General features: G+C 35.9%; 6 protein-coding genes and 1 non-coding gene across 10 annotated transcripts in view; 3 read left to right on the top strand and 4 right to left on the bottom strand.

Annotated features, from left to right (window-relative positions):
• The window catches only part of LOC112007217 (E3 SUMO-protein ligase SIZ1), a 16,827-nt gene extending 5,210 nt beyond the window's left edge, over positions 1-11,617 (top strand). The window contains exons 8-18 of the mRNA XM_065764571.1: positions 2,035-2,103; positions 2,333-2,420; positions 2,525-2,600; positions 2,695-2,768; positions 3,009-3,116; positions 5,532-5,693; positions 7,313-7,417; positions 9,044-9,124; positions 9,218-10,409; positions 10,880-11,275; positions 11,356-11,617. Of these exons, the coding sequence (XP_065620643.1) occupies positions 2,035-2,103; positions 2,333-2,420; positions 2,525-2,600; positions 2,695-2,768; positions 3,009-3,116; positions 5,532-5,693; positions 7,313-7,417; positions 9,044-9,124; positions 9,218-10,409; positions 10,880-11,022 (2,098 nt within the window). The 3' untranslated portion in view covers positions 11,023-11,275; positions 11,356-11,617. The remainder of the gene's footprint in view (positions 1-2,034; positions 2,104-2,332; positions 2,421-2,524; positions 2,601-2,694; positions 2,769-3,008; positions 3,117-5,531; positions 5,694-7,312; positions 7,418-9,043; positions 9,125-9,217; positions 10,410-10,879; positions 11,276-11,355) is intronic.
• Positions 11,618-16,389: 4,772 nt separating this feature from the next.
• LOC112021196 (general transcription factor IIH subunit 2) lies at positions 16,390-21,573 on the bottom strand. Of its 3 annotated transcripts, none has more exons than XM_024053763.2 (5): positions 21,257-21,573; positions 19,427-19,771; positions 18,419-18,880; positions 17,743-18,118; positions 16,390-17,117 (listed from the first exon to the last, which is right to left on the bottom strand). In XM_024053763.2, exons 2-5 carry the CDS (start codon positions 19,709-19,711, stop codon positions 16,969-16,971), a joined length of 1,272 nt encoding a protein of 423 aa, XP_023909531.1. In that variant the 5' UTR covers positions 19,712-19,771; positions 21,257-21,573; the 3' UTR covers positions 16,390-16,968. The 3 variants fall into 3 exon arrangements, with proteins under 3 accessions (XP_023909531.1, XP_023909532.1, XP_065620655.1); XM_024053764.2 differs by having other exon boundaries at positions 19,427-19,757; XM_065764583.1 differs by having other exon boundaries at positions 21,504-21,554.
• A 2,529-nt stretch (positions 21,574-24,102) lies between these two features.
• TRNAK-CUU (transfer RNA lysine (anticodon CUU)) lies at positions 24,103-24,175 on the bottom strand. The gene has a single exon. It is a non-coding gene; the product is annotated as a tRNA-Lys (tRNA).
• Positions 24,176-25,037: 862 nt separating this feature from the next.
• LOC112032968 (uncharacterized) lies at positions 25,038-30,936 on the bottom strand. The gene is made up of 7 exons (XM_024065737.2): positions 30,574-30,936; positions 28,977-29,032; positions 27,960-28,873; positions 26,954-27,152; positions 26,657-26,842; positions 26,125-26,501; positions 25,038-25,545 (listed from the first exon to the last, which is right to left on the bottom strand). Exons 1-7 carry the CDS (start codon positions 30,753-30,755, stop codon positions 25,405-25,407), a joined length of 2,055 nt encoding a protein of 684 aa, XP_023921505.1. The 5' UTR covers positions 30,756-30,936; the 3' UTR covers positions 25,038-25,404.
• A 6,824-nt stretch (positions 30,937-37,760) lies between these two features.
• Positions 37,761-40,588, top strand: LOC136063751 (uncharacterized). Its single transcript, XM_065764578.1, has 4 exons — positions 37,761-38,163; positions 38,522-38,764; positions 38,834-39,588; positions 40,142-40,588. The coding sequence occupies exons 1-4, from the start codon at positions 37,761-37,763 to the stop codon at positions 40,586-40,588; spliced, it is 1,848 nt and encodes a 615-aa protein (XP_065620650.1).
• Positions 40,589-52,495: 11,907 nt separating this feature from the next.
• Positions 52,496-63,280, top strand: LOC112032973 (isovaleryl-CoA dehydrogenase, mitochondrial). Its single transcript, XM_024065744.2, has 15 exons — positions 52,496-52,726; positions 55,235-55,318; positions 55,408-55,465; positions 56,023-56,147; positions 56,230-56,274; positions 56,968-57,016; positions 57,128-57,237; positions 58,345-58,421; positions 59,068-59,118; positions 59,216-59,280; positions 59,831-59,985; positions 60,087-60,127; positions 60,215-60,269; positions 62,213-62,269; positions 62,847-63,280. The coding sequence occupies exons 1-15, from the start codon at positions 52,628-52,630 to the stop codon at positions 62,991-62,993; spliced, it is 1,218 nt and encodes a 405-aa protein (XP_023921512.2). The 5' UTR covers positions 52,496-52,627; the 3' UTR covers positions 62,994-63,280.
• A 3,180-nt stretch (positions 63,281-66,460) lies between these two features.
• The window catches only part of LOC112032972 (auxin response factor 4), a 7,015-nt gene continuing 2,702 nt past the window's right edge, over positions 66,461-70,773 (bottom strand). The window contains exons 7-12 of one of the 2 annotated variants that reach the window (XM_065764572.1): positions 69,347-69,466; positions 69,172-69,247; positions 68,533-68,695; positions 67,667-68,409; positions 67,392-67,582; positions 66,461-66,792 (exon numbers count right to left, since the gene is read on the bottom strand). In XM_065764572.1, coding sequence (XP_065620644.1) covers positions 66,609-66,792; positions 67,392-67,582; positions 67,667-68,409; positions 68,533-68,695; positions 69,172-69,247; positions 69,347-69,466 — 1,477 coding nt within the window. In that variant the 3' untranslated portion in view covers positions 66,461-66,608. The remainder of the gene's footprint in view (positions 66,793-67,391; positions 67,583-67,666; positions 68,410-68,532; positions 68,696-69,171; positions 69,248-69,346; positions 69,467-70,773) is intronic. The other variant, XM_065764573.1, reaches the window with a different exon arrangement.

Raw genomic sequence — 70,773 nt, 5'->3', positions numbered from 1 at the left:
TCTGCTTTCTTTTAGGGTGTAATTTTTGAGGAGTTTCATCTGTATATGTAGGATTGTGTGATTGATTGTTTGGTCCCCAGCTATATACTCCCAGTAAAGTTGGGTGACTATTTTTTGATATCAATAAGAATTTGCATTACTGATAAAAAAAATTTAAAGGATTGGTTCAAGTTATACCTAGTGTAACTTTAATTAATATTACACTACTTAATGTTTTTTTTATTGGATGCAAATTTTTGATCAATCCACCGTTTGATCATATGTTCTTTTTATAAACCCCAACTTGCAAAATTTCAAGATGATCAGAGATCAATGACTATCTTGTCTATAAATTGTTTATATTTCAAGTCTTTGTATATTCAAAATATATGTAAAAAAGAGTTTATAGATGGAATAGTAAATGACATCCCATTGGCATGAAATCGGGCATGCGTATTAAGAACTTAAAGACAAGCAGTGCAACGGTTCAAGTTACACTTGGTGTAACTTGAAGCAATGTTACACCATTCTAATTTTGTAAAATACACTGTTGGAGTGCATGTTCTTTCTTATAACCTACATGCTTTCAAAGTTTCAACATGATTAGAAATCAATAGCTATCTCATTTATAAAATGTTTAAATTTCTAGTCTTTCTATATTGAAATTATACATAAAAATGAGTTTATGGATTGAATGGTAAATAACATCCAATTGTCATGAAATTTGGCATGCATATTAAGAACATAGGGACATGTTTTAAATGATTCTCAGGACAATTTCTATTTGATTTGTGAAATTACTCTAAAATTAAAACTTTCAATATTTTTGGAGATATAACAAAATCAACTTTCTTGTGTGGACCTAAAAACTGGATGAGACATTGGCTCAATAGGGATGCTCTGATGCAGTAACTCTCTTGGTCTTTTGGTTGGAGCCAAAGGTTTATGAGGAAGAGGTCATTACTATATCAACGGGGGAAAAAACCTTTGGACCAGATTTTACAGTTAATACATAAATTAGGCCATCCAAATATTGTTTAAAATATTTCAGTGCGATGGACGAAGTGCCCAAGTGCTTATTTGTTGATGAAATTGAGTTTATATGATGGCTTTAGGTGCTGTTATGCATGATTGAAGAAGATGTTGAAAATGGCTGATGATTTACTAGATAACATTACTCTAGTTAAAGCTGACTGGCAAGTTTGATTCCTGTAGGTGGCCTTAAAATGATGTGGAGTTATTTGAATTTAAAGTTAGTCGAAATGATAAAATATTTATATGATGTCCTGTTGCCACCATCTTTTCTTCTTGTGCTCCTGGCTTTTTCTTTACTTTAAAAAAAGAAGTTGGTTTGGCTGTATGTGTACTTGTCTCCACTCACATTAGCTGCATGCTAAAAATGATAGATTTGTTTAAATTTTATACATGCCTTTGGGGTTGGAATGATTTTTGTTTATGACATCTGTCATTGGCTTGATTCCCTACTTGATATTAGGAAAAGATAGTTGGAAGCAGGGAACTTAGTACCTATCATTTAATTACACAATGCGAAGTTCTTCTGTTGTGTAAATTAACAAAAATGTTAAATAGGTATATGATATGGATGAAGAAGATATGATGACATTTTAGTTAACAAATTGTATGAAGAAAATGTTAAATTAGGAATAGGGTATTAATTTTGAAGATGGCATGATTTAGAAGTGGAGCTGTTGAGATACTTCATACTAGGCTTGAGATTTTATTTTTAGGTACAGTGATTCCCGACCTTGTTTGTACTTATTGTCGACTGCAGCATAATGTGTCAAAAATGTATCTGCAACCTTTGATGAGGATTTCTGTCATTTTGAAGCTTTTATCTGGTTTTATATTTTTCTTTTTGGTATAATTCATTTGATTGAGGAGCCATCTCCTAATCATGCTATAAGTTGTTATGGTGCATATATATATATATATATATTTGCCCCTCTTCCTCCGTGTTATATAACTTACTTTTTATGAACTTTTGGGAGCTCTAGTTTTGTATATTTGTGATTTTTTTTTTTAATTTCTGTACAGATTTTGGGTTACGATAGCACATCCTTTATATCCTGTGAAGTTGATTACGACTAGTGTTCCAACTGATGGGTGAGTTTGTCGTGTTTTTTCCTTTATGCTGACAATGGATCTCACTTTTTATCCTTTCTGTTATTAATGGTTTGTAAGTAGAGTGGAAATTTTCATGTAACTGTTTTGAGAGAGAGAGAGAGAGAGAGAGAGAGAGAGTAAATGTGTTTGGTCAATTATTGATCTAAAAACTTTATTTTTATATGTGGGTGTGTGTTTTTTTTTTTTAATAACATTTTGTCTTGTCCAGTACGAACCCTTTGCAAAGTATGGAGAAAACATTTCAACTCTCAAGGGCGGACAGGGACTTACTGTCGAAACAAGAATATGATGTTCAGGTCGGTTAGTATCTTGCAATTAGTGTATAGAATGATTTATAGTGAACTTACAACTGATTCAGTTGTAGATTTGTTGATTTGTGCATATTGATATTGTTTTTTAGGCCTGGTGTATGCTCTTGAATGACAAAGTTCCATTTAGGATGCAGTGGCCACAATTTGCAGATCTGCAGGTTAATGGTATGGTGATTAAGGCAAATGATATGCTTTTGTATGATCATGCTTTTAGGCTGTCTAAAGCAAAACTTTTGCTCATGTCTTATATAACTTACAGGTATGCCTGTTCGTACGATTAATAGACCTGGCTCCCAACTGCTTGGGGCTAGTGGTCGTGATGATGGTCCAATTGTGAGTTTCTTCCCCTGCTTAAATACTAACCTTTTCTTGTATTTATCAATGTCTTTATTATGGTCCAACTTGATATTTGTGTGTGCACCCATTTATTTATTTTTATATGCCAGATTTCTGTGTGTGATTGCTTATCAAATCACTATTTCTACATATTTCATACAATTATTGGGTTTTATTTATTTATTAATAAATTCTAAGTTGTTCATTTAGTTTATTAGTTTACTTTTGTTTTCTCAGATCACACCATATACGAAAGACGGAATTAATAAGATTTGCTTAACAGGAAGTGATGCTCGCATTTTCTGCGTAGGTGTTCGAATTGTAAAGCGCCGCAGTGTTCAGCAGGTAGCTCTGATTTTTGCTTTAATTCAACTTGGAAGAGTTTTCTTAGTTATAAAAGTTGTAGTTTCTTTAGTTATGCCTTTTGGTAATGGGAAGGGAAATTGGTATGCTGTCCTCTAAAATGCTGTTTTTATGGAACTTCAAGGATGGATTTTTAAATGGAACAATGTGCTGGGAAACTTCATGGCCCTTTGTCTTGAAATGAAAGTAAACTGTGATGCCTACTTCTTTTGATTTAGGAATCACACATATGATGCATTGATCATTAATCTTTATCAAGCACCTGATTTATTAGTGTTTGATGAGGGGGGAAAGGGGTTGTATTACCTTTTTATTCATCATCAGACTCTTGTTTGCTTGCTTTCTTCTCCATTTCTTGCTATAATGGGCTTTGTTTATATTAGCGAGCATTTGATCATGTGGGAACCAATTGATGCAAATTAAAGTGAGAAAATTTACTTAAAAAAGGAAAAGGCAAGACAATCATTTTGTCTGTCTTTCAATTCTTGTAGCCATAAGTATTTTTTGAATAATTACTGATACTTTTGGCATGTTAGAAGCACAGAAAAACACTACAAAGACATGGCAATTCTTTAAAAAATAGGACATGACATGGGGTTTTATTACATATTATTTACAATAGGATTGGTGAAATTCTGGTTTGCTTGCTTTCTTCTTTATTTCTCATTTCAATCCAACATTTATATTACCAAGCATTTGATCACGCGGGAACCAAGTGATGCAAATTGAAGTGAGAAAATTACTTGAAAAAAAAAAAAAAAAGGCAAGACAATCTCTTTTTTTGTCATTTAATTCTGGTAGCCGTAGATATTTGTAGAATAGTTACTGTTGCTCTTGGCATCTAAGAAGCACGACACAAAACACAAATTCTTGGAAAAATATGACATGACATAGTGGAAACATGGCAATTAATTAATTGATTAATATGTATTTTAGGTGTAATTAATATATTTTATGTTTAAAAAATAACTATAAAAATATTTCAAGCAAAAAAAATAATTAAAAAAAAAAGTGATTAAGTTCTCTACTAAAAACAATAAGGCTGGGTTTGGATTCCACTGAAAATGTGCGTCTGCGTTTTTTCTGTGGGTCTTGTGTACTGTTCATGGGACCTGCAAGTACAAATTTCAGCAAAGTTTTCTTTAAAACTAGGTCCTATGACATTATTCACACATTTAAAAATTATTTTGCTACAGTATTTTTAGTTTTCAGTTTTCAGCAATAAGCGGTATCCAAATAGACCCTAATTGAAAAAAAATGCCATCAACTCTTCCACTGCCCTGTTTATCAATGCAACCTGCAACAGAGTAATAATAATCAAACAAATTTGACTATTTTTTAAGTTTTAACAATATCGTAAAAAAAGAAAAAAAGAAAAAAAGCAAACCTGCAGAGAGCCAGAGAGAGGCCCAAAGCCCCAAACGTAGTGTCATTCCCCAAAGTTGCACATAAAAGAGGAGGGAAAAAAATCCTAACAAAAATGCTTTTTCATGGCTGAGAGAAAAAGGGTCAAAATGCTACCATATTTAGCCAGTAGAGAGAAAGAGCAAGCAATTGTACTTCCAGTAGTGCTGATAACCACCAATTTGAGTCACCGGAGTTAAGATAAGTCAGAGAATGAGCACTAGAGCAGATCATGAGAGCGAGAGAGAGAAGACGAGATAGTTCGATCTGATCTGGGACACAAGAAAGAGAGTGGAAGCGTTTTCACTCTTGATTGCGGCTCAGATTTTTAGCCTCTTTTTTTCTGTCAACTTTTGCATGGCCGTTCTGGGAAGATGTCACAACTGCCCCAGCCATGTTCTCGGTGTGGCAGACACGCCGTGCTTCTTAATTTGGCATTACCAAACTTTGAATCAGTGATTCACATTTAGGGTGTATAGCCTTTGGCTTATGATTATCTCTTACCTGGTTAGTGCTCTGGGAGACTGGAACTAGTGCTGGTGTTATTTTGTTGTGATTAGTTTGTTTATGTCTTCATTATCGTATTGTTATGTTATTCTTTTGTAACTTGTGCCCATAGATCAAGTTAATTGCAACACTATAATGCCTGAGGAATGGCACTTGTAGTTTTGGGATATACTTTGAATGGTTTTATTTGATATAAATTTTGACTTCAGTATTTGCATCATAATAAATATGTGCACTAAATAATTTTCATGACATGTTTGGCTGAATTGATGTCTGAATAATTCAGCTGTAAGTTTTACATTCTGTTGAATTTTTAAATTGATAACACCAGGTGGGAAAATTTGGGTTTTGATTCAAAGAAAAAAAAGAGATTAAAAGAACTCATATTAAGAACTCAAGAGTTATTGCTAACCTTCGTGTCACTGTTAATTGACCCACCAATTCCTTGGTTATCATCTGAGGTGTTGATTTTTCTTTGACATCCAGATTCTCAACTTAATTCCCAAAGAGTCTGATGGTGAGCATCTCGAAGACGCTCTTGCTCGTGTTTGTCGTTGTATCGGTGGTGGAACTACGACAGATAATGCTGATAGCGACAGTGATATAGAAGTTGTTGCAGATTATTTTGGTGTCAATCTACGTTGTCCTGTAAGTCCACTTCAAAATTTGTGAATTACAAATATTTTCTTTATTTTAGGCATGTAGTTATGCACTACGTACTTATAAAAAAAAAGGTAGTTTACTTCACACTAGAAACATAATTAATCTTGATGTAGCTATACAGTGTTTAATATATAAATATATATATTTTTAATTTACCTGCCTTTCTTTTATAAAACTGGTAATCTGTCTGCTTTTAAGTTAATTTTAACTACTCAACCTGAAGGGGTAGCACAATCAGTTGGGGATCATGCCTCTTTAAGCAGGTCACTAGTTTGAATCTTCCATTCCCACTGCCCTGGGGGCTAAAACTTGCACGTGTGTAAAGAAGCTAATTTAACTACTCAGGAAGCATTTAGTATGTTGTTAGTTCTTGAATTGCACCTTTTCTCTTTTCTGTTTAATGAAAAGCTTAACAAGCAGAATATGGGATGTCTTTATCTTACCGCATTACTTGTAAAGTATTTTGAAATGTTCTTGTGGAAGTTTCTGAAAAGAAGCAATCCAACTGGTTGGGCAAATTAATGGATTGCTGTTTATATTCTGTAATTAATAATTATAAGAGTTATAATCATTAACCTTGAGACCTGGAAAGGGTGCTACCATGTTCTCTGTGTATTTATTTTTTATTATAATCTCTATGAAAAAGGTATACTAGGATTTCTGGTGGTAAAAAAACCTAGGATGGTTAAAATTAATGTCTAGCTTCTGTATATAATATTACTTATTACTTCTTGCTTCATGCTTAATATACGGGTAGTGGTACAGGAGTTGACAAAGTTTAATGTTGAAATTCGAAGAGACATAATCACCCAAGTGCAAGGTGGTAGTATGCCTGAATGCCATCTCACTAGCACACTTAAAATCATGTGATTTGTTCGTATTGTTTATTGTTTTGATATGTGACTAAAATGAATGAGTAAATAATTGAGTAGAATATGATGATTATTGGTTAGAGTGGAAGCTTCCCCTCCTTCCCCCTTCCACATTTTATTTGCTTCAAATTCTCTGCAAATGCACATTATCGTGATCATATATCTGCAGTTACAATCTGGTTTGACCAGTCAATAAACTAGCCTTATTCCCTTGACTTCCTTTCCACAATTTTTTATATTATTTTATTGTAACCCCTGTATGTTGTGAATCACATTTCTGGTTTGTTGGTCTTATCATTTGACCTTGTATGGTCTTGGTGGTGCTATTATCCTCATGTGGTGCAGATGTGTGCTTTCTCTGGCATATGCCTTGGTGGCTTTTACAGATTTGGGGTAATTTTTGTAGCACATAAATATACTGCGGGATTCGTGATACAAAACACTTGAACATAATTCTACATATTTTGATTACTATTAAACTTGTATTGGGTTGTATTTTCTTTACTACATTGACCTAGAAGTGAATGGTTATTGCTAAGGGTTGTTTTGAATGCTAGATTCCAAGGTTTCAGCAATTGTTCTGATTTGCCATGTTTATGTTTATTTATGTAATTTCTGTATTTGATTGTATACCCCTATATACTCCCTGTGTACTCGGGTGTCTCTTGCCTTGATATTTATAAATCTTTATTACTTGTAAAAAAAATGTTTATTTGTTACTCTAATATGTAGATGAGTGGTTCAAGAATGAAGGTCGCAGGAAGATTCAAACCTTGTGTACACATGGGATGTTTTGATCTTGAGGTTTTTGTGGAATTAAATCAACGTTCTAGAAAGGTAAGCTTCAATACATAATACTAAGCTTTTTTGGGTGGTCCTTTTGTAGTGAATTTTTTAAATGAAGCATTGGATTGTGGTTGCAGTGGCAATGCCCCATTTGTCTCAAGAACTATGCATTGGAGAATATCATTTAAAACTTGCACGTGTGTAAAGAAGCTAATTTAACTACTCAGGAAGCATTTAGTATGTTGTTAGTTCTTGAATTGCACCTTTTCTCTTTTCTGTTTAATGAAAAGCTTAACAAGCAGAATATGGGATGTCTTTATCTTACCGCATTACTTGTAAAGTATTTTGAAATGTTCTTGTGGAAGTTTCTGAAAAGAAGCAATCCAACTGGTTGGGCAAATTAATGGATTGCTGTTTATATTCTGTAATTAATAATTATAAGAGTTATAATCATTAACCTTGAGACCTGGAAAGGGTGCTACCATGTTCTCTGTGTATTTATTTTTTATTATAATCTCTATGAAAAAGGTATACTAGGATTTCTGGTGGTAAAAAAACCTAGGATGGTTAAAATTAATGTCTAGCTTCTGTATATAATATTACTTATTACTTTTTGCTTCATGCTTAATATACTGGTAGTGGTACAGGAGTTGACAAAGTTTAATGTTGAAATTCGAAGAGACATAATCACCCAAGTGCAAGGTGGTAGTATGCCTGAATGCTATCTCACTAGCACACTTAAAATCATGTGATTTGTTCGTATTGTTTATTGTTTTGATATGTGACTAAAATGAATGAGTAAATAATTGAGTAGAATATGATGATTATTGGTTAGAGTGGAAGCTTCCCCTCCTTCCCCCTTCCACATTTTCTTTGCTTCAAATTCTCTGCAAATGCACATTATCGTGATCATATATCTGCAGTTACAATCTGGTTTGACCAGTCAATAAACTAGCCTTATTCCCTTGACTTCCTTTCCATAATTTTTTATATTATTTTATTGTAACCCCTGTATGTTGTGAATCACATTTGTGGTTTGTTGGTCTTATCATTTGACCTTGTATGGTCTTGGTGGTGCTATTATCCTCATGTGGTGCAGATGTGTGCTTTCTCTGGCATATGCCTTGGTGGCTTTTACAGATTTTGGGTAATTTTTGTAGCACATAAATATACTGCGGGATTCGTGATACAAAACACTTGAACATAATTCTACATATTTTGATTACTATTAAACTTGTATTGGGTTGTATTTTCTTTACTACATTGACCTAGAAGTGAATGGTTATTGCTAAGGGTTGTTTTGAATGCTAGATTCCAAGGTTTCAGCAATTGTTCTGATTTGCCATGTTTATGTTTATTTATGTAATTTCTGTATTTGATTGTATACCCCTATATACTCCCTGTGTACTCGGGTGTCTCTTGCCTTGATATTTATAAATCTTTATTACTTGTAAAAAAAATGTTTATTTGTTACTCTAATATGTAGATGAGTGGTTCAAGAATGAAGGTCGCAGGAAGATTCAAACCTTGTGTACACATGGGATGTTTTGATCTTGAGGTTTTTGTGGAATTAAATCAACGTTCTAGAAAGGTAAGCTTCAATACATAATACTAAGCTTTTTTGGGTGGTCCTTTTGTAGTGAATTTTTTAAATGAAGCATTGGATTGTGGTTGCAGTGGCAATGCCCCATTTGTCTCAAGAACTATGCATTGGAGAATATCATTATTGACCCTTATTTCAATCGTGTTGCGTCTCTGGTAATACATTTTCTGTTATTTCTTGAGTTTAGAGTTGTCATAGGATTGTTGGTGAGATGTGTTGACACAATTTATTCTGGTATTGTGTTTCAGATGAGGGGTTGTGGTGAAGATGCAACGGAAATTGAGGTGAAGCCTGATGGTTCTTGGCGTGTAAAGACTAAAAATGAAAGTGAGCGGAGGGATCTGGGGGAACTTGCAGAGTGGCATTCTCCTGATGGTAGTCTTTGTGTCCCTGATATGGAAGTTAAATCAAAAATGGAAGGGATGAAGCAGATTAAACAGGAAGGTATTTCAGAAGGTCATACCGGTTTGAAACTCGGAATAAGGAAGAATCGTAATGGCTTCTGGGAAGTCAGCAAACCTGAAGATGTGAACACGTCTTCTGATAATAGATTACAAGAGAGATTTGGAAACCATGAACAGAAAGTTATTCCAATGAGCAGCAGTGCCACAGGAAGTGAAGATCCAAGTGTAAATCAGGATCCTGAAGTGAATTTTGACATCTCTAACAACAATGTGATTGAGATGGATTCCATGTCTCTGAATGTTGATTCCGCATTTGGATTAGGGCGAAACCCCTCTGCACTAGTAGAGGATGCAGAAGTTATTGTTCTCAGTGACTCAGAGGGAGAGGATGACATGTTAGCATCTTCTGGAACCATCTATAAGAAGAACCGAACTGATGCTGGTGGGATGACTTTTCCTGGAATTTCTGAAACATATCCAGAAGATCCTCTTGGAACTGGTGGATGTATGAGTCTTTTTAATGCCAATGATGATGAATTTGGGATGCCGCCCCTCTGGCCATTACAGCCTGGAACTCATGCAGGACCAGGTTTTCAGCTATTTAGTTCTGAGGCAGATGTGCCAGATAGCCTAGTCAATTTACACCATGGTTCTATGAATTGTTCCACCTCTATGAATGGCTATACATTGACTCCAGAGACTGCCATGGGACCTTCTAACCTAGTCCCAGATTCTTCGGTTGGTCGTGCTGATACTGACATTAATGATGGTTTAGTTGATAATCCCTTTGCGTTTGCTGCGGATGATCCCTCGCTGCAAATATTTCTTCCCACAAGGCCTTCAGCTGCATCAGTAGAGACTGATATGAGAGAGCAGGCTGATGTATCAAATGGTGTTCGTACTGAGGATTGGATTTCTCTTAGGCTTGGGGGTGGTGCCAGTGGCAGTAATGGCGAGTCTGCGGCTCCAAATGGATTGAATTCAAGACAGCAAATTCCTCCTGGAGATGGTGCCTTGGATTCTTTGGCTGATACTGGTTTGTTCCCTTTCGACTTTGAATTGCTATAGCTCTGTTATAATTTCAGAGACAATATCCTGATAGGCAGTTTGGATAATGCTTCATGCTTGATCTTTTATGCAAGTGTTTATGCTTTTGTTTGACACCATTGCCGTCACTTGGAATTTTGAATAGTAACAGATTATTCTAGTAGTTTCGGAAAGTTTCTACCAGACATTTTTCTCAGGATTTGAAGCCAGGTTTGGAATCTAGAGACAAGATGGGTTTTTATATTCCTTCATTTATTTATTTGCATGTGTGTGGTGCCATATTTTAGCCTGGAAGTTCCAGGGAATGATCCACTCATGAATCTTGATGTGCGGCATCAGCATGTGAATGCACTGTTTCAGTAATTTGATTTTGGAGACACTGAAACCTGGCCTTCTGCAAGTTTTCTGTTTAATCTCTTCAGAATTGTAGGGCTGATTGTTCTTTTCTTCCTGCTGCAGCTTCTTTGCTTCTTGGTATGAATGATGTTAAATCTGACAAGTCTAGTAGACAAAGATCAGAAGATAGCCCTTTCTCGTTTCCTCGCCAAAAACGTTCTGTAAGGCCGCGGTTGTATCTTTCTATTGACTCCGACTCTGAATAGAGAAACTGGACCTTTTTAATAGATTGAATTTTTTCTAGGCATAGAAAACATATCTTACAGTGATCTTATGATCCGCATAAGCTCAAGTTCTGTATTAGTAGTCAAACAAAGTTGAGACATTTTGGTGCACATGGAATGGAATGGAATGGAAGTTTTGAATTTGGTGCAAGGCATCTACGGCAAACAACACAAGAACTGTTATTACCTATTGAAAAATCTCTCCTGGCACCTGCAGATTTGTTTTCTGAAGTTGGTAAGTCACTGGCTTGTATGTCATTTCCAGTTGTCATTTATACTTGTAAGTTATGTTTATAATAACTGTTGTTTCAACAGGTTTATTTCGTGCATTTCTGCTAAATTCTCATTGAAGATCTGCAGGTCCAGTGCTGGTAAATTGTATAGCAGATTGTCATTTTATTTTGAACAGTAGGAATTAAATCCTTTGGTTTAAAACCTTTGGATGTAGAAGGGGGAAACCCCTTAAGAATACATATATCTGTCGTCTCTGTTTTATGATGAGAGCAAATAGACTGTAAATGTTCATTCAGATTCAGTTATTTATAGAAATAAAAAATCATCAGATGGGTGTTCCACACAGTGTCGCTTTTCTCAGTCCAGCTTCTTCTTCTTCTTCTTCTTCTTCTTCTTTTTTAATTTTTATTCTGTTTTTGATAAAATATTTTGTTAACAACAAAAATAAATACAATGATCCTCTCCGCAGGAAGGGATAAGAGAGATGGGTAAGTGCCCTTGTGTCAGGGAAGAGGCTGCCTGGTTACGGGCAATAAAATTTTAAACAGGGTTTACATGAACACAACTTCAGACAGCAAAATACTTAAAACATACTGTCTCTGATATTATTAGAGATATACCAGTGAGAGTTGGGCACACGAGTTTGAATAGCTTCAATCACCCCCCAGGAGTCACCTTAAAAACTACTAGGAAAGCTTCAAAGAGGCTGCTTTTTAAACTGCCATTAGGGCTTGTGTTAGTTTCAGCCTAAATGGGGGGATGCTGAAGGAAGGTTCTTCCAAGCATGAACAGTTTTCCCAGAAGCATTGACATTGCTTCCAGAGTGACACAATCCGAGCTAATGGCATTGTCAAAACTCTATTTCCACACTCCTTCATTAGCATGTAACCATAATCTACAGGATTCTTTCCTTTGACTTGATTCCCAAGCTTCTAATTGGTTTCAAATTTCAATAGGATTTGTCACTCTGTTGCGTAGATTGTAAGGGGCAACAATCAAAACCAGTAGGTGAGTTGAGTGCTATCTGAGGCACTTGGCTTGTACAATTATTGCCGACTCCTTACCTCTTTTTTTTTTCCTAAAGCTTAAACCAGCCAAGTTAGCTAGAGAGCTTTGTCAACATCAAAAATCTTCTCATGCCAATGCCTCTCACAGATTTAGTGGCTCTTACAAAACCCAGATGAAGCTTAAAGATAACAGTGTCTATCATTACCTCAGAAGAAATCTCAAAAGATTCTGTCAAGTGAATCGCAGGCACAGTTTGGGAGAGTCCAAAGATGGCATAATTAGCTACGGATTGCTGACAACACTTATTTCACCAGTGGCTTGAACTGCCTGTGATAGAACTCTAGCTTTCCATCAATGAAACAAGCTTTTTTTTATTTTTTTGGCCAAGGTAGGCAACTTTGGGATCACTGTTTTAAGCCAATGAATGCGTCTTGCCTATATGCTAGGTGATGGGTGATAACGTTTATGCTAAAGAAAATAGAGGGTTTGTATTTGTTGAAAGTTAAACCAAACCAGGCCTCTAATTGATTAAGGCACTCAATTATAGCTTGAAGATCATTGAGGCACTCAATTAAGGCACTCAATTTGGACTCCTCAATTATAGCTTGAAGATCATTTTCCGCAGCTCAAGTAGTAAGATTGTCCACAAACATCAAGAGTGTTACTGTTGGATTGCCGCTAGCAACTTGAATACCCTTTAATTCCCACTTTTTCCTCCTTGTTTATCAACAATCTTGACAAGGCATCAGCTACCAAGATGAATAACAAAAGGTAAGATAAGATCACCTTTGTTTTAAGCCACGGTTTGATTTAAAGAAGCCTTTGGTGCCTCATAAATTAGGATTGAGAAAGTATGGATAGTTCTACATTGTTAAATCCAACGGATCTAGCATTTGAAAATCCTAGGTGTTTGATTTGATGAGTTTTCAGTTATATAACTTACATGACTCATCACCCAAAACTCAAAAAACGTGAGCTCCACTGAATTTTGAGTTGTTTGGTTTAGTTTTTGAGTTATGGAATACTCAAAATTTTGAGTTAGAGCAATGGAAACTGAGTTCAATATTTAGGTAGCTTTCAAATTCTAAGATATGAGTTTGAGTGGTGTTATTGTAATTAGATGCAACTTTGTGGGGCTCAAGTTAGTGACTTGTCTAATTTGAAGTCAATGCAATTGCTCTCTCTTTCTTCTTTGGTATTACCTCCAACCTTCACATTACTCTCTTAACTACAACTACAGACACCCAACTCTATCTGTGCTTTTTCTCTTCTCAGCCATTACAACTCCGACAACCTCCTTTACTCATCTCGCCCACCTCTATAAACCTAAAATAAATTTCTTCCATTTGATTACTTTCTCTTCCACCAACTTGTCAAAATTTTGAGTTAAAGAGTGAGAGATAGCTGAGATTTGGAACTAAACAAGAAGTTGTGAGAAGACCTTTGTAGCATCACGGAAATGCTTGTTTTGTAGCAGAGCAGAGAGATGAGAGAAATCTGGCATGAGGTGAACTCCAAAGAGGTGTTACCCTTTAATTTATCAAAGAGTAAAATTGGGTTTTCAATAAAATATTTGGGCAATTTAGTAATTGAACACAGCCTCTAACGGTAATATTTATGAAACATGCATTGGCTTTTGCAAAAGGCTCTAAAGAGCTGTTTTGTACTAAAGTGGACTTCCTTCATATTTCAAAACGTAGCTTTTTAAAAAAAGCTGCTTTTAAAATCTTACCAAATGTAAATATTATTTTTTTGGTTTCAAAAAGTGCTTTTTGCCAGAGGAAAGTGCAAACAAACGGGCACATAATAAAGATAGAGTTTTGAGATATAGGATATGGGTTTGAGTGATGGTTTCAGATGGTTTTGAGTTTTGAGTTAAGAGCAAATCAAACACTAAGCACCTTAAACTAATAATGATAACCATAGCATATCTTCCCTTGCTTCTTTCACATCAAATGGATGATCTCGTGTGCCACGATAGTGTTATCTTGGATGACGTTGCCAAAGACTAAAGTCCTGTCATGCCATGGATACAGGAGTTTTAGGGGGGAATAATCTTGAGTTCGTTGGTTAAGTAGTTTTGATTTGTAATACCATCTGTCACCATTCCAAAGCAACAGCACGCGAGTGTGGAATCTTGCCTATGAATTGCGCAAAGATTTAAGTTAACTAATCATTTTTATAAATACAATTCAACTTATATTTGAATTATTCAGAGTGTTTAGAATCTAAAAGTATGCACATTTTTTTAAATAAGAGTGTCTTCTATATAATTTTCAAAATTTTCATATAAATATATATATATATATATAAAGATAATTTATTCTCAAGATAAAAGTAAAAGGAACCTAGCAAAGTCTAAAAGGTAGAGTATGCACTTCTTAACAAAAACAAAGCATTCGTCCAAAATAGTTCAAACTAATGCATAAAAAATCAAAATCAAAATACAAATGTGTGCATTCACCATCATTCAAATTCAAAAGTGATTCAAAAAGCTAATAATGACTTTTAGGATCACAAGAAATTTAAAGACAAAGATAAAGAAGTCAACAAGACAATCAATGACAATGGAAACTAAAGAGAGAGTTTTGAAAATGTTTTAACTTTTATAGAGTAGTACATTTCTCCATAAAAGAAGATGCACCGCCATATTTCTCCATAAAATCTCTTGTAGCCTTTATTCTTCTTCTTTTTCTCATCTTCTTGTAACCTTCAATTCTAGATAGCTCCAAGTTTACATTCCAAAGTTCAATAATAATATTGTAAATTCAAATAAAAGGAAGATATAAACAGTGAAGAACACACACCCAGCAGGGCCTGCAACACACGACCAACAGAGGGGAGGCAATACAAAGTATACAAACCATTCCAACCCTCCTTCAATACAAAAATGTTTTCACTACAAAATAGCCTATTATAGAGGGAAATAACATTTGTTCCTCTGCCAGTGTACATCATTTTTAATTTGTTGCAAAATAACCTCTTGAAAAACACTTTGCCATTAAACATCATCGTTACTATTTATCTTCTATTACTTATAACATGTAGGACATGGTCTTCCATAAAAGTCTTAAATCTTGTACTATAAATATTTTTAATCGTGTAATTCAATAGCACAATTTTTTTTAAAAAAATTTTATAGTATAAATGGCACAGTAATTTGAGAAATCCTATATACAACTAGCAATGAACATTCTAATACCCTAATAAGATTAGATACCTTTTTTTTCAGAGTAGTTCTAAAAATATGGACCACATTAGCATGACAATGAGATGTTGATAAAAGATGTGGAGGCTTCCCAAGCATAGCTCCTCTCTAGAGTGGCAGCCCTCAACCATCTCAATATTCACATTTCACATAACATTCTTATCTTGAATTAATTACAAAACCTTCAGCAACAAGAAAAGAGAGAACACACAAATTCATTGTATTGCACAAGTCCCTCATGGTCACTGCAAACACACTTCCCTGGGCATTCCGAACATTCCTCTTCTCTAACCCAAGATAGGCCATTTCCTTTTTTATAGAAGAGGAAACACGGTATCTAATGAAATTAAACCAATTCTTAAAATGGGGGCATCAATATAACAACATCTTCAAAACAAGCTACAAAAACTTAGAATATTGAGTTTCATCTACACATTAAACATATAAAATTATAAAGGGTCATCTATGGAGTTTTAAAAGAAAATATTTCTACAGATAGTAAAGAAAGCCATCATATTCATATCCCCTACCACAAATCATGAAGGATTACTACCAAGGCTCATTCAATTCTTGGGAGACATCAAAGGCAAAGCTGCATTTCAAGGCTGAAAACTCTCTTCACTAAGAACTTATCAATAATATATATATAAATTTTTTTTATAAAAAAAAAGTACCACAATTCATATGGAAAAATGACCAACTCTCTTCACTCTCTCTTTTTCACCTAACAAGCATTACTGTATCCCTCTTCAAAGGTTAAATCAAGGCCATATGAGTGTGCCCAAATGGACTGGTAATCTGGATGGTCTGACAGCATAAACTTTATTGTCTGTGTGGCTTCTCATTCAATTCTTGGGAGACATCAAAGGCAAAGCTGCATTTCAAGGCTGAAAACTCTCTTCACTAAGAACTTATCAATAATATATATATAAATTTTTTTTATAAAAAAAAAAAAGTACCACAATTCATATGGAAAAATGACCAACTCTCTTCACTCTCTCTTTTTCACCTAACAAGCATTACTGTATCCCTCTTCAAAGGTTAAATCAAGGCCATATGAGTGTGCCCAAATGGACTGGTAATCTGGATGGTCTGACAGCATAAACTTTATTGTCTGTGTGGCTTAGAGAACTTACAACCCCCCCAAACCCCCAAAGAAAAAAAAAAAAACTGTTGGCTTGAGAACCAGTATTGAATCACTTCTTTTGGCACCTGGGTGTTGAGATTAAAAAGTCACAGGAACCATCATTCTTCACTAGCAATAGGGGGGGGACTTTGAAGCCCTGAAGCTCTCACAACCAAAAACAATTATGCAAGCTACAGTCTGTGTTGGTGGCTTAGAGAACTTACAACCCCCCTCCCCCTCTTCCCCAAAAAAAAAAAAAGGTTTTGGCTTGAGAACCAGTATTGAAACACAACTTCTTTTAGCAACTTTTGTGGGGGATGTGGTGGGGGGTATTATTAAGTCACAGGAATCATCATTCTTCAGTAGCAATGGGGGACTTCAAATGCCTGAAGCTCTCACAACCGGGGCAATTATGCAAGCTCTCATGAATATAGATGTCACAATCGAGGCAGAAGTGCTGTTTGCATTTTGGGCAAGCGACACGAAGGCTAGGTTTGTTTCCTGTGACAAAATCATTTAAAAGGGGAAAAAAAGAATCAGCAGGAAAGGCTAGGACATATCTCACATGGACACAAACATAGTACTTACAAAATCATTAGAAAAGAAAAGAATCAAGGGATTCTTAGAACTTCAATGCTGTATCTGACTCTTCTAAGATTTCAGTAGCTTAGATTATATTTGTATCAGCCCTTTTTTTCTCTCATTTACATTATAGTAGAATATTGTTCTCATAAGCCGTCATCCTGTCTTAGTTCTAGTTCTATAACGCCACTTGCCTGACCTTGCTGCCCATTTTGTAGCACCAAGCCTAAAGAGACCAGATTTTCTAGACTTACTAGGTCATTCAAGAAACATATATATCATTTATTCTGAAAAATATATCTTCAAGAGACCACAGTCTAGCCCCATTTTCTTCTATCCCTATGCATTACTTTAATAAAGTTGAAACCCAAAAAGAGTATAACATGATTCAGCTATATATAAATATATATATATATATATATTCCTACTACCAAATGCAATTTCAGCAATATCATAAAAGATCAATTGGCAGGCCAAACTGTGGATTGCCCATGTAATAGATGCATTGAAAAAAATTTCTTATTCATCCTATGCAACTGCTTACCAGGATTTGGAAGACTTTGTTGGCAGCCAAAACAAGATCTTGGTAATCTGTTATGTGGATCATTCAGAACTGATGAAGAAACCTCATCAAATGGTACTATCGGAAAGAGATGATGATATGACCTTGCCAAATGGGGTGAAGAAATAAGTGTCAACCCACATATACGACATTCTGTAGGTAATTCACATACACGTGCTTTGCATCTTGGACAAGTGTAACCCCCTCCAACCTTAGCCTCCTTGTGACATGAACAAATTGCTATAGAACTCTCTGCTGCTCTTTGTGGGAAACCCATCTTTATCAAATTAGCAATGGCAAATTCTGCTATGGCTGGAGGTGGGGGAGCATGTTCCAGTATTAACTCTTTGAAGTGTGACTGCAAAAATACAAGGAAAAAAATAGTTTGTAAAACAAACTTTGAATGATTAAAATGTAGTAGTAGGCAGCACTCCAAACCATTATCCTCATAGCAACTTCACTTTCTTGAATTTCTATTAGACTCAGGTGGATTTAAATGAATATCAGATTTTTGTTTCTTCTAAGTTATCATTTTAATGATTACAACAATTAGTGCTTCATTTAGAACGCCATTTTGTGCTCAAATGCCTGGAGACAAAAATTTAATTATTTTAGTTACAATATAGTCTCTAAGCACCCACTAGTTAGTGGACCTCACCTCATCCATGGCAACTGAGTAAGAGCCACCAGTTTCTTGGCAGAGATGCTTGCATATAAAAATTTCTGCAGAAAGACCAATAACTGAACACCTCATTTTTGACTTCTTGCATTTCTGGATAGTCTCCAATATATCTCCTGGATCGCAAGTACTAAGAGCAGAATATAAGATGAGAACTTCTCTGTGACCATATGATGGAATCTGATTTAGATACCCTTGAACAAGATCCAGGGCATTCTGTAGGGAGGATTCACCAGAGCACTCCAGTTTACCCATCAAAGCTTTAACATGGGACTCAGGACTGCCACCAAGATCTGTTAAGCAATGAGCAATTCCATCTTTTATAGTCACAAGACCAAGCTGACTAAGAGGATTCTGGTCAAAGAACTCCCTAATAAAAGCCTCAACATGTTTTGCAACCACAGCCATTCGGCTTGGTCGATAATCCATCTCTGCAGCTGCCTACACGTATAGAGAGGAGGCAAATGAAAAAAATAAAAAATAAAATAAACAATGCAAATTAATCAATCCAAAGAATTGCCAAAACTTTTAAATCCATGCTGTCAAATCTACCCTAGTCATTATTGATTGAAGGTAATTTCCAATTAGAAGCCAGATTTCTGGTGCTTTATCCAGTTCTTTATATGTTGGGCATGCCACAATAACCCATGTAAAAACATATTTTTCCTAGATGCTAAATTAGTTGTAGGTCAAACATATTTTGCCAAACCCACTTTCAAGAAAAAATTTTATAGTGTCAGAAACATGTAAAGTCTGTTGTATGTTGTATTACCTAGATACAGTCATTAGGCATGGCAGAAGAAATGCCAATTAAGCAGATCTTACAATTTACAATTCAATACTCACCACAAAGATGCAATATTTTGATTTCTCAATCCAGCATATAGTTACTAGTGCATTGTTCTAGCAGATCATATTAACAAACCATTTGCATAAAATTCAAAAAGGAACTACTACAAGACAGGTATCAAGTGATGATTCCAATACCCTTGAGAGGTCAACAACAATGTAGAGATAGCGAATGAGACCCTTCTGGATCCGAGAAGTAGTTGCCTGGGAGGAGAGAGAGCGAATGCGCCGGCGATACTGCGCATGGTAAAGGGTCTTGTTATCCACGGGGCGGAGAAGCCCAGACTCATCTTCTTGTAGAGACTCCCATGACCTCTCATCCGCATAAGTCCTCTCCCAAGCATCAAGGTCTCCCTCACTTCCTTCGTCGTCGTCATCTTCCTCTGTCTCCCCATTCAATCGTCTTCCATTTCCATTGTTCATGTTTCCCTAAGCCAAGGAAGCAATGGGTTCTCAGATTGAGACCAAGCTGCAAGATAAATTCTGTTGATGTGTCAGGACAGAAATTACTTCAGAAATATTTTCACTCAAACAATCAAAAGAGTCCTCAAATATTATTATATTTACCGAAGATTAACAATTAGATATCCATTAAGATAAAAACTTTGGGTTAATTTCACTTTCCTCCCTAAACTATTGGGTCCATCTCAATGCCCTCTCGACTTTAAAATATATTGAGCAATGTCCCCTGATTCTGTTAAATTAAAAATTTGTTAATGGACAGTGTAAATTTTTTGGGTTCTATGTCCTGACCACATTGATTGTATACAGGCTCTTCAGAACACAAAATTTAAATTTAAAAAAAAAAAAGAAAAAAAGCAAAGATAAAATAAAATAAAATGTTATGAAAATCACTAGTTGCCAATAGGTATATAATTTTAAAATTAAAAGAAGAGAGAAAGAAGAGAGGAGAGAGAGAGAAAGAACAACAACAAACTCTGAATTCAAAGAAGAAAAAATTGCTAAACCAAATCCACATCCAATCCATTTAGCAAAAAAAATCCATAAAAAAACCCTACTCATCATATTCTTATATAATAAAAATCAACATAAATTCTTATGCACAAATCAAGGGGGGGGGGGGGAAAACCCCAAATTAAGCCACACTATCATTGACAAAAAGACATCATTATAGAGAACTATGGAACTTCAATTCTTTTTACTTCAGTTTTCTCAGGAAACAAATATTAATGAGACGAGCCCAACACCAGCACCACCAAACCCTCTGGAAAACTAAATTCAACAACACCAGAAGCAAACAAACAAAAAACAACATCGTGAAGGTTTACACTATGCCCAATAAGCGAAACATCTCCATCCAATATGATATCAATTCAAGAAAACTCTCTCCAAAGCTTAGGCCCTTCAAAGTCTCTCCTCAAAGAAGCTCAAATGCTTATCCCACGTGTTTACCCGGGTCTAAGAACTCAAAAACAGCAACAACACAAACATTTACTAAATTAACACATACCCAATAATCCAAGGTACCCAAAGATAAAGACTGAACCTGAATTTGCATTTTTTTTTTTTTTTTTTCAATCTATCAATTTGGGTCAATAAGTTAAGTAGGGAAAATCTCAATGTTAAAGCTTATTCGCTATTCACTCCCAAAGTCTTCACAACTCAAGCCCTCTGATATAGATTCCAACTCACCAACATCAGTTTCAACCTTTGCAACATGACTAACATGGCAAAAATCAAACCTTGATGTTCTTTTTTTTTTTCACAATAATCGACGAAGTTTTCAGGATCTGTTGCTAGAAATATAAGATTAATACTAAACAATTAAACATAAACACAATGTCATAGAGATTGATTAAAGCTATGCATATACCCAGATACAAATATGGTCGTCTAATACGAAACAAGGTGGTCCTGTTCATATATTTAGTTGATCAATAAGCTAATAGAGATGAAATTCGAACCAACAAATCATAGAATAGATTGAACACAATGAATGGGGCTTACGGTTTTCTCAGTTGGCAAACGGGGTTTTTTTTTTTTTGCGGCGGCGGCGGCGGTTTGGGATGCCGAGTCGAGGCGGTGGAAAGGCGCAGCGTCGCGACGGTGGTGTGATCAGATTGAATGGGAGAGAAGAGAAGAGAAGGGGTGGTGGGTTTTTTGTAATCTCAAGACAAGAATGTGTCCGTTGCTTAGAGAGACTGAGTAAAATACTTTGCTTATTGAGAGAGTGAGAGAGAGAGAGAGTTCTTACTTGAATGATGAGACCACGAGAGACAGACTTGCAATTCTAAGTACTTTTTTACGGAGGCCATAACTTAGATACAGGCAAAGTTTGATAAATAGCAGAATTTTTTTTTAAAAAAAAATGGCAAAATAGCACTTGATCAAACTTATTTAGTTTGATCGAGTGCACTTTTTTGGAACTCGAGTTTCAAGTATTATGTTTGATCAAGTTGCCATAATATTTGGAACTTCAGTTTGATAAATTCGAGTTTCACTTAAAAACTCGAGTTTGAACTTGAGTTTGTCAAACTCGAATTCCAAAAAACATGTTATGTAACTAAATAAGTTCTATCTTGTGCTTTTTTCTTAAATATTTCAAAACAATTTATTTGGCAAAATATACCCATAGATACATATGTTTAGGGTTTGTTTGGTATATGTGCTCAAAAAATAGTTTTTGGCATTTAAATAATGAAAATTGGAGGCCAAAAAAATGTGTTAGACAGAAGAGTTTAGTTAAGAGTGTTTGAATCATGCTTTTATATATATTCACAATTTTCAATTTAGGTATTTTGAGAACACATCAAGGGCAGTTTTCAGCTTCTGAATAATAATGTCGTTAGCTAGTTATTTTAAAAAATTAGCCACCTGTCTAGTTACTAACTAAGCAAACGAGATTTACCATTTTTTCCCGTTAAAAACCCATTAAGAAAACAAGAGTGATAATCTAATAGAACTCAAAACAAGGAAGATTAAAAAGAGCATTGATAATGAGAGAGCTTCAAAACCATGTAAAAGGGGGTCTTTGAATTCATAAGGTAAAACATGGTATTAAAATTGAATATTCAAAATAGAAATTTTCTCAAGCATATGATAATCTACCAGTATAGATAATGAGAGAGTGTTTCAACTGAAAGGGTTTGTAAATTCAAGAGAAGAAAAGTACCAGAGAGGGAGAGATCCCTGTGTAACTGACCATGGAAGGCTATAAGAGCACATAGAGCAACCTGGGCACTAATGCATTATTGGGTTTTCCTTGCAGAGGGGGACATAGAGAGAAGCGACAGAACTTTTGAGAGAACAAGAATGTTGGATTTTTAAAATGGGTAACTAAGGAATGGTTCCTAACATATTGTATCTAAGTTTTGCCTTAGAAATTTTCTCAAGCATATGATAATCTACCAGTATAGATAATGAGAGAGTGTTTCAACTGAAAGGGTTTGTAAATTCAAGAGAAGAAAAGTACCAGAGAGGGAGAGATCCCTGTGTAACTGACCATGGAAGGCTATAAGAGCACATAGAGCAACCTGGGCACTAATGCATTATTGGGTTTTCCTTGCAGAGGGGGACATAGAGAGAAGCGACAGAACTTTTGAGAGAACAAGAATGTTGGATTTTTAAAATGGGTAACTAAGGAATGGTTCCTAACATATTGTATCTAAGTTTTGCCTTTTTGCAAATACCAATTTCTTTTAAAAGAATTAGTATAACTTTTCAGATATTTTATATATAGGTTAGGGGATTTTAACCCTTGATATATCCATTGAAGGTACCATATGTGCCACTCTTGAGAAAGAAATCTAACTTAAAACGACACATTTATAAATAATAACAATGTTAAATTAATCGTAATTAATTTTCCCCTAATTAGACCCATTGTCAATGGCCCCGAACAAGCCCATTTTGAATGTGCTTGAGGGGGTGATCCTTGGTGAGTTTCTTCCCTTGGGATCTCTAGGGACGAACCGAACCAAGCTTCCAACAATATCTCTCGGAAAAATTAAGGCTCATGATCTCATACAATGCTCAAGTCTTGAGATTCCTTAGTTGGCCTTAATACCTCTTAATGAAGAAAGTCGCCAGGCTGAGTAGTGAACCTTTTGAATTGAGAAACAATAACTTAAAAGGGAAGGAAGTTGTCTCCATCGGATTTATTACTACCAACTACTGACAACTACCTAGCATTAAAATGCAAAAAAACCTACCTGAACAATGGGGTAAATAAGATCAGGCCTACAACCCCTCCACTAATCTAACGACAACATGAATGATTTGACAATGGTCATCACCCCCATCTCACCCTTCTTAGGGAACAAGTTTGTTTTGCCTATAAATACCTCATTCTCTTCAAAAGGAGGAGAACAAGGCAGAATATAATACACACACATATACATACATACATACATACATATATATATATATATATTAATGATATGAATAAAACTTCTATTGCAAATAAAAAACCCCAGCGGGTTACAAAGGAGTGCCATAGAGTCATAGACAATGGTTTGCTCCAAGAGAATTACATCAAAGAAACTAGAAGGAGTTGAGCCCTAAACAAGTGAATAACATAGAAGTTTTATCCAAATCCTGCTGGGGACTGTCAGTTTTAAGATTGTAATTTTTGGTAATCATTTGTGGTTTCCTTAGCAACATAAATCTATTGATTGAGTAGACTCTCTACAAATTATGAAATTTTATAAACTTGGTCATGGTCTGATACAAAAGGTGTTTGTAGCCGCATCCTGCAGGTGATATGCTCCCTAGGGGAACAACATACTTCAAGCTAAGGGAAATGCTAAAACTTAGGGGACCGTGGATGGGACATGTAATAAAAAAGATTTTTTCGCCCACCGTGGGGCTCGAACCCACGACCACAAGGTTAAGAGCCTTGCGCTCTACCAACTGAGCTAGACGGGCTGCTTGTTGTTGCATTTCTGGTTGTAATTATAATCCTATTGTAATTTGTTACAGAAAATGCAATGTCTTCAAAACTGCATTTTTATTTTATACAAGATAAAAATTATCCTATAACCTAATTTAAGTGTATCTGTTTGTGAAACTCCTTTCTAGAAACTTGAACCCTGGCTCTTAGCCCTTACACCCCATAAGCAATTAATACTTATTAAGTGACTATCGCGCTAAGGGTGCATGGTTGTAATTTTTTTTTTATTTTTTTAAACATATCAACTTATGCAACTTTGAAATTTTAATTTTTGGAGGTTTCTACTTTCTAGTTTTTGTAGCATTATGGAGAATTTCATCTTCCATGAGAGAGCACAAGTTTTGTTCCAGCTTTGGCCTCATCACCTAGAGGTCCCTCTTTTGCAGTCTTAGTCCAAAATCATGAATATATTTGAGGTGGTAATGGAAAATTTCAAGGTTCCTTTGTTTCCTACACTCCTTCTGAGAAAACCTACAGATAGCAATGAAAAAAAAAAACAAAAAACAAAAAATGAAGTTACCTATTGTGTCAGATAGCTTTAAAACTCCTTAACAAATTTGTACCTTTGGAGTCACTAAACCCCGACTAAATTCCTTTATATATATATATATATATATAAATAAATCAAACTAAATCTCAGATCAATTTATTTTTGGTTTTAGAGGGGAAGGTATTTTCTTTTTGACTGCTTTCAGAATTACCCTGATAATGACTAAAGAGCAACCAATGACTGAATCATACGTACAGAAATTCAGGCATTGTTTCCCATTAAGTCATTCTTCCTTGAAGTTATGATGAAAGGCACCCTAGCTATTGTGAGTTATTCAAACAAGGGTGTTTAGCATATATGATCAGGGACTGTTGTTGTATGATTGCATGAAACAAGTTTGGACAATGGTAAATTAAGTGAAGATTTCTGCAGAACAGTACAAGCCAATAAATTATAAATTATCCCTACATTTTTGCCAAAAGCTCTCTCATCTAAAGAATACAAAATGGCCAGAAACCCTGGAACCCAGAGTCAATCATCAATGGCCTTGAATAGGGCGTGTCAAACAGTGGTCTCATCCCAGATAGGCTTCACTCAGTCAAGTAAGTTAGCAATGGAAAAGTGCAGTCTGAGCTCATATTCACGAGTCCTTTGCAGCTGATGTCAGCAGCAATAAGCCTATTACGAGCAAAATGCAGCAGCCCTAACAAGTACTCAGTCTTCAGTTTCCAAAGTCAGAACTGGAAGGATGCTCAGGGCTGAAGAACCAAGATGCATACCTCGAACTATCCCTCCATATCCAACCTTAATCCTGTGGCACAAAAGCAAGATGGAATCCCAAAGTGCTGTTCTTCCCTGAAAATAAATAACATAATTGTTGTTATTCAACTAATACATTATGAGAGGACAGCGAAATGTCAAAATTTATTAAGACATAGACACTACTATGCGTAAATGACTAACTAGTACCAACACATTAAGTTTATTCACATGTGCAAATGTGCACACACTGACACACATAGGGGACACAGAAATGTCAAGACAGACACTGCTTTGCTCTAATGAATGACTAGGAAAAAAAAAAGCTAATAAGAATGTTTATTGCATGGATGGATGCCAATGCCTAGATCTACCACACTAAAGGCACCTAGTAAATTTAGAAGCTTGACCCATCCAATAAAGCTATCAAGACTGGACCAAACAGGCAAAACACACACAAGATATCAATCCTTGCTTATATAGGGAAAAAAAATTCAATCATGCCCCAACAATAAGTATTCAATGTAATGGGAAAACAAATCTTATTAGATACGTAATGTACTTGCCCTGAACCCTACAAATTTTTAGGCTAGCACAATGAGACCTCTTCATTACAAAATAACAGTGCAAGACATATTCAATGTAATCAGAAAATAGATCTTATTGAGTACCAACCTGAAGTGAAAATTGAAGCTTTTTATCCCAGTATAAGGCAAAGATTGGGGGGCTTTGCCTTCCAATAATCAGTATAGAAGCTCCTGGATGAAAAAAAGAAGGTACACCAGATACAACTGCAACATATTTGTCAGGAAACCTTTCTTTTGGAGGCAGAACTCCCAAGAACAATGGATTCTTGATAGACTGGGCTCCAACATAAGATGTGGGATCCACATGTAGCATCCACTTTGGGTGCTCTAGGAAAGCACAGAATAAATACAAAAGCAAGTGAGAATCAGTTGGAAGCTCAAGAGTCCACTTTTTGTTCTTTTTGTCATATACCTCCCCACTTCCAAGATACTCATAATTTTTCAAGCAGGTTCCTTCAGCGAGCTCTGAGAAATTCCACATGCAGGTAATCTAAGGTTAGATTACGCAGACAAAACAGTTGTGATAAGATAATCTAGATTAGCATACTCTAATTCAGAAGTCTATGGTTGACCTGAGAAAGGCAATAAGCATATGGTGAAAAAATCAAGATTCCAATTACCTCGGATCCGTTGTACAGTATAATCTGCTCGAACACTGCTTTGAGGTAGCAAACCTTTAACCCACTCCCCTTTCACCAAAGCATGAAGCCTCTGGTGTTCAGTAATAGCATCAACGCACTCCTGCATAATAGGAATCAAGGGATTCTGTTGTGGGGATTGTTGCAGGTTGGCTAGAGGCAACTTGGCTGCATATGATGAAAAGAACCACATAAAACATCAGCAAAGGACTGTAAACAAAACAAATCCAGTAATTTCAAAATAACCTATATCAAATAATTGATGGTGGGGCAGCTTACGTGTGGAAGAATCAATAGCCTGCACAAGAGTAGCACGTAACTGATGAAGAATTCCATCTTCATCTAGAGTAAATGCTGGTTGCCACTCCTTAGTCCTATCAATTGGAGAAACAGTAGTTGGAGTTCCAGTAGTTGGTAAATCACTTCCGACTTGACTGATTGTAATTGAAATACCTAGTCTAGCAGCTGCTTGCATTACCTACAAATACAATAATTTTAGATAAGTATCAATAGAAAGACATTGAAGAGGAATTTATTCTACCGATTATCTCATTTGATTTCAGCCCTTTGCAGTATCCAGGAATATCTTTCATGCAACATGACTAGGGACCTTCATATGTCCTTAAGCATGTGTTAATATTATTAAAAAAGGAACATTAATTTTTAAGATGCTTGATGCTAGTCAAACTTTTAACTAAATATACGCTTGCAATCTGTTTCCCTCTGTATTACCATAACCAATAAGAAGAGGAAGGGATGTGAGCCCGGGGGAGAGGGGTGTTAGGTTTTAAGAACTTGCATCACTATCATTCAAAGTATCAAACTCTTTTCTAATTTTTCTCAGTTTTTTCAAGTCAATTCCAAATTACGTCAAGTTTTAAACTTATATGAGAAACCATTACCAAGCAAAGTTGAAAAGTATTCATATCATGCTGATTTATTTCTGAATATAATATGGGTTTTCCAAATTATGTACTGTAGTATTATATTGATAAACATATGCTTTTTCATTTTTCTCTAAACTCAAGTAGGAATCCCCAATAAAAGCCCAGTAATTAATACTTCCACCTTTCAATTATATCACTCAAGAAAGTCTAGAATTTCAATTTGGGAAGAATAAATCCCAAATCCCACATTTTTACCATAAACAAACTGTAATCAAGTTAAAAATTAATTAAACACAACATGCCATGAGTATTTATTGAGATCATCATACTTTTTTACAAAATACAAAGTAGCCAAAGAAATAAAAATAAAAGGATGAGAGAAGGAGGTGATGATTGACCTGAATATGACTCATTTCAATCTTTTTAAGTAGAGGATTAAGCAAAACCGAAGAAAACCATTGTCTGATGTGGTCACGCCATTGCTCAATTTGAGGATAGATGCCCAAATGTTCAAAAGCTTCAATGGACTCTTCCATGGACATAGGTGCAGGAAGGTCACCCTCTCCTTTCTTGGGGGGAGTGCTAAACTTTTGGGAACCTGGAGACATCCTCACAGACCTTAACGGAGTACTCCTAGTAGTTCCAGAGGTATTAGCTGAACTGGCAACTGTATTCGGACTGGCTATGCCAAAACCACTAACGGTTGGGGGTGGAGTAGCCAGTTTCCCTGCTGATTCTGTTATTTTCTCATCTACTTCTGCCAAAAACTGTTCAAGCTGTTCTTCTGATGTTATCTCTTTTCCAGAGGAGGTTCGCTTATTTGACCAAGGAGAAGAGACCACTGAATCCACCCCAGGAGAATTTTGAACTGAAGGCAATTGTGAAACAGAACCAGGGACAAGATATAAAGAAGAGGAGGAACTCGGTGATTTGGATGGGGTGCTGACAGCACGGATCCTATTTCCCCCACTGGAGTTTGATCTATCTGCACTGGTTCTCGATGAACGATTTGGGCTGATAATTGGCTGATGAAGTGGAACAAGGACATCTGAAGAAGGTGTCAAGTGAGGTCTAGACTTGGGAGGTTTCTTCGAAGAATCAGAAGCAACTTGTTTAACCTTTGGTTTTATTCCCAGAAGTTCTAGTTGACGGTCTGAAAGAGATATTTGATCCTTATTTCCCTTATTGGAAGATAAAACAGGCACAGCAGCAATATTTCTTTCTCTACGCAGAGAGATCGCTTTAAAGAGGGCAAAGATGGTTCCAAAAAAGACTAAGCCCACTATAGTCTGTATTGCCTTGGCAAACAAATCTGAGACACAAAAACAAGATTTTCAATATAGCTATAGCAATTAGAGCAGTCAGTAAACTAATCTAAGGAATTTTTTTTTTTTTTTTTCTTTTTTAAAACTTACATGCTGTTTCTTGGGGAAGACTTATGAACTTCAAATCATCAATGAACCCATTTTCCCTTCAAAAAGTCAATTGAAGATAATTAGCGACGTGAATTTCAAAAGCAAAACCCATGGACATAATTAAGATCTTAAAATACATTATTCTAGTATGGAATTTTTGTTTGGTTGATGAGAAAATAAAATATAATAAACCCTTGAATCTATGTTGCTTATAATAGAAAATCTCAAATAATTTCAGCACATAGTTGGCCAAGTTCAAATAGCTTATCCTTCAATTTACTCTAGAGACCAAACAAAAGGAAGCCTTCTATTGGGTGCTAAGCTTTCTTTTCTTCCAATAAAAAAACCTAAGCTTTCTTTTCTTTTCTTAAAAAAAAAATAAATCGTGAATTTCAAAAGCAAAACCCATGGACATAATTAAGATCTTAAAATACATTATTCTAGTATGGAATTTTTGTTTGGTTGATGAGAAAATAAAATATAATAAACCCTTGAATCTATGTTGCTTATAATAGAAAATCTCAAATAATTTCAGCACATAGTTGGCCAAGTTCAAATAGCTTATCCTTCAATTTACTCTAGAGACCAAACAAAAGGAAGCCTTCTATTGGGTGCTAAGCTTTCTTTTCTTCCAATAAAAAAACCTAAGCTTTCTTTTCTTTTCTTAAAAAAAAAATAAAAATAAAAAGTAAATATAGTCACGCAACCACATTGGATTGAACCTATGATCTCACCCTCTACCCTTGTGTCATGAGTTTTAAGAAATTGAAGAGAACAACAAGATACGGAATTCAGACTCATTCTTCACCATTTTTTTGGTTCCTTAAAAGTGAATAACTCAACTGCGCCAAGCCTAGTTAGTGCGGACACAAGATTCATACCTTCAATTATGCAAACTTATGAATGTAGATGCAATAAGAAGATGGCCCAATCAGTAGCCTTATGGATGGAGCTGCTACCAGTTGGGCCTAATGCCTAATTAATTAATGTCTTGTTTTCTTTTCCTACTTTGTTTAGGACTTAAGTCCTTTTCTTGCTTATAATTGTTTCCTTTTCCTACTAGCATAATAAGTTTGGAAATCTAAGAATTCAGGGTTCAGTATTGTTTTACAGTTTTTGTTAAGCAATAAAAATTTTTCTTAGAATTTTTCTTGTCTAAGGTTAAATTTTGACTCAATTGAGCAGAAGTTTGTGTTTCGCTAGGTCCCACATTCTATCATTAACCATATGGAGCACATTCTATCATTAACCCTTTGAAACACTTTCTTGCTCCTCAAAGCAACAACAATTCATTTCTAAATTTTAGCTCCAAAAGTAAATAACACCAAAAAGCAACCAAATCAAGTTCCAAAATTTACAAAAATTATCCCATCAATTCATCTTGACAATGCAAGATTAAAACCATAGAGAAACTAAAAACAAAACATTAACTAGCTCAGAAAAGCAGGAAATTTTTTTTAAAAAAAAGTACTTCCAAAATTACAAGCGCTGATTTTAATCTCAAAAAACAAGTTTCAAACTAGGGGAAGCTTTAAAAAATTTGAAAAAAAAAAAAAAACTAAATTGAAAGTGAAATTAGAGAAAGAAGAAATAGTACCGAGAAAGAACGGTGAGAAGAGCGAAGGCGGAGGCGGAGGAGAGACAGAAAATGCAGAGGAGGGTGTGTTTGGGAGGTTGTAAGCTTTTAGCGGTGAGGGCAGCGGAGAGAGCTGCGTTCTGGTACGCGGAGAACTTGGAAGGCTTCGGTGGAGCCGACCCCTTTTTCTCTCTAGATTCCATGGTCTGACTCTAGGGTTTGTTTGGAACAGAAAAGAGAGAGGCGGAGACAATTAGAGAAAGAGACAGCTCTGTGTGTTTATGGAATCATGGTTTTCAGTCACCGTCTCCGCTGGGAGTTCGGAGTGTGTGTTTCAATTCAAAAGTTTCAAAACTTGGTGGGAGTGATGAGTTAGTAGCTCAAATCGATAAATATAATAAATCGTCGCTAACGAATGCCTAACAACTTTTCTAAGGCGGTATTTCGAGATATTAAGGCGACTTTTCGAGTCGTCACCAAATATATATATATATTTTTTCTTTTTTTCTTACCAAAATTTTGATGGGACGACTGTAATTTAAAAAGTTATAAGTTATAACCTCTAAATATTAGTTCTATAAAAAATATAGGTATCCTAAATTTCAGGGCTATGTTAAGGATATAAAAATTTTCTTAATATTTTTTGCAACTTGTTAAATTGGCAAGTTATGATTAAAATAACATCAATTTTCATAGATCTATTACTAATGTCAATTTTATTATACAACAATTACAACAAGTTTTGTTAGCCATTGCAAAAAATATTATCCATACTTATTGAAATTTTACCGTTTGTTACATTTTATGTATTTTTATAGTGGTGTCAAAGACAAATTATGTTATGATTTTTTTTTTTTTGTTAATTTCATGTAATTTGTTAAGATTTAAGCAATCACAAACTATAAAAATAGTTTTCTCACTTTCTTTCAAATTTATAAAGAATCGGATTTTTCAAGATTGTGGATGTTTATATTTGTACAAATACCGAAACTAGTATAATACAAACCTCAGAGTGTTGATTTGGTGATTCAAAGTCTTTGGTTCAAAATTCATAACCATTATCTTAGAGTGCTCCTAAGAGATTGCTTTTTGTAATTATCTAATGTGTGTAGGACGGGATGACTACGCACATTCAAGGAATAGTTATGATGGGATAGCAAAAATTACCATCTCCGGTTCACTTTGACTACAATGCACCTCAAAGGGGTTCTAGACGAGATTATGTGGAGAGCCTTCCTTGTCACCCTTAAAGGACCAGCACGAGTGTGGTTCAATAAGACACCTCCAAGCACAGTTAGTTCTTTTGAAGAGTTAAGTAAGTTGTTCGTCAATAACTTCATCGGGGGACAAAGACACAAGCGCTCCTCGTTCAGCCTGTTAATTATAGAATAAGGAGAGAATGAAAGTCTGCAGTCCTTCATCACTCTTTCAACAGGAAGCCCTGACAGTAGACGAGGTGGATGACAAGCTATTATTGGCAGCCTTCCACAATGGGGTTAACTTGGACTTATTCATTCACAAGTTTTATGAGAAAGAACCTCAATCCATGGCTGAACTCGTCCATTAGCCCAAAATTTATGAATGTAGAAGACACAATCATAGCTAAGAAGAGGAAGAAAGCTGAAAGAATGGAAGCAAACCCCACACGTCACTCTGAACAAGGGCCTCGTCCAAAGAAGGGCGAATAGAAGACAAGAAGAACCGAGATAACAAGAAGGCGGGCCCTTCAGAAAAATCAGAATTATACACCCTTAAATGCCCCACTCGATTAGGTGCTCATACAAATCAAGGATATCCTTCATTTTAATGGCCAGAGAAGATGAAAGGAGATCCTAACAAGCGCAATAAGAATAAATATTGTCGCTTCCATAGAGATCATGGGTATGACACGAACAAGTGTTATGACTTGAAGTAGCAAATTGAGAATCTCATTAGACAAGGAAAATTGAGGCACTTCGTTGGAAGGGATCATAAAGATGAGAAGTTGAAGGGAAAGATGGAGGAATCATCACGACCTCCACTTGGAGAAATAAGGGTTATCATAGGAGGGACTTCTACAGGACAATATTTTAAATCAAAGAAGGCATATCTCAAAGTGGTGCAAAATGTTCAACTCTCTGGACGATCTCCAAGGATGAGAGAGATAGAGGAGCCAACCATTTCTTTCAGGACGAGAAAGCTGTGAGAATCCATCATCCACATGACGATGCAATTGTCATTACCCTACTCATTGCAAATTACACAACCAGGAGGGTGTTGGTGGATAATGGAAGTTCAGCAAATATATTGTATTACCTCGCCTTCCAGCAGATGAGGCTTGACGAGATCAACTTCGTCCAGCATGTTCACTACTGATAGGATTTGCATGANGATAGCAAAAATTACCATCTCCGGTTCGTCCATAGGGATCGTCAATGAACATCAGTTAGCCAAATGTTTAAATAAACCGTGAGCAAAAGGTCGTCCATGGGCAAAGCACATAGACGACCATACAACACTTGGGAAAACCCTCAAGAATAGACTCACTTGTGTATGGAGGATTCGAGCCACAAACCTTGTAGCGGTTACCCAACCCATATTTATCGCCACAAATTCTTCATAAGTACTTAACTTCCACCAGCGGTTGTAACTTCTATAATCATTGAGGGAGTTATGTTCGAATTCACTGATTTCCACAAATCTTGGGGAAGTTATTAAGATTATAACCGCTCCAAGGTTCTCTATATAAGGACCGGTCTGAATCGAATCAAAGTAAGTGCATTATGAGATTTTACTTCTAAAAAGTTGAAACTCTTTTGCAAGAAACTAACTTAGCCATCGAAAGGTGTTTGGCCGGTATACCCCAGTCCCCTTTGATAGTGTGTTCATCTTTGCAGTCTCTCATAACAATCATTATCCCATTGAAGCTGAAGCATTCAGCCTACTGATTTTGTGTAGCATCAGTTGGCGTCGTCTGTGGAATGAGAAAACTTCGAGTTTTGCAGTTTATCTTTCTCCGACAAAAAACTGTATGGTTCGGACAAGATCAAGGGCCACTAGCCTAGGCCACCAAGAGAGTAGGGATGCTTTTAGCAATCCCAACCGAGATCAGCAATCAGCGCCTGTCATACAGACGCCTTCCATCCAACACGTACAGTCCATGGCAGTCGCCATGGCGGAGTTAACTCATCAGAACCAAGAGTTAACTAAGGAGATAGAGAGGCAGCGTTGTGAAAGATGTGCTGAAGGAAAGCCCATAGTTAAGAAGATAGAGAGGGAAATGCTGAGCCCGAAACTCAATCAAGGGGCACCACTTCGCGAAGGGTGCCACACTTGGAGAAGGAGATGGATCAGATGAGGAAGGTTATGGATGAAATGAAAGAGAACATGAGAAGGGCAAATCCCTTAGAGGATTTGGTTCATCGAACAAATTCCCTTTCACAGCTTCCATCAATGGCCATCATTTGCCCCAAAGTTATGAAAGTGCAGCCCGTGGGCACCATTACACTGCCTGTAGTGGTGGGATCATACCCACAACAGATAACTAAGGAAGTGAATTTGTGATAACGCCTTAAAATGTATACTTGTTATATATTTATGTGGGCGTTATCTCCTTATTACTATGCTTAATTTGTATAATTAAGCCATGATTTGCATTAGTCCCTATTATTTATCTTTACATAATTTCTTGAATAAGATGCTATTCATTGTGTGTAATTTTCTACTTTCAGGAAATCATGTGAGAAAGATGAGTTTATAGGAATTTGTGAGAGAATGGAGGCCAAATTAGAATTAAAGTGGAGCTAAAGGACTATGCTTAAATGTCTAAAGAGGAGCAGCTGGAGTGCTTGGATCATCTAACAAGATTGGAAGCTTCAAATAAGGAAAGAATTCAAAGAGGTAGAATCTGAAAAGGAAAAATCTGATTTGAGCATTGATCAGTATTTTGGGTGTATCTCTCTCCTCAAAAATCCAATTGACACAAGGCTAGACAGGTTGGAACCATGACTTAAATATCTACAACCTTTCAGTTTTGAGTTTTTCAAAATTATCAATTTTTGAAGGCCGAAATTAACTCACAATTTACTGCTGTAAACTTGGAAGGAAATAAAAATAGTAAAAGTTTTATTTTCTTGGTGAAAAGCACATTTTAGTCCCTATATTTTCAGGCGATTCCTATTTTAGTCCCTACATTTTATTTTTACCGCTTTTAGTCCCTATCCTGAAAAACGCTTCCCGTTTTGGTCCCTGCCGTTACTCATTTAACAGAAATATCCTACGTGGCAAACGGTCCAACAATAAATGCTGACGTGTCTATTAAAATAATATTAAAAAAAGTCACGTCAGATAAAAATAATATTTAAAAATGCCACGTCAGCAATTTAATTTTTGAAAAAAGCCACCTCAAATAAAAATAATATAAAAAGTTATAACCTAATTTTTTTTTTAAAAGAAAAGAAATTAGTTAAATTAATTTTTTTTCCTTTTTTTTGGAAGAACATGAAGAACGTGTTCTTCATTTTTCTTCCCCACAAACCCAGAAAATTATACATCGAATGAAGAACATGTTCTTCATTTTTCTTCCCCACAAACCCAGAAAATCATACACCGAAGAACATGAAGAACGTGTTCGTTCTTCATTTTTCTTCCCCACAAACCCAGAAAATCATACACCTAAGAACATGAAAAACGTGTTCTTCATTTTTCTTCCCCACAAACCCAGAAAATCATACACCGAAGAACATGAAGAACGTGTTCTTCATTTTTCTTCCCTACAAACCCAGAAATCATACACCACAAACCCAGAAACCCAGAAATCAAACCATAAACCCAGACACCACAAACCTAGAAACAAAATCACCAAACACCCACTGCCGAGAAACCCACAAACCCAAAAATCAAACCACCCACTGCCGTGCAATTCATACCCAAACCCAATACCTAACTCACCAAACACCTAAACAAAAAATCACCAAACACCCAAACAAAACCCAAAGGCATGACCACCACCACCTCGAATAGAACCCAGCCACCATCAAAACCCGGCTACCAACGAAACCCAACTACCGAAATGCCAACCAAACTGATCCAGCAAGCACCAACGAAACCCAACTAACAAAACCCAGCCACCAAACAGACCCAACAAGCACCAAATCTCACCACCAAACTGATCCAGGAAGCACCGAAACCCACCACCAAATGGATCCAGCAAACACTGAAAAAAACCTACCACCAAAGCCGGCCATCGATTCAACTCCACAACCGAAACCCACCACCGAAATGCCACCACTAAAACCCAGCAACCACCAATTCGATCCAACCAAAACTTAGTTAGATGAGAAGAGATAGATGAGTGAAATACGCTGTGAATAGAGAAAGAGGAATGGGAAACGTAGAAGAGAGATGTAGAGGGAGAGATGGAGAACTGTGAATAGAGAAAGAGGAATGGCAAACATGCTTTTTATTTTGTAAATCTGAGTGATTATATGGTTTTGGTTGCTAAGAAAATGCAAGAAAAGAAAAGTAAATTTTTAATTTTTAATTTTCTGGGCAAGCTTAGTTGGGGAAGAAAAATGAAGAACACGTTCTTCATGTTCTTCCAAAAAAAAGGAAAAAAAATTAATTTAACTAATTTCTATTCTTTTAAAAAAAATAATTAGGTTAGAAATTGTTATATTATTTTTATCTGATGTGGCTTTTTTCAAAAATTAAATTGCTGACGTGGCATTTTTAAATATTATTTTTATCTGACGTGGCTTTTTTTAATATTATTTTAATAGACACGTCAGCATTTACTGTTGGACCGTTTGCCACGTAGGATATTTCTGTTAAATGAGTAACGGCAAGGACCAAAACGGGAAGCGTTTTTCAGGATAGGGACTAAAAGTGGTAAAAATAAAATGTAGGGACTAAAATAGGAATCGCCTGAAAATGTAGGGACTAAAATGTGCTTTTCGCCTATTTTCTTTGGACACTTAGACATTAAGGTTTGGAAGGGAGGCTGTGTAGAATGAATTTTGGGAGAGAAAACCTTGTATTTTTCTTTCTCTAATGGCAGCCTAAACTCTTTGCTAGGGTTAGGGATTATGTTTCTTGTATACGGTATGAATATTCAATGTGATTCTTTCTAGGATTTTATCAATGACATATTTGATTATTTAATTAGATTTCTTTTGATGTATTAGTTTTTCCATCCTTTTAATAAGTTCAATAATGTTTTTTTTATTGTTTAGATGAATTTTTAATAGTTTCAAATAGAAATCAGGTTTTAAAGTGAATGAGTTTTTTTGAAAACTTTTCTAATCACATTATTAATCAAAGGTTATCGTGCATTCTTAAATTGTCTCAGTTCAACTGAAGTATAAGTTTTTAATTGTATAAGAACAATCAATTATGAAATATATAATTTCTTAGATCACAAAGAATTTCATACCGATATAGGGAAACACCCCAATGCCTTAGTATTTACATTATTGATTTAAATCAATTTTTATTATTATTGTTAACAATCACCAAGCAAAAGTATTTTTCTTCTTTATCCAAATTTTTGTTTAATTATATTGTCTTTGAATCTATCCTGCTCCTTGTGGTTCGACTTCGGTACTCTGAGAATTATATTGCTACGATCTCTTGCACTTAGGAGTGAGCAAACAATTTCCTAGTGGTGGATTGTTCAACCTCATACAATGCCATCATTGGAAGGCCAACCTTAAAATAGTTGGAAGGCAGTAACCTCTACCTACCATTGATCAGTCAAATTCCCTATGAAGTACGGAATAGGACAAGCTCAAGGAGATTAGTTGGCAGCCAGAGAATGTTACCTAGCCATATTGGCTTCAGACGAGCAGGTGTAGTCGATGAATATTGAAGAAAGAAGAATTGTCGCGGAACCTACTAAAATATTGGAAGACGTTTTATTACAAGAAAATGATCCTAAAAAGTTCACTAGAATCGGAACATGTATGAAGGAGAAGGCGAAAAAAGACCTTGTCCAGTTTCTGAGGAAGAGTATCGATATTTTTGCGTGGAGTCATGATGACATGCTAGGGATTGATCCAAGTGTAATTACTCATTGATTGAATGTGTACCCTTCTTCTCAGCCTGTTTGTCAGAAGAAGAGAGTGTTTGCTCCTGAATGAGATAAGACTATTAAGGAAGAGGTTTAGAAACTGACCACAACACAGTTTATCAAGGAAGTCTATTACCTAGATTGGTTAGCTAATGTAGTGATGGTGAAGAAGGCAAACGGCAAATGGAGGATGTGCGTAGACTTCACTGATTTGAACAAGTTTTGCCCTAAGGATAGTTATCATTTGCCACGCATTGATCAATTGGTGAATTCTACAGCTGGCCATCAGTTGTTGAGCTTCATGGACGTCTTCTTAGGATATAATCAGATAAAGATGGACGAGACTAACCAAGAAAAGACCTTCTTTATTACCAGTCAAGGTTTGTTTTATTATAAGGTGATGCCCTTCGGTCTAAAGAATGCAGGGGCAACTTATCAAAGGTTGGTGAATCACATGTACATTGACAATATGCTTGTGAAGAGCTTAGATGAGGGAAGCCATTTGGACAATCTTCAGGAAATCTTTGAAACACTTAGACAATATAAGATGAAACTGAACTCAAGTAAGTGTGCATTCGGAGTATCATCAGGAAAGTTTCTAGGAATCATGGTTTCATAGAGAGGAATTGAAGCAAATCCAGAAAAAATCCAAGCCATATTGAACATGGAACTACCGAAGAACATCAAGGAAGACCAATCCCTCACCAGACGAGTTGCAACTTTGAATAGATTTGTTTCAAAAGCCATAGATAAGTGTTTACCCTTCTTTAAAGTTCTTAGGAAGGAATTCGAATGGACGGACGAGTGTCAAAAGGCCTTCTAAGATCTAAAAGACTATCTTACCACGGCTCTTTTGTTAAATCCGTCTGTGCTTAGAGAGGAATTATATCTGTACTTAGCAGTGTCCCCACATGCGTTCAGTGTTGATTAGGGAGGAAGAAAAGGTGCAAAAGCTTGTGTATTACATTAGCCGAGCACTGAGAGGAGCAGAAGGAAGGTACCCACTGATAGAGAAGTTAGCTTTCGCACTAATAACAACTTCTAGGAAGTTAAGACATTACTTCCAAGTTCATGTCATCAATGTTATGATGGACCATCCACTCAAGAAGGCAATGAACAAGCTGGAAGCTGCAGGACGACTAATTCAATGGGCAGTAGAGTTTAGTAAATTTGACATCCGGTACCAACTGAGAAATGCAATAAAGGCTTAAGCCCTGTTAGATTTCATTGCAGAGTTCACTCCAAGTTATGAGGACTTAGGTGAAAGAGAAGACAATAAAAAATGGGTCATCCATGTAGATGGATCGTCTACACTGCATACAGGAGGTATAGAAGTTGTTTTGCAATCACTAGAAGGAGATAAATTAAAGCACAATGTTCGCTTGCAGTATCAAACAACTAACAATGAAGTAGAGTATGAAACCCTTCTTAAAGGGTTGAAGTTGGCTAAATCTGTAGAAGCAGACTCAATACTTGTCTTAAGAGACTTTCAGTTGGTCATAGGCCAAATAAATGGGACATGTGAAGCGAAGGAAGACAGAATGAAGAGATATTTGAAGAAGGTGGTGCGTCCTGTGAAGAAATTCAAAGAGGCTGATTTTGTTCAAATCCCAAGGGAAGAAAATATAGAAGCAGATACTCTGGCAAAGGAAGCCTCTGCAACTGAAGCAAGGGACGAGTTTGACGAAATACAATATATGTCAAGCATAGACCTCCTAGAAATGTTACAGATAGAAGGTGAGGAAAATTGGATGACTCCGATAGTATCATACCTGAAGGACGGAAGGCTTCTAGAAGGGAAGGACGAAGCCAAAAAGCTCAGAGTTAAATTAGCTAGGTACATCCTTATGGATGAAGTGTTATACAAAAGAAGTTTTTCCCATCCTTTTCTAAGGTGTTTAGCTCCAGACGAGGTGAATTACGTGTTGAGAGAAGTTCATGAAGGAGCATGTGGTAACCACTCAGGAGCCAGATCACTCGTCCACAAGGTCATCTGTGCAGGATACTATTAGCCAACCATCCAAGCTGATGCTAAGGTATATGTTAAGGTATGTGATCAATGTCCACGTTTCAGTAATATTCCTAGACAGCCATCAGAGTATCTTACTCCAATGATGGCCGCTTGGCCTTTTGTACAATGGGGTTTGGATATTTTAGGCCCCTTCCCAACTAGAACTAGACAAATGAGGTTTTTGGTAGTAGAAATAGATTATTTCACTAAATGGGTAGAAGTTGAACCCTTAGCGAAAGTTACACAACATAATGTCAAAAACTTTGTTTGGAAAAGCATTGTATGCAAATTTGGAGTACCTAGGGTTCTAGTGTCTGACGATAAATGACAGTTCGACAACACACCTTTTAGGGAATTTTGTGAACAACTTGGAATCAAGAACCATTACTCCTCACCTCACCCTCCCACCCACAGGCCAATGGACAAGCAAAAGTGGCAAATCGATCCTTATTGAAAATCATCAAGACTCGGCTTGAAGGGGTAAATGGAGTATGGCTAGATGAATTATCAGGTGTTTTGTGGGTATACAGAACAACAGTAAGGACCCCTACAAGGGAACCCCTTTCAAACTAGCTTATGGGAGTGAAGCAGTCATACCTGCGAAAGTGCATATGGCCAGCCATAGGGTGATGAAGTATCAAAATGAAGAAAACAAGGAACAACTTCGTCTTAACCTCGATCTTATAGATAAGGTAAGGATGGACACAGAGCAGAGGATAGTAAGGTACAAAAATCTTATGGCAAAGCAGTATGATACCATGGTCAAACCTAGACATTTCAGTATTGGGGATCTCGTCCTAAAAAGGGTTTCTTTGGCCATCAAAAACTCGGCCCACGGGAAGTTGGGACCAAATTGGAAAGGATCTTATATGGTTATTAATTGCAAGAGGCAAGGATCCTACTACTTGGAAGCCCTGAATAGATGGAAATTGGAACACCCTTGGAATGTTGAACACCTAAGAAGATACTATCAATAAAGGGTGACCATTGACGAACATTGCCGCAGGACGAAAGCCATGGACGTCTAAAGTAATTTGTTGCTTACAGTGTTATTTTCTCGTGTTTGCTTACTGCTATTACTATGTTTTAGATGTATAAGTATTATGTTACTCATGGACGAAGTTGTCTTGTATTAAGTATTTTTAATTCCCTAAAGGCACTGGCTATTAAGCATGTGCCATAATTGTGGAAGAATGTTTACATAGTGTGGATTTCCAAATATATATATGATGTATTTCCAAGTATATGTATAATTGTATGAGAATCCTCTATTTTTGTGATTTCATTCAAAATGATCCACAGAAGGCAAAAAGCCAAAGATGAATAAAATCCTTGGACGCAAGAATGTATCGTCCATAAGCTTTCTTCCAAATAAGGATAAAACAAGAAAAATAAAACCTAAGATATATCCGTCCAAGTTTAAGACGAGATAAAACCTAAGGTATGATAAACTAAATCATGGATGAATAATGTGCGTGTAAAAACACCACAAGCCTATAGACGAATCTAATCATCCAAACAATCCAACACATGGATGAGCATTTGCTGGGAATAATTTCGCCAAGGACGAATAAATAATCGTCCCAAGTTTGAATAACGTATAAAGCTAGCGAAAAGAAACATCATTCATAGACGAGTTGTACTTGAATGGAACATTAAGGATTCATTTTACTCTATTTTGGCAATGAAAGAAGAAATTCGTCCATATGCTCAAGACGAGATAAAATATTTTCCTAAATGGACGAACCACACAGTCATAGAAATGACATGGACGATATTAATAAAGTATGTCCATAAATTCTTAAATGTGTTCAAACATAATGAAATGAGAAAATGGAAAACATTCATTCATTCATTCAAAGAATTTAAAGAAGGGTGGACGACCAACGTCCAAAAACCCTTTTTAAGTTGTGTAAAGACAATATAACTGATTGTATATAAAGCTTGTCCATAAATTTGGACGAGATAATTGTACTTGAATAAATTTTAAAAGAAATAAACAAAGCCCAAAACACCGGGCACCTCCAACAAAATTAAATAATAAATTTTCTAAAGGGAAGATAAAATCACTTGGATAGACTACTAGGAGCATTGCCAGTCTTTGGATCTTATTGGGTCACCTCGTTATTAGCGTTGTCCACCGCATTGACGTCCTCAGAATTCGTCGCAAGCAAGGACCTCTTTGTAGCAAGGGGAATTTTAAGTGTATCAAAGTTCAAGTCAGGAAATGCTTCCTTGGCATTAGCACGGAAGTCCTCATAACCAGCAGCATAGTGACTGTCTAGACGATTCTTGTACTCGTCAGACTTCTTGAAGGCTGATATGGCTTCCTCACATGCTTTCTCCAAGGACGAGGCAAACCCTAAGACTTGTAACTCTAGATGAGCGATGCGAGTATCTTTCTTGACGGCATCTACTTTGAGCTCCTCCACCTTGTTTTTCAGCTTTGTCTCACTTCTTTGCAGACGATTGAAATCATCAGTCAACCTAATCGCTTCCCCCATTTTTAATAGAATTTCATTGTTTAGCTCCTTAGCCTTCTCCTTAGCTGTCTTGGCCTCCTCACAGAGTTCCTTGGCCTAGCACGTCGTTGTATAAAATTTTGACATAGCCTATGTGTGGACGAAGGAAAGTTAGACATTTTATTTTGAAAAACTTACTAAAAACACACAAGGACGAATGAAACTCATACCTTAAAGAGGTCATGGATACCAGAGCGTTCAAACTCCTTCATTGACATATTGTAGCATTTATTGACTTCATTATTAGTGATTATTCCTTTGAACGTCCTCCATGCATAGCTCTCGTCCAGCACCAGGTTAGAAGGACGATCAGATGGCTCTAACGGATGAGGCTTTCGAGGAGTCTTGGCTGGAGGGGGAGTAGGATTAGTTTGGACAGGATGAATTGTTTGGACGAGCTCCACATTGGCTGGAGGGTCATCTAGATCTACTGTCAGGGGTGTAAACTTGGGAACCTTGGGAAGAGAAGCCTTGCCAGGTTTTTGCTTCTTAGAACCTCGACGACTTGGAAGGTCGTCCAAATCCACAGCACTGGATATAGACTTAGAATTTCTCTTCCCTGTCTGGTCGGAAGTTTTCTAGAGGACTGGTGGTGCAGTGACATCGTCGTCCCCACTAGTTATGGTTTTCTCTTTGTTCTCCCTCATTGTAGTCATTCCTGCGACGAGGAAAATCAAGTTTTTTTTTTCTTAAAAAAAAAAAAAAGAAAGAAAGAAAAGAAGAAAAAAGAGAAGAATGGACGATACTTACTTCATCGGGTAGTTTCCTCGTGACTAAGATTCTCAGCAGTAGGTACTGGGCCAAGCCCCCACGTAGCTAGATGACTGAGAGTCACTAGATCGTGAAAGGTTCTCCCAGGGAAGGCACGTACTTGGTAAATTCGATCCAAGTAAAATTTGTCCAAGCGTGGATGAATAACAGCTGCATCTATAAAAAGAAAAAGGGGTTAGACAATTGAAAGTTAGAAAATATGTAAAGAGAAATAAAATAAAATGGAAGGAAACATACCCTCAGGACGAAGACGACCTAGAGACTTGGTAAAAGGTGGGAAGAGGGCATTCAACTGGGTCCCCAGCCTAATTTCCGAAAATAATAAAAATTTCTTTTTTCTAGAGCCTGTCAGACGAGCTGCGGCCCTTTATTAAACTATAGTAGGAGCCTCTGGACGAGAACTGGTAAAAACCAGCAGGCTTCTTTATCTCTGAGGACTTATAATAGTAGAGGAACTCGTCCACTGTGATAGGATAGTCCCCTTCTAATGTCTCACGCCATAACACTTGCATGGCAACTACCGTCCTCTATCCATTGGGGTTAAGATGGTTAGGTCCAATACCCAACCTATGGAGAAGACCTCTACAAAAAGAATTTAGAGGAAACTTAAGGCCAGCTAAAAGGTAAGATGTATATACTCCTAAACCAGAAGAAGGAGAACAACACTATTGTCCTTCCTTGGGTAGACGAGGTTTGAACTCAATAGGGATCTGGTATCTACAAGGGTTTTCAATTTAGGGGCATCTAGGGTAGACATTACTTCAGGAGCATAGCTGTATATCACATTCTCCTCTTCCTCCTCCTCATCTTGAGAAATGCTAGGTGGCTCTTTGGACGAGCTAGTCCCAGCTCCAGATGCCATCCTACGTTGCATCTCCTGAAATTCCTCAAAGGGAATGCTAGGGACCCAGACGAGTAATGCTCGTCCGAGGAACTACTACTATAGCTCGTGCTACCCTCACCACTCTCATAACTCCCAGAAGAAACGTTCTGGTACTCATCTATCTCTCTCTCTATACTACTACTAGACGAAGACATGACTAAAATAAAGATTAAGACAAAAAACCTAACAAGGAAGAGGAAATACTTGGCAGAACTAGGACAAAGAGCTAGACGAGGCTCTTGGACGAGAAGGTAGAAGGGAGATTATGAGAAAGGTGAAGGGCAAGAAAGAGAATGTACCTATTTATAGGGCCCAGAAGCAGGGTTAACGAAGTGACGCTAGCCATTCAGAAGAAGACACGTGGCTGTCCCTTTGAAAAACACAATTGATGTGACAGGTCAACTAACGAAGTCACGACACGTGGTCCCAAAAAAAAGGGTTAGGTCAGAACCATAAAGGTGTAAATTAAATCTATCCTTGGATGACCCCTGGACAAGGGGGCAACTGATGGGATAGCAAAAATTACCATCTCCAATTTGTCCATAGGGATTGTCTGTGAACATCAGTTAGCCAAATGTTTAAATAAACCGTGAGCAAAAGAGTCGTCCATGGGCAAAGCACACGAACAACCATACAACACTTGGGAAAACCCTCAAGAATAGACTCACTCGTGTATGGAGGATTCGAGCCACAAAACCTTGTAGCAGTTACCAACTCATATTTATCGCCACAAATTCTTCATAAGTACTTAACTTCCACTAGCAGTTGTAACTCCTATAACTGTTGAGGAAGTTATGTCTAGATTCACTGATTTTCATGAATCTTGGGGAAGTTACTAAGATCATAACCGCTCCAAGGTTCTCTATATAAGGACCGGTCTGAATCGAATCAAAGTAAGTGCATTATGAAATTTTACTTCTAAAAAGTTGAAACTCTTTTGCAAGAAACTAACTTAGCCATCGGAGGGTGTTTGGCCGGTATACCCCGGTCCCCTTTGCTAGTGTGTTCATCTTTGCAGTCTCTCACAACTATCATTATTCCATCGAAGCCGGAGCATTTAGCCTACTGATTCTGTGTAGCATCATGTTATGTGCTCCAAAAACTCTAAACATCAATAATAGAAAAAAAAAATTATATAAACAAATTATGACAATAAATGTTATTATTATTATTCAAAAACTTGACTACAAATTTATTGTTAAGAAAACTAATGATATGTGTATATATATATATATATTTATATATGTGTGTGTATGTTATAAAGTTTAAACCTATGACGTTCGCTTTTGCGATTTTTTACTCTTTATTATCAGACTAAGATATCAATTGGTTTTTGATATAGGTGAGGATTGAACCCCAAATCTTTTATTCAACCATCAAAAATTTTACCAGTTGAACTAATTGAAACTCATCTGAAATAATTGATAAAGGTTATGAAATTTTTTCACAAAAATTTTATACTAAAGTATTTGAATCATATTCTATTATTATATTGTAAGGACTCAATTTGAATTGAGTGTTGGGTTTTCAGACCAACAAGCCCAAACAATACATTTATAGAGAGTGGGCTGACAGGCTTAGGTGCTGGCCGTTGATCACCATGCCCAAACTTCTTTTAAAAATGGCTAAGTGTTTTCTTACAACTGAGGGAATGCTCCTCGGCCTGTGGCCGAGGAGGCCTTTCTTTTTCCCCCCCCTCCTTCTTTTGCTTTACTAGCTCTTCTTTTATAGTTTTAATCTTCCTCTCTTTTGCTTNGTGTGCTTTGCCCATGGACGACTCTTTTGCTCACGGTTTATTTAAACATTTGGCTAACTGATGTTCACAGACAATCCCTATGGACAAATTGGAGATGGTAATTTTTGCTATCCCATCAGTTGCCCCCTTGTCCAGGGGTCATCCAAGGATAGATTTAATTTACACCTTTATGGTTCTGACCTAACCCTTTTTTTGGGACCACGTGTCGTGACTTCGTTAGTTGACCTGTCACATCAATTGTGTTTTTCAAAGGGACAGCCACGTGTCTTCTTCTGAATGGCTAGCGTCACTTCGTTAACCCTGCTTCTGGGCCCTATAAATAGGTACATTCTCTTTCTTGCCCTTCACCTTTCTCATAATCTCCCTTCTACCTTCTCGTCCAAGAGCCTCGTCTAGCTCTTTGTCCTAGTTCTGCCAAGTATTTCCTCTTCCTTGTTAGGTTTTTGTCTTAATCTTTATTTTAGTCATGTCTTCGTCTAGTAGTAGTATAGAGAGAGAGATAGATGAGTACCAGAACGTTTCTTCTGGGAGTTATGAGAGTGGTGAGGGTAGCACGAGCTATAGTAGTAGTTCCTCGGACGAGCATTACTCGTCTGGGTCCCTAGCATTCCCTTTGAGGAATTTCAGGAGATGCAACGTAGGATGGCATCTGGAGCTGGGACTAGCTCGTCCAAAGAGCCACCTAGCATTTCTCAAGATGAGGAGGAGGAAGAGGAGAATGTGATATACAGCTATGCTCCTGAAGTAATGTCTACCCTAGATGCCCCTAAATTGAAAACCCTTGTAGATACCAGATCCCTATTGAGTTCAAACCTCGTCTACCCAAGGAAGGACAATAGTGTTGTTCTCCTTCTTCTGGTTTAGGAGTATATACATCTTACCTTTTAGCTGGCCTTAAGTTTCCTCTAAATTCTTTTTGTAGAGGTCTTCTCCATAGGTTGGGTATTGGACCTAACCATCTTAACCCCAATGGATAGAGGACGGTAGTTGCCATGCAAGTGTTATGGCGTGAGACATTAGAAGGGGACTATCCTATCACAGTGGACGAGTTCCTCTACTATTATAAGTCCTCAGAGATAAAGAAGCCTGCTGGTTTTTACCAGTTCTCGTCCAGAGGCTCCTACTATAGTTTAATAAAGGGCCGCAGCTCGTCTGACAGGCTCTAGAAAAAAGAAATTTTTATTATTTTCGGAAATTAGGCTGGGGACCCAGTTGAATGCCCTCTTCCCACCTTTTACCAAGTCTCTAGGTCGTCTTCGTCCTGAGGGTATGTTTCCTTCCATTTTATTTTATTTCTCTTTACATATTTTCTAACTTTCAATTGTCTAACCCCTTTTTCTTTTTATAGATGCAGCTGTTATTCATCCACGCTTGGACAAATTTTACTTGGATCGAATTTACCAAGTACGTGCCTTCCCTGGGAGAACCTTTCACGATCTAGTGACTCTCAGTCATCTAGCTACGTGGGGGCTTGGCCCAGTACCTACTGCTGAGAATCTTAGTCACGAGGAAACTACCCGATGAAGTAAGTATCGTCCATTCTTCTCTTTTTTCTTCTTTTCTTTCTTTCTTTTTTTTTTTTTTAAGAAAAAAAAAAACTTGATTTTCCTCGTCGCAGGAATGACTACAATGAGGGAGAACAAAGAGAAAACCATAACTAGTGGGGACGACGATGTCACTGCACCACCAGTCCTCTAGAAAACTTCCGACCAGACAGGGAAGAGAAATTCTAAGTCTATATCCAGTGCTGTGGATTTGGACGACCTTCCAAGTCGTCGAGGTTCTAAGAAGCAAAAACCTGGCAAGGCTTCTCTTCCCAAGGTTCCCAAGTTTACACCCCTGACAGTAGATCTGGATGACCCTCCAGCCAATGTGGAGCTCGTCCAAACAATTCATCCTGTCCAAACTAATCCTACTCCCCTCCAGCCAAGACTCCTCGAAAGCCTCATCCGTTAGAGCCATCTGATCGTCCTTCTAACTTGGTGCTGGACGAGAGCTATGCATGGAGGACGTTCAAAGGAATAATCACTAATAATGAAGTCAATAAATGCTACAATATGTCAATGAAGGAGTTTGAACGCTCTGGTATCCATGACCTCTTTAAGGTATGAGTTTCATTCGTCCTTGTGTGTTTTTAGTAAGTTTTTCAAAATAAAATGTCTAACTTTCCTTCGTCCACACATAGGCTATGTCAAAATTTTATACAACGACGTCCTAGGCCAAGGAACTCTGTGAGGAGGCCAAGACAGCTAAGGAGAAGGCTAAGGAGCTAAACAATGAAATTCTATTAAAAAGGGGGGAGGCGATTAGGTTGACTGATGATTTCAATCGTCTGCAAAGAAGTGAGACAAAGCTGAAAAACAAGGTGGAGGAGCTCAAAGTAGATGCCGTCAAGAAAGATACTCGCATCGCTCATCTAGAGTTACAAGTCTTAGGGTTTGCCTCGTCCTTGGAGAAAGCATGTGAGGAAGCCATATCAGCCTTCAAGAAGTCTGACGAGTACAAGAATCGTCTAGACAGTCACTATGCTGCTGGTTATGAGGACTTCCGTGCTAATGCCAAGGAAGCATTTCCTGACTTGAACTTTGATACACTTAAAATTCCCCTTGCTACAAAGAGTTCCTTGCTTGCGACGAATTCTGAGGACGTCAATGCGGTGGACAACGCTAATAACGAGGTGACCCAATAAGATCCAAAGACTGGCAATGCTCCTAGTAGTCTATCCAAGTGATTTTATCTTCCCTTTAGAAAATTTATTATTTAATTTTGTTGGAGGTGCCCGGTGTTTTGGGCTTTGTTTATTTCTTTTAAAATTTATTCAAGTACAATTATCTCGTCCAAATTTATGGACAAGCTTTATATACAATCAGTTATATTGTCTTTACACAACTTAAAAAGGGTTTTTGGACGTTGGTCGTCCACCCTTCTTTAAATTCTTTGAATGAATGAATGAATGTTTTCCATTTTCTCATTTCATTATGTTTGAACACATTTAAGAATTTATGGACATACTTTATTAATATCGTCCATGTCATTTCTATGACTGTGTGGTTCGTCCATTTAGGAAAATATTTTATCTCGTCTTGAGCATATGGACGAATTTCTTCTTTCATTGCCAAAATAGAGTAAAATGAATCCTTAATGTTCCATTCAAGTACAACTCGTCTATGAATGATGTTTCTTTTCGCTAGCTTTATACGTTATTCAAACTTGGGACGATTATTTATTCGTCCTTGGCGAAATTATTCCCAGCAAATGCTCATCCATGTGTTGGATTGTTTGGATGATTAGATTCGTCTATAGGCTTGTGGTGTTTTTACACGCACATTATTCATCCATGATTTAGTTTATCATACCTTAGGTTTTATCTCGTCTTAAACTTGGACGGATATATCTTAGGTTTTATTTTTCTTGTTTTATCCTTATTTGGAAGAAAGCTTATGGACGATACATTCTTGCGTCCAAGGATTTTATTCATCTTTGGCTTTTTGCCTTCTGTGGATCATTTTGAATGAAATCACAAAAATAGAGGATTCTCATACAATTATACATATACTTGGAAATACATCATATATATATTTGGAAATCCACACTATGTAAACATTCTTCCACAATTATGGCACATGCTTAATAGCCAGTGCCTTTAGGGAATTAAAAATACTTAATACAAGACAACTTCGTCCATGAGTAACATAATACTTATACATCTAAAACATAGTAATAGCAGTAAGCAAACACGAGAAAATAACACTGTAAGCAACAAATTACTTTAGACGTCCATGGCTTTCGTCCTGCGGCAATGTTCGTCAATGGTCACCCTTTATTGATAGTATCTTCTTAGGTGTTCAACATTCCAAGGGTGTTCCAATTTCCATCTATTCAGGGCTTCCAAGTAGTAGGATCCTTGCCTCTTGCAGTTAATAACCATATAAGATCCTTTCCAATTTGGTCCCAACTTCCCGTGGGCCGAGTTTTTGATGGCCAAAGAAACCCTTTTTAGGACGAGATCCCCAATACTGAAATGTCTAGGTTTGACCATGGTATCATACTGCTTTGCCATAAGATTTTTGTACCTTACTATCCTCTGCTCTGTGTCCATCCTTACCTTATCTATAAGATCGAGGTTAAGACGAAGTTGTTCCTTGTTTTCTTCATTTTGATACTTCATCACCCTATGGCTGGCCATATGCACTTTCGCAGGTATGACTGCTTCACTCCATAAGCTAGTTTGAAAGGGGTTCCTTGTAGGGGTCCTTACTATTGTTCTGTATACCCACAAAACACCTGATAATTCATCTAGCCATACTCCATTTACCCCTTCAAGCCGAGTCTTAAAGAGTCGTCCATGGGCAAAGCACACGAACAACCATACAACACTTGGGAAAACCCTCAAGAATAGACTCACTCGTGTATGGAGGATTCGAGCCACAAAACCTTGTAGCAGTTACCAACTCATATTTATCGCCACAAATTCTTCATAAGTACTTAACTTCCACTAGCAGTTGTAACTCCTATAACTGTTGAGGAAGTTATGTCTAGATTCACTGATTTTCATGAATCTTGGGGAAGTTACTAAGATCATAACCGTTCCAAGGTTCTCTATATAAGGACCGGTCTGAATCGAATCAAAGTAAGTGCATTATGAAATTTTACTTCTAAAAAGTTGAAACTCTTTTGCAAGAAACTAACTTAGCCATCGGAGGGTGTTTGGCCGGTATACCCCGGTCTCCTTTGATAGTGTGTTCATCTTTGTAGTCTCTCACAACTATCATTATTCCATCGAAGCCGGAGCATTTAGCCTACTGATTCTATGTAGCATCATGTTATGTGCTCCAAAAACTCTAAACATCAATAACAGAAAAAAAAAAATTATATAAACAAATTATGACAATAAATGTTATTATTATTATTCAAAAACTTGACTACAAATTTATTGTTAAGAAAACTAATGATATGTGTATATATATATATATATATATATTTATATATGTGTGTGTATGTTATAAAGTTTAAACCTATGGCGTTCGCTTTTGCGATTTTTTACTCTTTATTATCAGACTAAGATATCAATTGGTTTTTGATATAGGTGAGGATTGAACCCCAAATCTTTTATTCAACCATCAAAAATTTTACCAGTTGAACTAATTGAAACTCATCTGAAATAATTGATAAAGGTTATGATATTTTTTCACAAAAATTTTATACTAAAGTATTTGAATCATATTCTATTATTATATAATTAAAGTTTTTTTGAGAATTTATACAATTAAAGTTGAGTCATAAAAACCATGTTTACTTTAAATGAATATCTTCTCTTTACTATTAGTGGTCACATTCTTATTAATTATCAATATAATTTACCATAAATTTTTTTTTTTGAAGCCGGATAATTTACCATAAATTAAACTCTATTACCAAAATATTAAATGAGTTATTAATTGTTGGGATAGTTACTTTGACAAAACTCTCGTACCTTTTTTTTTTTAAAGAATCATAAAACTCTATTCGACTCTATTACTTATATTTCAAGAAATTAAAATTTGGTTCTAAAAAAATAAAAATTAAATTTGACTTAATGGGGGTTCAGAAAAAAGGAGAGAGAGAGAGAGAGAGAGAGAGAGAGAGAGAAACATTGTATTCATTTATCCGTGATATCATGTATCCTCAACAGTTTGACCTTTTTAATACATATCGATGGTTCCATCCTCCGCTCTTGTAAATTATTTGGTATTTGAGCAACATTGTATTCATTTATTTGTGATATTGTGTATCCTTGGTAGTTCAACCTTTTTAATACATATCGATAGTCCCATCATCCGCTCTTATCAATTATTTAGCATTTGAATAACATTGTATTCATTTATCTGTGACATTGTGTATCCTTGGCAGTTCAACCTTTTTAATACATATTGATGGTCCCATCATGCGCTCGAATCAATTATTTAGCATTTTGATTTTATTCTTTTATCTCTCCCATTGTAAACTCAGCACCTGTATATAACAAAATTAATTATGATGATTATACTTTTCGTGAATTTATAAATCTCAGAAAATATGACTCACACATTATGAATTAAACACAAATCTCAAAGAAAAAGTAAAAAAAAAAAAATGCAAATTGTTTGGACTAATTATGCTAATTGTATTTTTTTATAGTCTTGTAAGAGAGAGGAGGATATGAATCATATGATATAACATAACAAATCATCACAAAGTGGATCCTATAATTTATAATTTTTTTTCTTTTTTTTTAAGCGGATACTATAAGTTGAAACTCTAAAAAAAAAAAAAAAAATTTAGAATTGAATAATATTTTAGTCATTAAAAAAGTTGTATGGTATTTAAAATAAAAAAGAGGAAGGATAGGATAGGAATTAGCATAGGATAGGATCTGATTGTTGACTCATTAGCACATGTACGCCTAATCAAGGACTGAAGCAGGACAAACCAGTGAGTTTCACTCGTGTACACTATACAAGTTTAGTCACTTACTCCACTCCTCTTTAGTAATCATCACCTGTGCCAAGTCCAGTGAACTTAAAAGAAACATCTCTCTCTCTTCTTTCATTTTTTTTTTTTTTTTGGAGAATGAAAAGAAACATCTCTCAAATCATAGCAACTTGTCACATAAAATAAAAAATCTAGACCGCCTATATAAATCACATCAAAATTTTTTTTTTGATGCCCATAAAAAATCACATCATTAGCATTAAGTTTTAACCAATAATATAACTATATAAAGGCTTTGAAATTGAAACGATCTCAGAGGTTTCATATGAGCTCTGCTGTACCTTATTGACACCCTTAGATAACTAAAACTACCATATTTGGATATGACGGACAGCTATATTGTTCAAAAGGACAGACAAGCTATATTTAAAATTTATCAAAAACATTTACTGTTCTATCCAAAAAAAAAAAAAAAAATTAATACTGCTATTGCCTATAAGACTATAAAGTTAAGGGGTTCCTTACTCTGTTATATCTTTCTTCTTCTTCCGCTTCTTTCAGTTAAACTATTTGCTTTTCCTTCTAATTTTCTTTCTCTTTTGAACTCCAAAACCAAAAATTAGATTGCGTAGCGATGCAAAGGTTTATTGCAGCGAGGTCTGTATGTGCCAGTATTTTCACAAGGAAGAGACACTTTTCTACCGCTCTACTCTTCGATGATACTCAGATACAGGTCTCTCTCTCACTCTCTCAATATATGTATGCATGTATATATGTATGCATGTATGTATGTATGTATGTATGTATGTATGTGTGTGTGTTTCTGTTTATGTTTGTGCATTCCAAAGTATCAGCTCATAAAAGGATGGGATTGCCTTTTAAATTCTTGGTGAATATAAGGTCTATTTCTGGTTTATTTTTGTGTGTGCGTGCGTGTTTGTGATTTGTTTGGCGAAATTGTGTTATGAATCTAATTTGTTTGATTAGTATTAGGTAATAATGATAGTGCTACGTTTTTTGTTGATTTCAAATCAGTGTGTTGTTAATCTAACGAATTGATTAATCTTGAAGGAAATGACATGGACCATTGATTTATTATACATACGCTATTCTCGAGGTGTTGTATTACAAAAGCAGTTTCTTTGTTCACATGTCAAAGGCCTTTTAGATAAATGTTGATTTAATTTGATGTTTTGATCATAACTATCATGGTTGTGTATTTTTTGTAAATTACAGGAGAATTATAAAAAATGTTATGTTTAAACTTTCTATGACCAGTTTATTAGAATACTGTTCATTGATAATTGTTTTCAGTTTACTATATAAAATTTTTAAGAAATTGAAATAACTTAAAGTAAAATTTGAACTTACAAACATTATACAATTGCAAATAGGAAAGATATCGAATTTTTATTTTTTATTTTTTATTATACGTCATGAATATTTCTATTAGAGGTTATAAAGATACTACTATATTTGATTCAAATATGCACTTTACTTCAATTAGGTGTGTGCTTGCGCTTTGCACTTAGGCTCCAAGAAGCCTGTGCGCTTGACGCTTTTACCAACACTGTTTCGAATAAATTAGTTTGGATTAGGATGAGGTAGATCAATTTGGATTAGGATAAGTTATGATTTGTTGTGTCGATAAATTCTAGAAAGTAGAAGCTTATTCTATGTCTCTGAAATTACATGTGTAAATTCTGATTTACTCAATATATATAGATAGTCATGGTTTTCCAAGTTACAAATTGTTAGCTAGTCTAGGAATTACCAACTTTGTCAAAGTAGTCCATTTTATTAGCCCTTGGTTTCCTTGAAGCAATCAATAAAAAAATTGTGTACATAGCTAATGATATTAGAGCAAGTCATGAAGGAGTCTCCACATTGAGTGATTAGAAGCTAAGATTAGCATTCTAGCTTCAGGATAACAAATTTTCAAAGAGATACAACAGATGCTTGCTATGATGTATGTTCACCTCGATCAATTTCATGGTAACCAAAGTTGTGATCTTGCAAAAAGCTACCAAAGCCACGATCTTGCAAAAAGCTCACATAGTGCCATAGTTGAGGTGGGATGGGGAGGTCCAGTGATTGAACCAAGTACAATGAGTTCGAGTTGTGTTATCATTCCAAAAGTAGCAAAACTCAATTCTTCACATTTCAATGGCAACGAGGATCCAACTAGCTAAATTTTTTTTTTTTTTTTTTCAAGTGGAGCAGTTTTAGTCTAACTTGGAGGTTTGAATTCCTTCTAAGGATACCATTATATCAAACTTGAAGGCATTGGTTCCATTGAAGCAAGCAATAAAATATTGTGTATGTAACATATTGGTTTTCTAATGGCCGGCTTGTGTGGATTTGCACGTTCTATTGCAACTTAGGCTATATCAAGGGGGAGTTCCAATTGTGAATAGTTATTTTTGGTTATAGTGCAAATGTGGCTAGCACTACTCAAATTGTGACAACCATGTGATTAGTAGTATTGTAGTGTAACAGGTCTTGACAAGGATATGAGAGATTTGAGTGAGGAAGATTGTGATATCCGAATTGTGTGGATTTGGACTATTAAGTTGTTGGGCATATTAGGTTGATCTAGGCTATATTAACAACTGCGGAGAGCTCTTGTTATAGCTGGTCCTTTTAGGGTGAAATTAACTGTAGTTATAATTTGAAATTTCAAGTGCTCAAATGCTTGGATTCAAACCAATGAAATAAATCTTGTTGATCACCCAGCAAGTTAGTAAGTACAAAAGAAAAAGATAATCCATGTATACATGCTTTTAATTTTTTTTTTTTTTTTACAGGTTTTAATATTTTGCATATTCTATTTGAGGTAAAAGATTGAATAACTGCAAAAGAGACGCTTTTTATTGCAAAAGAAGAAAGTAGGGACTGATTTTGTTTTTGTCAGTGAGCTCCTCAAACTTCTGTTTTGGTTTTCGATTAACTGTCAATAAAAATTGTAAAAAACATTTTGACTTAGTTTCATGTTGATATGAAAGAAGAGGCACTTATATGTTTGTTTTTGCTAAGCTTCTCCTTGTAACACAAGAAGCTGTTGAAGAATTTGATCTAACTTAAGAATCTTTTTTTAGCTATTTTTTAGAAAAGCTTTCTTCAAAGAGCATATGCTTCTACCTATAAAAAAAGAAAAAAGAAAAAAAGAGCATATGTTACTAGCTAAGTAGGTTCTATAATGCCTATAGCATTTTGACATATTTCTATGCAATTTTTGTAGTTCAAAGAAAGCGTCACTCAATTTGCTCAAGAGAACATTGCCCCTCATGCATCAAAAATAGATCAAACGAATTCTTTCCCACAGGTATGTACAAGTTATACTTTTTTCATGTTTTTATAAACTCTACTTATCCTGTAGTTAAGCTATGAATGTATTTCGTTTTCTTATTTCAGGGGGTTAACTTATGGAAACTCATGGGTGAATTCAATCTCCATGGAATTACAGCACCAGGTAGAGTTTTAAATGTATAGAAGAATTTGGTTAATCCACCTTCTATAAGTGTTTTCACTGCCTTGTGTTATGGTTTGTGGTATGTTTTGATGGAAGATCTCCATATTCATCTGCAACCAATTTTTTTCCTCCTCTTGGGCCGTGTTATTTCTTATTGTTTAAGAATATGGATTAATTGAAGTAAGCATTTCTATTTTCAAAATATGGATTAATTGAACCAAGTGGTTCTATTTCCAAAATAAGTTTTCTTCATTAAATTAATTAAACTAAGTGTTGCTATTTCCAATTTATGGATTAATTGAACCAAGTGGTTCTATTTCCAAAATAAGTTTTCCTCATTAAGTTAATTAAACTAAGTGTTGCTATTTCCAAAATATGGATTAATAGAACCAAGTGTTTATATTTCCAAAATAAGTTTTCTTCATTAAGTTACTTGAACTAAGTCTAGTCCCACTACAAAGAATTGGTTCTGCAATTTAGTTCATTTTTTATGTATTGTCATCATGTTCCACCCTGTTTTTAGAATTTCCAGTAGTTAACTCTTGGTTCTCTTGTAGAGGAATATGGAGGACTAGGTCTAGGTTACTTGTATCACTGTATAGCAATGGAAGAAATAAGTCGTGCTTCTGGGTCTGTTGGCCTCTCCTATGGTGCCCATTCTAACCTTTGCATTAATCAATTGGTAATAAAGAGAACTATTTTTCAGTTTGTAATAATATTTAGATGTTACTTATTCTTAACCCCCTTTTCCTTCCTTTTTGTAGGTGAGGAATGGAAACACTGCCCAGAAACAGAAATACTTGCCAAAGGTTCTTTATTGATCTATTTCCAAATTATTTATTCCCATTATTTACAGCCATGGCTTATTCAGATGACAAATACTGACAAATACTTGGTCTAGGTTACTAATACTACTTATTCAGATAACTGCTCTAGCAAGTAAAGTATAAGAAGATCTATGATAACATAGCAATGGATAGTACAGCAAATTATGTTGGTTCAAGTATAGCTCATCAAGCAAATGAGTTTTACCTCAAATGTCACTTTTTTCTCCCACAAGAATGGATGGAGGTCTCAGGTGAGCTTGTGGGTTTATAACCCATGGGGTACTTGTGCAACTTGCCAATAAAAAATAATGGCTCATCAAAAAACAAGTTTTTGATGAATCCGTTGAAAGAGATGGTTGAATACTTTAAATGAACTAAATAAATTGATCTCCACTGGTTTGCCAACACCAACGGCTTTTTATATGAAAACTTTCCATGCCTCGTATAATTCATAATAAGGTCATAATTTGACCAATCATGGTAATTTGGGTGAATTAAACTGTGATGAAAAAAGGGGAAGAACCTCCAGGTAAATTGAATTGAATGTTACTTGCTCTCTTCTAATGCACGACACCACTTTCCCCCACTTCCATCTTCAACGTCCTATATTTAGATGAATTTGCTCTGTTGTTGTTTACTTCTTTTTGCTAACCTTGTGAATCTCTTTTTCTGAAGCTTATCAGTGGGGAGCATGTAGGAGCTCTTGCAATGAGTGAACCTAATGGTAACTTATTTACACTATTACTCCATTTTTGTCTTATGTTTATAGATGTTGTTGAGGCCTATGTAACTTTCTTTTCATAGTTTGACTGATTTGTCTTTTTTTTTTTCTCAGCTGGATCTGATGTTGTTAGTATGAAATGCAAGGCTGATCGGGTAGATGGGGGTTATATTATAAATGGGAACAAGATGTGGTGCACCAATGGCCCAGTTGCTCAAACATTGGTATTCTTGTTATAATTGTTTTCCTCTGGTTATGCATGTTATTATCATCGCACATTATTAGTTAATTGTATAATGTATCTAAGTGGCAAAACCATTCACTATATGTTGGCAAAATAAATGTCAGTTTACTATGCATGAGGTACATGTTAGCCAACATACAGTGTGATCTTGAAATTTATACTTTCAATTTCTTTTCTCATGAACATGAGAGGATTTCAGACTTTCTATAGTTCTCTGTAGAGAGTATTCTGCCACAGAATAGCCATTACTTTCTGTGTCTAGTGGTCAACTCTCTATGTCCTCACCAGTGGACTGTAGCATATACCGAGGGATGCCACTTAGTGGCATACAAGTTTAGGGTTGGCGTTAATATTTGAGATTCAAATAGATGCAACCTTTTGCTCCATGATATATACACTGTAGTGTTGTGACTTGTGATTAGTTTCTTTCTGGTAATGTTCATGTTAGGTCCACCATCTTGTGAGGTTAATGTTTCAATGTTCAGAACTCAATGCTGAGAAGCTTCTTTAGTGTACAGTGTATCAATAATTACTATGAAGTTGGCTTCCTATTTTATTTTTTAATTTTTCTTTGGGTTCTAATTGACAGCATTCTATTTGTATGATTGTATGATCATCTTCTGTAAATAATTGACAGAAGGGACAAAATCCCCTTCTTTCAGTGAGAATGACTCCAAGGTTGAAAATAGATGGTTTAATCAATTGAACAGATAAAGGCACCATTGAATGTTAACCCAAAAGAAAAAAGCTAGAAAATTTTCCTGTTTTTTAGAGTTAACCAATTATATTTGCTTCTGGGCCATATTCTTATGCATGCAAGTGAATCACCTGTCTTCGTTTGTGGATAGATAATCATACATCATCTAGGTTCTAACTGCAATTTTCTTGAATCTATTTGAATTAAAATTGAAGGGAAAAGAGTCAACTCTTGTCCTCAAAGGCATTTTGTTTTGCCTTATTGCATGGTCAAAATTGTGGATGATAACAGAATTTAATAGCTTATACAACTATCAATTTGGCTTTTTAGACTGTATTACTTTTCTTATATTCATGTGTTTCTTACAACTGATTTGTAGAACTGGGACAGGTTGTTTATGCAAAAACAGACACAACAGCCGGCTCAAAAGGAATCACAGCATTCATCATCGAAAAGGGAATGCCCGGGTACTTGCACTAGAGTTGATTTAGTGTTATCTTTTCACATGTGCAAGTCAACTTTTTATTGGATGTCATTGGGAAATATAATTGAGCAATTATCTGATGTTAAACTATAGCCAGTCCAAGAGGGGAACTTTGGTAATGGGGCTTCATAGATGGCATGTGCACTGGTTACAAATAGCATTAGTATGAGCCAGACAATATTTCAAACGTTGGGACTTTTATACACATGATAAAAACTGTTTAAAACATGATTGTGACTCCCACCTCAAGTTTAGATGAGCAATGCACTGTGGCTACGCCAACTGCATGATGATTTGATTGATAGAGGAAGTAAGGAGGGTTCTGGGAAAGATACCACACATATATATATATATTGAGAATAAACATGTTTTCTGGAGGTAGGAATTCGTCTTGAGAATATGTTAATATTCTTAAATAGATGCTACTGAACAAGGTGGAATAGTTTCTTTTCATTGACACCCAATGTGAATAAAAATGAAGATTGCTTGAAATGATTAAAAGCAAAATAAAGTAACAATAGGATTATTTTAAAAAAATTAGAATTAAAATTACCTTAGGAGGTTGAAACAGGAACATCTTGAATCCATGATGTTTTTGTAAATGTTAGTTCTTTTTTTGGTGACTGCAGGTTCAGTACTGCCCAGAAATTAGACAAACTTGGGATGCGTGGAAGTGATACGTACGTTCTACTTTTCTTTAAATGTAATATCTTTGTTGAAGTCCAATTCTGACTCTGCTTTCCCTATCTTCTACTAACAATGGAATGGTCTGAGCAGATGTGAGCTTGTCTTTGAAAATTGCTTTGTTCCTGAAGAAAATGTTCTTGGACAGGAAGGGAAAGGTCTTGCATTCCATAATCTCATAATTTTGTTACTGGAAGGAAATTTCTTTAATTATGTTGGATGCCTAATGTGAGTTCCAACAAGTTGCACATGCTTAGGATACTCTTATAAATTTAGGAACCTGATTGCTCTTGAAACTTTGGGAACCTAATTACTCGTAATTTTGGTTAATTTGATTTGGAACTGCTAATCAAAGTTGTTGCAGTTGTCTTAACTCCTCTTCCCCCACCCCCCCCCCCCCCCCCCCCCCAAAAAAAAAAAAAAACCCCACAAGAAAATCAGAACTTTTTGTTAAAGTGAATTATTATCACCAATGGTCTTGTTATTATGTCACATTAATAGTTTAACCGAAAAAGTAGTAGTCCCCCCTCCCCCCAAAAATCAGAACTTCTTGTTAAAGTGAATTATAATCGCCAATGGTCTTGTTATTATGTCACATTAATAGTGTAACTGAAATGTTTCTAGTTCTTCTTGTAGCAATTTATGATGACAGTCTATCTTACTTTACCTAAGTCTTATCTCTAATAAGATGTTTGCCTTTGATTTCAGGAGTCTATGTCATGATGTCAGGGCTTGATTTGGAGCGGCTTGTATTGGCAGCTGGGCCTCTAGGTATTATGCAGGCATGTCTTGATGTTGTTCTACCTTATGTTCGACAGCGTGAGCAGTTTGGTCGTCCAATTGGGGAATTTCAATTTATACAGGTTCATGATTATTATTGACACAACTGATTATTCTGATGTTGTGTAGTTGTTTCAGTGCATGAATCCTAACCCTTATGTTGATTATTGACCTACAATTGCAGGGTAAAATTGCCGACATGTATACTTCTTTACAGTCCTCCAGGCATGGGATTCTGATTTTATGATGCACTGTTGTTTATAGTCATTAATCTTTCATGTGGCAGAAATTAACTATATCATTTTTTTTCAGGTCCTATGTGTATTCTGTTGCAAGAGACTGTGACAGTGGAAAAACTAATCCTAAGGTGCCTTTTAAATTTTGATATTTCCTTTACTTTTCTTTTCTTTCTTTGGTCCAAGTATAATTCTTCAGATTTTAATGCATCTAAAAATATTTGAATTTCTAGCCAGCATGTTCCTGTTCATTGCAAATTCATACTGTAAAGTTGGGTCCATAATGAAATGAATTTTGCTGGTGAATGATGGAGCTTTTGAAATCCACTCCAATCATCAAAGCTATAATGAATGTCTCATTTTTTTTGGCTATTAGCCCCCCCAAAAAAAAAATTGCTTTTAGGATTACCCTTGGATTGACAATGAAAGAAGGCGGACAAGTTTTGACTGCAAATACTGGCTGCTCCTTGTTTTACTTATGATTTCTATTAGTCTACATCAATATGAATGCTAGTGTGTGGTGATGTTATACATTATTGGCCCATTTTCTAAAAGCTTAATCATGAAGAATAATCTGTTCTCCAAGATTGTATTAGTGCTCACTTATCAAAAAAAAGATTGTATTAGTGCTCCTTTTTCTTTTAAGCTCAACCCTTGTGTTCTTTTGTACTTGCAAAGCCCACATTCATTTCAAAGTTATTGGGTAGGCTAGCATGTGAGGGAGGCTATTAAAGTGTGTCTACATATAGGGCTTGATTTGGAGCGGCTTGTATTGGCAGCTGGGCCTCTAGGTATTATGCAGGCATGTCTTGATGTTGTTCTACCTTATGTTCGACAGCGTGAGCAGTTTGGTCGTCCAATTGGGGAATTTCAATTTATACAGGTTCATGATTATTATTGACACAACTGATTATTCTGATGTTGTGTAGTTGTTTCAGTGCATGAATCCTAACCCTTATGTTGATTATTGACCTACAATTGCAGGGTAAAATTGCCGACATGTATACTTCTTTACAGTCCTCCAGGCATGGGATTCTGATTTTATGATGCACTGTTGTTTATAGTCATTAATCTTTCATGTGGCAGAAATTAACTATATCATTTTTTTTCAGGTCCTATGTGTATTCTGTTGCAAGAGACTGTGACAGTGGAAAAACTAATCCTAAGGTGCCTTTTAAATTTTGATATTTCCTTTTCTTTTCTTTTCTTTCTTTGGTCCAAGTATAATTCTTCAGATTTTAATGCATCTAAAAATATTTGAATTTCTAGCCAGCATGTTCCTGTTCATTGCAAATTCATACTGTAAAGTTGGGTCCATAATGAAATGAATTTTGCTGGTGAATGTTGGAGCTTTTGAAATCCACTCCAATCATCAAAGCTATAATGAATGTCTCATTTTTTTTTGGCTATTAGCCCCCCCAAAAAAAAATTGCTTTTAGGATTACCCTTGGATTGACAATGAAAGAAGGCGCACAAGTTTTGACTGCAAATACTGGCTGCTCCTTGTTTTACTTATGATTTCTATTAGTCTACATCAATATGAATGCTAGTGTGTGGTGATGTTATACATTATTGGCCCATTTTCTAAAAGCTTAATCATGAAGAATAATCTGTTCTCCAAGATTTTATTAGTGCTCCTTTTTCTTTTAAGCTCAACCCTTGTGTTCTTTTGTACTTGCAAAGCCCACATTCATTTCAAAGTTATTGGGTAGGCTAGCATGTGAGGGAGGCTATTAAAGTGTGTCTACATATTGATATGGTTGCATATTGTCATCTATTGATTTTCCATACATATGTTTGTTGCAAATGGATTTTGATCAAGTTTGAAGAAACACTGCAAAGTTGCGATGGAATGATGCCCCCCCTGCTCCACCCCCTTGGAATTGCCTCCAATTTGATATTGTTATAATTTCTGTTTTGCTGTTTTCTATTGCTTCTATGAATGATTAAGGAGCAATGGCAATGCTGTCACATATATTTTTTTTCATTCATGAAAGAGAAAAATTATAAGGTTCTCATATAGCAGCATAAGATGCTAACTGAATCATAAACTAACCGGAACACAAATTTTCAGGATTGTGCTGGAGTAATACTTTGTGCAGCTGAAAGAGCTACCCAAGTTGCTTTACAGGTGAAAGTGCACTGCACAACTTCTGTTCTTATTTATTCTTGTTATGCTTATATAATGGTTGCATTTATTCACTTGATGCATATCTTAATTCTTGATCCTCGGGGATTTTTCTTCCTTCCCAAAGAAGAATTTGTCTATGCTAACATGAGCAAGGATCCTTAGTAAAATAAACTCAACAAATACTGAAGATCTGTAGTTGGTCCTCTTCTACCCCTTTGATTCGTGTGGGGCCATATTGCTTGAATGCCCTAGCTGAAGCCTGTTACACATAAGAATTCATGCAAATTTATTTATTTTTCCCCCACTAAGAAATCTGTACAACCAATCCAACAGAGCCCCTCCTTATCTTGACCTGTGACCAGTAGCATTACAGCAGCAATAGAGATTTCATTCATTGAATAGACTACATGCATACAAGTACAATTCCTGCAAAATAGTATGCTTATATCACCAATGAGTTATAGCTTAAATGACACTTCTTTCATAATAATGGGATAGAGATTGAAGTTGTGGGTTTAAGACCCACTGGGTGTGTTACCAATTAAAAAAAAAAGTTTGCTTATATTCAATATTGCAGGCTATACAATGTTTAGGTGGTAATGGATACGTGAACGAGTATATAACTGGTCGTCTGCTTCGAGATGCCAAATTGTATGAAATTGGGGCAGGGACTAGTGAGATCAGACGAATGATTATAGGTCGTGAACTCTTTAAGGAACAATAGGAGAGAAGTTGTGCGTTCTTTTTTAAGGTGCTGGACTGAAGCATCCTCCAGTGTCACTTGTTCCTTCCAGGAGAATCATACATGCAGCCCAAGCTGTTTGAGATTCTTTACAGTAAATATAAAATTTTGCGTCAAGAAAAGAAAAGTCTAGATGAAGATGAATATTCTCTGGTTCACTGGTTGAATAAGATAAATTTAAGGCATGAACTTCAAACTAGCTTGCCATGTCTCATTAAAAACAAAGATGCTGGAGTTGAAACTAATTTATATTCATTATCTTTAACTTAGATACGATTTCAATTTAGTATGTTAAGTTTCAATTTAGCAGTCCTTCAACTTGCATTCGTTTACAATGTAATCGTTTGTAGCTATGTTTAATTTGTACCATTATGTCAAACAAAATGGCGTTGATTTGGGAAAGTAAATAATATTATAAAACTTATAGTGAGACTGGATGGAACTTGATGGAAGGACAAAAAAAGAGAGAAAAAAGATATAGTTAAAGGAATGGAATTTAAAAAAATGAAAGTTAAAGAATTGAATTAAAAATATGTTTAAGTTAAAAGATATAATTTGTAATTTGACCTTATTTTTATCAAGGTCTGGGAGAAACATAAGTAAGCTTGTAGTTGGTGGCAAGAGAGTCAATTTCGTATTGGAGGCTATTTCAGTTTGTCTAGGGAAACAAAATATTTTAGCACTGGTTGATACCAGTGTATAGTTTTGGGGTTAAGTAACACCACCATATATACACATATATGTGTGTATGTATGTGTAGAGTAATGTTACACCACCTAATAACTTTTTATTGGAATAATAATCTGAAAATCTCACCATTGTATCACATGTTCTTAATATTCTTAACATGCACATCAAATTTCACACCAATCAAACTTTATTTACCATTGGATCCTTAAACCTATTTTTGATGCATAATTTCAAACTACAAAATCTTGAACTTTAAATATTTAATTAATGACACAGTTATTGATCTTTAATCATCTTAAAATTTTGCAAACTTAGAGAATATATAAAAATAATGTAATTCAACGGCGGACTTGGTTAAAATTAGCATTTAATAAAAAAATATTGTGTGGTATAGAACATATTATTTGTATTTGTATGGGTCTAAAAAATATTGCCAGTGTTAGTACGGTATTGACTTCTTTTGGTTGGTGGCAAGCTAAAACTGTTACCAATCAAATTGTATCCATAAAAAAAAAAAAAAAATAATAATAACAATAATCCAACTGTATCCATAATGAATTGATTTCAATCTCTTGATGTAGAGATCTTTACACATTGCCTCCAACCCTAAAGATGGATCGTAGGGCAACCAAGGAACATATATCCATGAAAACTAATGAGACATTTGTACTTAGTCTTTTTGTTGGATTTAGACATTTTGTTCTCAATGAGGGCGTTTGGACTCAGCGTTTGCTGAGTCCACGTTTTGCGTTTTGCATTTTTTTTTTTTTCTTTTTTTCCCGGAAAGTGAACAGTAAAATCACATGATTTTACTGTTCAGGAGACAAAAATACTGTTTATGCACTGTTTGACACTGTTCACACACTAAAAAATATTAAAAATGGGTCTCACGGTACTATTTACACATTTAAAAATTATTTTACTACAGTATTTTCAATTTTCAGTTTTCAGTTTTCAGTTTCAGCAACAATAAGTTCAATCCAAACGAACCCAATCTTTTTGTCATAACATAGAAAATTCCTCGGCGTCTCTGTGAAAATAATGTGTTTGGACATCTGCGAAGCTTTAAATCGTCTACATTCGAGCACATTAGTTTGACCTTGACTCTTCTTTTAACCCAGAAACCTCCCCCAGGGAAAAGTGTCATTATTGGGTTTACATTGAACCATCCATTAATAAAACAAAAACAGAAACATAAACCAAAAAAAAGAAAAAAAAAGAAAAAGAATTCATTAGGTCAAAAGGACAGACTAAGCAAAAAATTGATACAAAAAACCCACAGAAAAAAGGAAGAAGAAGAAAATATGAAAATTTTTACAGGGAGAATTTATCAAAAGAGTTCAAAGAGTAAAGCCATCAATGAGTCACCAACAATTTTGACCAATTAAAAAAGGCTCTTTATTTAAGAGTACCAAAGGAGGTGGTTAGAAAGTTAAAGAAATTGTTGGTAAAAAACATCAATCTGCCTTAATATATGTAACAAAGCATCAGCCACGGGGCTGCCTAACATTCTGTATGTATGAGAATAAACCAAACGTTTGAAAGAGTTCAATGAACTTAGAACTTCCCTGTGGCATAGGCATGCAAATTTATTGTTCAATATCTTCATTAATAATAGCAACCACTGAACTTAGAATTCACCAGAAAGGAGATGGGTAGCCAGAAGCGGGTGTTTATAAGTAGCACACACAAACAGATCAAACATATAATAATACTTACTAATACAACAGAAATCCTTAAACCCTAATTACAGTGGGAGAAGAATCTGGCTGGCCTACGGATGAAGACTTCGAGGCTTCCATTACAACTGGTGCTTGTTCCAAACAGCTCTGAGTATCGTCGCTGATCAGTCCAATGGTCATCTTCTCCACTTCTTCTTGGGTATATATATGAATCTTGGACACGACATTACAGAACTCGCTGCCACCAGAAAATAAAAACCAACCACAAAAATCATGAATGAGTTAAAAAAAAAAAAAAAATAATAATAATAATCCAATTGTATCCATAATGAATTGATTTCAATCTCTTGATGTCGAGATCTTTACACATTGCCTCCAACCCTAAAGATGGATCGTAGGGCAATCAAGGAACATATATCCATGAAAACTTATGAGACATTTGTACTTAGTCTTTTTGTTGGATTTAGACATTTTGTTCTCAATCTTTTTGTCATAACATAGAAAATTCCTCGGCGTCTCTGTGAAAATAATGTGTTTGGACATCTGCGAAGCTTTAAATCGTCTACATTCGAGCACATTAGTTTGACCTTGACTCTTCTTTTAACCCAGAAACCTCCCCCAGGGAAAAGTGTCATTATTGGGTTTACATTGAACCATCCATTAATAAAACAAAAACAGAAACATAAACCAAAAAAAAAGAAAAAAAAAGAAAAAGAATTCATTAGGTCAAAAGGACGGACTAAGCAAAAAATTGATACAAAAAACCCACAGAAAAAAGGAAGAAGAAGAAAATATGAAAATTTTTACAGGGAGAATTTATCAAAAGAGTTCAAAGAGTAAAGCCATCAATGAGTCACCAACAATTTTGACCAATAAAAAAAGGCTCTTTATTTAAGAGTACCAAAGGAGGTGGTTAGAAAGTTAAAGAAATTGTTGGTAAAAAACATCAATCTGCCTTAATATATGTAACAAAGCATCAGCCACGGGGCTGCCTAACATTCTGTATGTATGAGAATAAACCAAACGTTTGAAAGAGTTCAATGAACTTAGAACTTCCCTGTGGCATAGGCATGCAAATTTATTGTTCAATATCTTCATTAATAATAGCAACCACTGAACTTAGAATTCACCAGAAAGGAGATGGGTAGCCAGAAGCGGGTGTTTATAAGTAGCACACACAAACAGATCAAACATATAATAATACTTACTAATACAACAGAAATCCTTAAACCCTAATTACAGTGGGAGAAGAATCTGGCTGGCCTACGGATGAAGACTTCGAGGCTTCCATTACAACTGGTGCTTGTTCCAAACAGCTCTGAGTATCGTCGCTGATCAGTCCAATGGTCATCTTCTCCACTTCTTCTTGGGTATATATATGAATCTTGGACACGACATTACAGAACTCGCTGCCACCAGAAAATAAAAACCAACCACAAAAATCATGAATGAGTTGCAATATGTACCTAAGATTTTCCAAAAGAACCACAATAAACAAGGTTCATAGTGCCATCAGTTTGTGTTGTAAAGTTCGCTACCTCCAGTTTCCTTCCACTGCTTCTCTTGTTTTTATTTTTACATGTTTAAATCATATAATTTTACTACCATATGAATCAACTGAAAAACAAAATAGCTTCACCAGATGCCATCTTTTTTGTATTTTAAAAAAATTTCCCTATATGCATCTCTCTGAAATGTACTCTTACCATAATGTGAGAACTTATTGATCTCAACTTATTCAGCCACGGCCGTTGAACACTGTTGTTATTACCAATAATAATGGTAGTTTTCATTTTCATTTACTACTACTACAATAATTTTCAGGGGTAAGAGGAGAGATCAAACCTCTCTCTCTCTCTCTCTTCCCCCCACACACACACACATTTTTTTCTTACAACAAAAATGTGGCCAGGTGTATAAATCTGTTTAATTTGATTACCAGCACACAATAAACTGGTTATTAGGTATAACAAATAGCAGAAGGTTATTTCTAACAAGAGACACTTACTGCCATGGGTCATCCCCAACAACCATTACATCATTCTCACTGTCGGTGTACAAGATCCGCCATCCTTTATCAGGATCTTGTAGAAGGCCTTCCATGCTAAACAGCCGTTCTAGTTCACTCAGGAGGTCACCGTATCCATTTAGCCTTGAGAGATCAATGGCCCTTCCTACTAAGCTGCCTTGCTTGTGAACCTTCACTCATATTATGTAACATAAGTGGGCAAAGGAAGTAAAAAAGGCTAGTAACTATCCAAAGTTGCTTGTATTGTAGCTTACCTTAGTGCAACTCCTCTTACCAGAAACTTGTGAATTTGGAGTTTCCCCAGTCAAAGAAAACCCAAAAAGTTTACAGCCAGTCACAATTCCATTAAAATTTTCATCTTTTGGATTTCTCATATTTGTCCCTAAAGTGGGAGGAGCAGGCACGTGTGTTGCTGGCCTATGCTCATTTGGTAGATTTGGCTTTCCAAATTCATTTGTTATAACCCCTGTCTGAATAGAAGATGGGTTGAATGAGACATTCTCTCTTGTTAAGTTATTTGCATAAGAGCGCATTCTGGGATCTGAGCCAGCTTTATAGATGTCTTTATAATGAAAATACATGCTTTGAAGGTTCTCTGATTCCAGTGGATAGAAATTGGGTTTGGATGCTTGATACATGTTGAAAGAATTGCAACCAGGACTGGGTTTTCTCCAAGCATCTAAGTTAAATTCAGATTTTCTTGTCAGTGATCTCAGTGGGCATATTTCTTGACCTTGCAAGACCTTTGGAAATCTATCAGATTCCACAAAGCCTGTGTAGGTGGTGGGATGAGCCGTCAAAAACTCACTAATGTTAGACTTTTCTATCCCAGTTGATGCTCGATTTTGATGTGCAGGGGATCGCATCTCAAAATCCAGTGGACGGTTTACAGTATCACATCCATAGAAGGGTGATATGAAACCTATATTTTCTTGACCTTGCAAGACCTTAGAGGATCTTACAGACTCCTCAAAGTCCAAAAACCCACCCCCTCCTGCTGCAAGAAAAATCAGACTATCTCAATGGAAAATACAAATAACTTTTTTTTTTTTTTTTTTTGCTGAAGGAAAATACAAATAACTAAGTGCTAATTTTACTAGCTCATTGGAAAGATTTGTACCAGTTACAGGGTTGTCAGGTGGGGCTGGCTGCAGACCTGTCCGCAGTTTTTTAAGCCTTGGGGAAGACTGAATGCTCAAGGGTGGGAGAGAAACAGAAGGATCAATCTCCCATGGTGAAACTCGATCACGATGGTCACTTGCTATATCCTCGTCCCACCTTACCTAATGTGTATTATAGAAGACATTAATGCTAAAATGGTCATGTCATGTTCATTATAGAACTCCTGTTTTTCAATATGAATTTCGTGACACAAAAAAAATGCATGTGTAGTGTATTCATCAGATGCGTTTAAATGTCATTAAGACAGTATTCATTGAAGGGCCTGCCATAGCCATATTTAATTCAATTTTAGACCAAAAATTCATTTGGATGGACACAATAATCTTCATGTAAAGAGTGGTTCCCTAGGTAATTACTAGGTTCCAGAATGGTGATTAAATCATGATGTCAAATTTTGATGTGAAGGTGTTTATTTTAGCTCTTTTTTGTTTGTTTGTTTGGGGGTTGGGGGACTTTGTGCTAACTTAAATCAAGAAAATGAACTATAAAAGATCATCCGAGTAAAATTCAATGGTATCTCAAACTTAAGTACATTCACTATAGTTGATAATATTTAAAGAAAAACAACAAAGCTCACCATCAAACATCTCCATTTTGAGTTAGGCCACCTGTAGGGATCCATGTCACTTACTCCGGTGACTACACCACTACACCTGTGAGGAAGCAGAATCTGATATTATATCCTGAGAAGAGAATCATCATGAGGCAAAAATATTGTTCATGTCATGTAATCAAATGAAATCAAAGAAGACCTTCTTTCTGGTGAATCATCCATTTCAAATCTCATTTTGAATCTTGTCCCAATTGTCACTGGATTGGTGATGCTTTTGACATATTTTTGGTAGGGTATGACAAACTCTGCATGACTTGCCCTGCAGTTCAGCATTGAACAGAACATGTTACAAAGTTATTTCTCTCCAAGCATATGCTTTACCAAGTATGCTTAAAATGGGAAGACTTCAAAATGCCCAAATAGAATATAAAACAAGAGAGTTATCATAATGAGTTCCCCGTTGTGGTTGGGGGAAGAGAGGGAAAAAGGGGGAAAACTATAGCTTGATATAAAGGTCACATGGAGAGGTATTTAGAATTCCTATTCAATGACTAATTTCTCATTCTTTATCTCTAATATATGTAAATTAGATATACTAATATTTTAAATTTTATATATTGTAATACAAATTCTAGATTTCTATTTTCAATGTGTTATATATATTAAAAATTATATAAAATTTTTGGATGTCGTAGCACAGATCTTTCCAGCTTCCTACATGATTGAAACCTTTTAAACCTCCTAAGGTTGAGCATTTCCATGATTCCACACTCAAATGCTCTTCCGCCCTCACATCAACTTCATGGTCTACAACAAACAGCATATTCGGCTCTTTTGGAGCTGTTTGATAAGACAACCAAGGGGCAACCTGCCCAATGCTGAGGGCCTGGTTATCATACTATCGAGGTTAATCTCTTTCACATCCTAAACAATAGGATCATTTGCAATGTTCCCTCAAAAAGTTAAATTCGAACAATCAACCCCTAAACTATGTGATTAGTTGTAATGCCCCCACTAGTAGAATCCTTTCAATTTAAGTCATATTAACCTAAATTTTAACATGCTTATCATGTGATAAAAATGTTTTTTTAAAAAACCACATGATCATGTGAAATGTGATAAGTGTGTGAATTTGAAGGTAAATGGAAATTAGAGAAACTTTAAAGGTAGAGGGACATTGCAACTTGACCCCATAATCTAGAAGGTTGGTTGCCGAGATTTGAAGTTTAAAGAGGACATTGCAATTGACCTTATAATTTAGGGTGGGAGAATGCAAGTCATCCTTTAATCATTGTGCACATTTAACGTAAGATAGAGAGAAGCCCTGAGAGGTGTTATTGGAGGATTCCTAGAAAACTGACATGGTTGGATCCATAGTACAAAGATGGAAGCTCCCAAACCCATCAGCAGACTTTGCAAAAAACATGTAGGACTACTCACATTTGTATAGTTTATGATAAGATTTCTTCATCTTATCATAAACGTCAAACATCCATGTATAAAAGAATTGCCCACACATTCATGGAGGCAAGACGTGTGATTTGTAGCCATATTCTACAATCTCAATTAAGTTGCTTTCATTCAAAGCATTCTCTCTCACCCTACTAAGATAAGTTATATTCTCTT

The sequence above is a fragment of the Quercus suber genome, unplaced genomic scaffold, assembly GCF_002906115.3.
Source record: "Quercus suber isolate HL8 unplaced genomic scaffold, Cork oak 2.0 scaffold_570, whole genome shotgun sequence".
NCBI lineage: Eukaryota > Viridiplantae > Streptophyta > Magnoliopsida > Fagales > Fagaceae > Quercus > Quercus suber.
This window is presented reverse-complemented; position numbering and strand designations above follow the sequence as displayed.

Bases quoted from the DNA above. Each gene is read 5' to 3' on its own strand.
- LOC112021196 (XM_024053763.2), bottom strand. From the start codon at position 19,711: ATGAACAATGGAAATGGAAGACGATTGAATGGGGAGACAGAGGAAGAT. The intron at 18,881-19,426 runs GTATTGGAATCA...CTATACGTGTAG, and splicing joins TTGTTGTTGACCTCTCAAGG to GCAGCTGCAGAGATGGATTA. The intron at 18,119-18,418 runs GTGAGGTCCACT...GTATTTTTGCAG, and splicing joins ACTCAGTTGCCATGGATGAG to TCACACTTCAAAGAGTTAAT.
- LOC112032968 (XM_024065737.2), bottom strand. From the start codon at position 30,755: ATGGAATCTAGAGAGAAAAAGGGGTCGGCTCCACCGAAGCCTTCCAAG. The intron at 27,153-27,959 runs GTCAATCATCAC...TTGTATTTGTAG, and splicing joins TTGAAATGAGTCATATTCAG to GTAATGCAAGCAGCTGCTAG. The intron at 26,502-26,656 runs GTAATTGGAATC...GGAATTTCTCAG, and splicing joins TACTGTACAACGGATCCGAG to AGCTCGCTGAAGGAACCTGC.
- LOC136063751 (XM_065764578.1), top strand. From the start codon at position 37,761: ATGGTGAAGAAGGCAAACGGCAAATGGAGGATGTGCGTAGACTTCACT. The intron at 38,164-38,521 runs GTAAGTGTGCAT...ACATGCGTTCAG, and splicing joins TAAGATGAAACTGAACTCAA to TGTTGATTAGGGAGGAAGAA. The intron at 38,765-38,833 runs GTAAATTTGACA...ATTTCATTGCAG, and splicing joins TCAATGGGCAGTAGAGTTTA to AGTTCACTCCAAGTTATGAG.
- LOC112032973 (XM_024065744.2), top strand. From the start codon at position 52,628: ATGCAAAGGTTTATTGCAGCGAGGTCTGTATGTGCCAGTATTTTCACA. The intron at 59,119-59,215 runs GTACGTTCTACT...TGGTCTGAGCAG, and splicing joins GGGATGCGTGGAAGTGATAC to ATGTGAGCTTGTCTTTGAAA. The intron at 62,270-62,846 runs GTGAAAGTGCAC...TCAATATTGCAG, and splicing joins CTACCCAAGTTGCTTTACAG to GCTATACAATGTTTAGGTGG.